At 35.1% G+C, this 65,000-nt stretch overlaps 2 pseudogenes; one reads left to right on the top strand and one right to left on the bottom strand.

The window, feature by feature from the left end:
• Positions 1-25,781: 25,781 nt before the first annotated feature.
• Positions 25,782-25,894, bottom strand: LOC145242338 (U2 spliceosomal RNA; annotated as a pseudogene).
• Positions 25,895-43,882: 17,988 nt separating this feature from the next.
• On the top strand, positions 43,883-44,010 carry LOC145242423 (U2 spliceosomal RNA; annotated as a pseudogene).
• Positions 44,011-65,000: the final 20,990 nt, after the last annotated feature.

A 65,000-nucleotide genomic window follows, 5' to 3' on the forward strand; every position in this document is an offset into this window, starting at 1 on the left:
TAAATAACAAATAAATAAAACTTCAAAAGAATTATTAATTTAAAAAAAAAAAAAATTTTAAATTTAAGGTAATTTAAAGATAATTAAATTTAAGATAATTAAAAATAATTAAGGTAATTTTTTAATAATTTATCTAATAGTAAATGACACTTAAGGACTATCAGCAAATATAAATATATATATATATATATACACACATATATATATATATATATACACATATACGCATACACATACACACACACACATATATAAACACATATACATACATATATATACATATATGCATACACACACATACCTACATACACACATATATACACATATAATAATAATAATAATAATAATAATAATAATAATAATAATAATAATAATAACAATAACAATACTAACAATAATGATAAAAAATAGCAATAACAATAATATTGATGATATTGATGATAAATATAGTAAAGAATAAAGAAATAAAAATATTAAGGTAAAAAGGTAATAAAGTATAAATAAAAATCGAGTAAAAATAATATTATTATCATTCATATTAATATAATAACAATAGTTATAACAATATTATAAACAATACATGTACGTATAAATAAACTAGGGGGGGGGGAAGAATGGATTAATTTTAAGGTAAACGGGTACTGAAACAAGTAAAAGAAAGGGGGGTAAAGTTACGTAGTCCGGTGAGAGAAATGGAAAGGTTGCGAGGGCCGGACGGGATGGGGGGGGGGAAGAAACAACTTCATAAACGGTTATCCTTATTATCGGGGGGCCCTAATATGGTTAAGGAAAGGAGGTTAGGTAGCGAAGAAGGCTGACATATGACTTAGAAGAAGGTTGGTTTGGAGTTTAGAATGAGAGGTGAATGCGGTATTTAGGCGTGTTTGTGTTAATTAGGCGTCTTTGTGTTAATTAGGGTGTGTAGGTTAAGTTATGCTATTGTTAGGCCATTTGGCAAGGAGGAATTTCCTTTTGTGGGGACATTGTCTGAAGATCTCATTTTCAATGTTCATAGAGGCTATGAATGGGTTACTGATAGCCTGAAGAATCCTATATTTTTCGATGGTGCAAAGTGAGCAGGTCTTGTAGGTTGGGTCATAAGATTTTTTAACATCAATGATCGACCATTTTATTTTATATGAGGTGTTAGATTCTTTAAGCGACCAAATCTTGACACGTCTTTAGCCACCAAGATTTATATACATAATGAGTCGCCCGTTATGTTTTATGGGACGTATTTTATTTATTATTTCAACATTAAATATAATTACGCGCGCAAAAAAGTATATTCATCGACATCAACATTATTTAGGATCGAATTCCTTACCCACGTTGATGACGGTGAGAGCTAGAAACATGCATATCCATCGATATACCTTTAATGCACGTGTAATATATATATATATATATATATATATATATATATATATATATATATATATATGTATATGTATATATGATGACTACAAATATATATATATATATATATATATATATATACACTGTGAAAGCAAAATCAAGACTTCAAAACGGGTGTTGATGGCAACAAAAAGTGTTTTTCATTTTACGTTATAATTGTTTCCAAGTCCAGTCGAACAATTTCAAACATTATATCGTTTGAAAATTTTCCAAAACCAGCATTTCTTCAGACTTTACGAATAAACACACTTTTGACAATAGAGCATTTTTGAAGAGAAAGAAAAAAGAAAAATTCCCTTAACGGGAAAATCATTTGAGAAACATTTACCTTTGCTGTAATCACGGAAAAGCCCATTTAAATATTAATATATCGCCTAATTTTCGTATCTTTAATTAAGAACAGAGTCATGAGAAGTTTTCACAGAAAACCCTAAGCCATTTAAAAAAATACACACACACACACACACACACACACACACACACACACACACACACACACACATATATATATATATATATATATATATATATATATATATATATATATAAAAGTATAATTACACATATAAATTGTCATGGGGTTTATGAAGCATCAAATAGAACACATCTAATCGTATAGTATACCAAATCCTGATCAACCCTAACCCAAACCCAACCAATTTTGATCAATGGCTATAATTCTAGCATTCTTCGTTCTTTTCATCGTTTGATCTTCAGAACAAAACAGGGCAGCCATCTTTTTTCTTCTTCTATCGTATGGTCGCGCCTTCATAAGGTATTGCTTTGCATGTAGTGGCTTTACGATTGATTGCTTGTTATTTTGAGATATGCGTAATTCACTAGTACTATTTACGCCGCTTCCCCGCCCTTTTCCAACCCGATACCTAATAAACATGATGAGGACGATTGGACTGCTGATATGGGGTTCACATTCGACCAATCTCCTCCTTCATAACATTAAGGCCTACTAGAATGGACTTGTCTCGTAACATTAAAAGACGAATAGAAGAAGATGACAAAAGTTTCACTCTAACATGAAATTATCCACAATTGCTTTCATCTGTATCCGCCATAGATAATGACCCGGGTGGTAATAATAATAATAATAATAATAATAATAATAACAACAACAACAACAATAATAATAATAATAACAACAATAATAATAATAATAATGGGGAGGCTGAGTGCCACTCAAATCCCAGTATAAACCAATGGCCACTATCAGCGAAAAATCAATGGTAAGCGGCTGTTGCGATGATGCAAATTCATTTGCTAATGCTATCGAAGGGGATGGAGAGGGCTGAACGTCTAGGGGTTGTCACTCAGCTTCCAGAGAACACCACAGGTTTCCGATCAGATCGTTTGTTTACTTGTGTGAAAGCTCCATCGTTCGTCTTATTTAATGGGTAATAATAATAATAACTTATTGACTTCTCCATGCCGATGGCCAATGTTCAAGAACGCTAAAAAAAAACAGTTTTGAAAACAAAAGGATAAATATTTTACAAGAGAAATTATTAAAAAACAAACAAAAAAGAAAACAATAACATTGGCCTTATTTGCAAACGTCAAAGATAACGCAATTGGAGTTTTCCAACAGCAATATAGGCTAACGAATCGATCAAGGTAGAGAGTTTTGGGTCATGACAGAGTTCTTCGCTTGGCGATAGCATTTACGCCCAGGAAGCTGAAGAGCGTTTACAGCTTGATCATGTAAATACGAGCAAAGAGAACTTAGAATTGTGACAAATAATCACCGTTATGCATGATTATTATGAGTTCGCTCGCATGCAAATAAATGTTGGTGAGAATTTTTCTGTTATATGTTATTATAATATATATGAACTGTTTATCGCGAGACCTATGAAAATATGTTTTTTAACTGTTAATTTTAAATTTTTGTCGATCTTAAACGGATTTTTTTCTAACTCTTCCTAACTAGTGTAAAGGAGATAACATGTAATGGTTTGAAATATTATTCGAAATTGGTAATAAATATTTTATTATTATTTGTATTTAATTTATTCTTCTTAATATATATATAATGAATATTATGTTTATATGCCATCGTTCGGCTTATTTAATGGGGGAAAAGTGTACACTTAATTTAATTTAAATAGCCTGATGAAACCTATCATGTATAAATTGTATTTTAAAACTAATCTACCAGATTGAACAGATTTATTAAATTAAAAACCCCAACTGTAATTAAATTTAAATTTTTTTTTTTTATATTAACTCCAAATTTAAATCTAAAATAAAAACTAAACCGACCGCAATTAAAAATGTAAAATCAATTCCAATATCAAATTAAATTTTTATTTAAGTTTCTATCAAAATTATATTTAAAATGTAAAATTTAATTTAGTGTTTGTTTTAGGGACTGCTTATCTAGCCTAAGGAAATAGTATAATATGTTATACTATTATATTTTATTCCTGGCTATCGACGGAAAAGACCTTGATATGGGTACGCAAAACGATCCCCCATTATCAAGCATAAAACAGACAGTACCGATGACTTCTCTCATATAAACCTTCTGTATATATATATATATATATATATATATATATATATATATATATATATATATATATATATATATATACTGGAAAAAGTACCCGTCGTTGACTGGGTTCAAAAACAGCCTACAGAAAATGAACTCTGATTTATGAAAGTATGATAGATTATGAAAAGGAAGGGTTAGCTTCGAATTTGGGGGTATCAAAACCAAAGCAAAATATGATGAAAGTAAAAATAAAATATTATACCATATCTGTTCACACTTATCACAATATTCAGTGGATCTATATTAAAACACCTTGTTAAACTTTGTGACATGTTTCCATTCTATGGAGGTCAGGCGGGAACGACCACCCCATAATTTTATTATACCATATTTCTTCAAACTAAAACATAATTATCAAAGTATACTTACGCAGATAGATATGAAAAGTCTTTATTAAAGTTTATGCCTATTTCCATTCTATGGATGACAGGCGCGAACGTAGACCCCACAATTTTATTATACCATCCCTATTTAAGTTAAAACATACTTATCAAAGTATTATTATGTACATCTTAATCAAACACACGTAAACGTTTTTTTTTTAATTTTTAATTTTTTTTATTTCCATACTTTGTGGACAATTTTAATGAACCACCGTTCTGCCAGATCAAACATACCCATTCCTGTGTCTCGATACATCTTCTATCATTATATGTAATCAGTTTTAAAAAAAATAGTCAACCATATAGGCGCCTATTCGTGACAAGACACACATACACACACACGCACACATACAGACATTAAGTTTTATATTATAGATATATGGAGAGATGGGAACGGAAAAAATGTTTTTCATGTTCCGTTTTTATTTCGCTATCACGTTATAATTTGTTAATTTTCAATATATATATATATATATATATATATATATATATATATATATATATAGAGAGAGAGAGAGAGAGAGAGAGAGAGAGAGAGAGAGAAAATAAAAAAGGAACAAACCGTATTATGTGTTCACCAACGTTTCGTCTTTATTTCGAGACTTCCTCTGGGTGAAATAAAGACGAAACGTTGGTGAACACATAATACGGTTTGTTCCTTTTTTATTTTCTCTATTTTGTCGGAATACTATTTCCATTATTTTCATCATATATATATATATATATATATATATATATATATATATATATATATATATATATATACTCGCAGGGAGACTCGACGTTGCCCCGGAGGTAATGATGATCAACAAATATTTAACACTCCTATATTTTTATTGTCATCGAGATCCGTAAAATCGCCAGGGAGGAAGCTTCACATGCCTCCATGCAGTAACTTAGTCCAAAATATATGTTATTCTACACTGCACTCTAGAGAACCTAGTGTTTCTTTTATACAATTATTTTATATAAACATCTTTCTAGTTAACAAAAAAAAAAACAAAAAGCATTAAGAAATTTACGTGCCTGGCTTGAATCTACAGCCCACATCATGCAAAGCAAAAAAAACAACAACAACAACAACAAAACACGCTATCAACTTACCCACAGTAGAATTTACACGCTCCGCAGTTCTATCATTGTTGCTAAGTGACGGCACGGAAGAAATGGCTTTACCGATGATAGATAAATTAAAATAACGATCTCAATTATCGATTATCGTTAATTATCGGGAGGTATTGTGAGACAAGACTTGACTAAGATCACTCCCAGACTTATACACTAAATACTGTAAATTTTAAAGAAAATATGTTCAGCCGTTTCGGAGTCTATAGGGAACGAACTGACACACACAGTTGCATTTACATAATTTTATATATATATATATATATAAATATATATATATATATATATATATATATATATATATATATATATATATATGATGAGAGCTGTCGACTGTCAATGCGACGGTTGTAGGTTCGATCCACGGCTGAGAAAATGTGTATGTCTAGCCGCACTGAGTAGTTGTGATGCAACGAGACAGTACTGTATGTGGGTGACAATTAAAACCCACCTCTTTGGGTTGAGCACTTTGTAAATATATTTTCACCCGACGGGTATTTAAGCTATTAAGCGAAACCCACTATTAATTTGTTTGTAAACAAACTGATGGTAAGAGCACTGTTGCGACGGGTGAATGTTGATTTAATACATACTCAAACAGAAATATTTATGGCACTGATTCGTGGCTTGATGTTTGCGTCCAAAATAAAAAAAAATGGGCAATTTCGAAAAAAAAAACAAAAAAAAACGAAAAAAAACATCTGATCTTCAAGATGAAGTCGCTAACCCCAATATCGTCTAAAAAAATCAACAACAAAAAACTACGTAAATATATATATATATATATTTATATATATATATATATATATATATGTGTGTGTGTGTGTGTGTGTGTGTGTGTGTGTGTCTTTACAAAGATAGACAACTTCCTAAAACGAACGAGCTAATAAATGCTGTCACAACTTTACACCAAAACAATATCCATTTCATCTCTATAATGTCAGGACAAGAATTGTCGCAAAGCGACATCAAAGTAGATAATTCCCACATTGCAATAGCAAAATAATATTTCATTGTCTGAATCTCTTTGGAATTACGCGTATGCGTACTGTTAATGCGAAATGCCTTTGATGAAGAAGTTACATGTCTTTATGCATTGCACAATTCTTTAAGAATTCTTAGGATCCAGTTTGGTTTGATGAATAATTGATTTATTTGGCACTGCCAGAAAGCATACCTTAACACAATCTTATAGCTAAAGCAAAGGCATCGAAATGGATACCTGAAAGAAGAAAAATAACAGTGATGATGTCATCGTATCAAACAACTACAAACCAATCACTTGTAAAAGATCGTAAAATTATAGATATCCACTGCACTCATTATTAAGATTCTTTATTTGTTGCCATCTTCAGTGCTATTTTATCACCGTTTACGTCGACGTAACATCCGACCTTCTTCAGGTATATCTTGGCGACCCGTGGCGTAGTGGATAAATTGCTTGGTAAAATTCAGTTATAAGCTATTAGACTGCTGCAAAAAAAATGTAGTTATTTGATATTATTTTTGCATCAAAATCAAGTTGAGGGTCCAATCCTTAGTTACTCAAGCTAGAATTGCAAATTAAGATGTCTACTCAGTAACCCTAACCCCAACCTTAACCCTAACCCAGTAAAGGCTGCTGGAACGAAAGCTTTCTATTCTCGTTTATTAGATAAAGAGTTTCGTTCGAAATTACGCGCAGATTCCCAATTTAGATAGAAAGATTTCTGAGTTCGACAAGGTTGGACGATACATCGACCAAAACGTAGTGAAATTCACACTTAGGACGAGAACAGCAGTTCGAAGTGTTACTACGAATAATCAATCCTTATCTAAAAAAAATCAGAAATAACATTTACTAAATCTTCAATGTACATTTTCGTAGACTATTTTTAGTGTCTAAAAGCATCGTAGAATACGACGAGGAAGATATGTCTTACTACTAAAGGAAATAATAACCACAAGAAAGAACATGGCCATGGCATGGATCGACGACATGAAGTGCAAATAAAGACTAATTGTGTTATTCTTAAATGTACAAGTTTGTTAATTTTTATTGTATACTTTTCAATAATGTCCTTTTCTTATACGTTATTTTAATAAATCGCTTCACAATAGAAATACTGAAGAACAATAAAAGTGAAAGGACTAATTTGCCCTGTTACCGCTTCCGGAAATTATGAAGTACGTATGCTGACTATAGCCGAATGTTCTGTTTACGGATCGATTTTCAATGAAGGGATTTCTTAAGATTAACTCGGTTATAGCTAGCTAACGTAAGTCCTAACTTCCCGCGTAGCTGCTACCGAAAACGGTGACAAAGCAAATCATTTCCTTCACTTTTAAGAAAAATATACAATAAAAATTAAGAAAAATCATAAAGATGCAAATAACACGATCATTTACACTTTTAATAACAAAATGAAAAAAACTAATTTTATTTGAACTTTTATAAGAAATATAGGAAATAGTGTAGATTGGCCTTCCTTTGTTTACAAAGCCATTTGACGGAAGTGACGTCAGACATATTTTTATCTACGAATGGGGAAAACCGTATAAAATAAACCTTTTTTTATATAAGTTGAGCTTAATGGACTGGTTTTTTTTTGTTTTTATTTTTGTATTCATTAACTGTTTTATTCTTTTTATCAAACAAAAATAGAACTTTTATAATGAAATATATATTATGGACTGTTTTTCAAACATCGAAATTTTAACATTTAAATTTTATTGAAAAATAAAAAGACGAGGTGTTTTTTCTTTTCGAGATATATTTTTTCACCATTTATTACTTTGAAATTTTATTTAACAATGAAATGATAAAAAAAACTTTTCGTTTAATATATTTTAAAAAGATTATTTGAAAATATCTATAAAGTCTATTTTTATGTCTGTAAAAGTTTGTTGAAAAGTTCAAATAAGGTTTATAATTTAATTGAAAAAAAAAACACCTCGTCTTTTTTTTATAATAAAACTAACTTTAATTTTAAAATTTCGATGTTTGAAAAACAGTCCATAATATATATTTCATTATAAAAGTTTTATTTTTGCTTGATAAAAAGAATAAAACAGCTAATAAGTACAAAACAAAACAAAAAAAAAACAGTCCATTAAGTTCAAATAAAGACTGTTTGAATAAAACTTATTAAAAAGGTTAATTTTATACGGTTTTGGCCATCCGTAGATAAAAATATGTCTGACGTCGCTTCCATCAAATGGCTTTGTAAACAAACGAAGGCCAATCTACGCCATTACCGAAATATATGCTTACAAAATTTAAAAAAAAATAAATGTTTAGTTTTATTTATATCTGTATAATTTTATTGTATATTTTTCAATAATTTAATTTTCTTATATTGTATTTAAATAAAAACACTGAAGAACAATAAAAGTGTAGGAACTGATTTGCTTTGTCACCGCTTCCGGTAGCGCAACGTTGAAAATTAGGAAGTGCGTTAGCTTACTATAACCACAAAAATATCAACTATATTGATGATCGGAAATTATTAGATATCAAAAGACAAAATAGAAATAAACAAAACAAGAATATGGATTCAGGGTATGAACATTAAAAAAAAAAGGAAATGTGGAAGACCTAAAAAATCAACACTTTGTCTATTGTTGGAAGGGCATTATCAGGTAGAATATTATATGTACACGACATATTTATACAAAATATACATGGATGTCGTATTAGCGAAAAGAAAAGAGAGAAAAAAATAGAAACCAGAAACGAATTTAAAAACTAAAAAAACAGGGAATCATCCAGCGCCTAAGTTGTCTATATTATTGTCATTAGTAATAATAGCTTTAGACATACCGGAGAGATATAATAGAGACCCATTCTCTGTTAAATTATGTTTGTTGGATAAAATTAAATGCGCATCAAGTGCGCTTGAAAGCCAAACCACAACGTAATATTTGGAAAGATGTGTATTTTATTTTATTCAACAAATATAATTAAACAAAGAATGGGTTTCTATTATATCTCTCCGATCTTCAAACAAGTAAATATTTTGTTTTATTTTCTTAATATTACGTTGTGATTTGGCGTTCAAGCGCACTTGATGCATATTTTATTTAAATTAAATCAACGTTTTTATAATGGAACTCACTCCTTTGGCCTTATCTTATCTATTTGTTGAGTTGATGGTAAGAGTTGGTTCGATTAATCTCCGTGTAGATTTGTTTTGTATAGGTTTAATTTGGCGTATTAAAGTTGTATGTTTTTTTTTCACTCTTGATATGAACGAAACGTTGAGTTCTTAGGTCTTCCACATTTTCATTTTTAATTCATACCGTCTGATTTATTTTAAATGTTTTTATTATCAAGAATAGAATTCAGGAGAAAAAAATGTCAACTACTTGAGGAATGAAAAGTAAAAAAAAAACAACAACAAAAAATAAACGCAAGATATTGAGACGTCGTAAAGAAACTTACCAAACACATTAATTAAAAATAGCTGAGCATCATTCGAGCGAACACCAAATAGATAAAAAATAACGAGAAAAGCGAAACTGGGAACAGAAAATAAAGACGATGAAAGAAAATGAGAAGATGAGCAATTACTACTAATAATACAACCCCCCCCCAAATGTATATTTATTTGCCGATTGTTATCCTCATCTTAATAGTTGTTGTTTCATGACGTTTCGGCCAACTATTCCTCTATCCTTCGTCAGCTGGTAAACTGCGACGGGATAGGAATGCTGATTCTCTTAACTGTATCCTCATTAATTACTGCTGTTCATAGTTGTCGTCTCATCACGTTTTCTCTGGTAAAAATAAATAAATAAATATACAAATTACTCATCTCAAAGGATTCCAATAATAAAAACAATATAAAGTTCCGTACGGACTCGGCGATGGGAGAACATATAAGAACGAAAAACTTATAATTTATAAGACAAAAAATCCGACCTTGATCGCCGTCCGGGGCCCGTGGCACAGTGGATAGAGGGGTTGAATCCCTACAGTGAGCACTGTCTGAAGATAGCGGTTTCAATCCTCCCCATAGTCGGTCAGAGGATTAGTTGGTCTAAACGTTGTTACACGACAACAATCATGAAAGCTTTCTACTCCAATAGTATTTCCCTAGGAATGCTAGACTTTGGAATTCCCTTCCGGGTTCCCGTTTCCTTGACTGTATTGATATGCGGAAGTTCACGTGTAATGTAAGCAGCCAGCTTGCTGCTCAGCTCCCTACATAGTACCCCTACAGATTATGTCCCAGATAGTAGTCACCTACATAAAAATGTCAATGTGCTTTATTCTGGGTGAAAAAAAAATGTAATCACTTAGGATACTATAATGAAAACTGGACAAGAGATTCCGTCTAGTAATCTTTTATTGAATTAAGAATCTTTCTACTCGTCTATTTGACCAGCGGAAATGTACAGCTTATCAAAGAGGAGATAATCCATATTCACAATATTCTCCCCCACCAAATTTCTCACTGATAGGGAAGAAAGTCCCTTAAATATCCAGACTTCCTAAGAGCTCACAGTGGCCGCCACGGTAGTCTATAATTCGGAGTCAGAGTACGCAAACAGGAAGGCTCTTCAGTGTGAGCTTGTCTGTGGGCTCTAAAGTACCTCGCTCTGAAATGTTTCCTTTTCAGAGGAGTAAGCCGTTTCGCGTCAGAGTCAGTCTCTGAATGACTTGTCCTTTTGGTCAAGATCAAAGTGTAGTATCTGTTCTTCAGATGCTGCACTTCCATTTCTTGTTCTCTTTCGGTGGAGGAGAAATCCTTCACGACTGAGACAATTTTTATTTTTGTACCTTTTCTCCACGTTAAAAAACGACACTGGTGTCTAACGCTGTCCCGTGGGGAGGCATAGCAAATAGGCTCTGAATGAACACGTTCTTTTGGTGCTAGTCTTTCATCTTTCAGCGATCCGAAGCATCTGCCGGAGCCTCAACGGAAGTGGTGTCATTAGACGACGTGTCAGGAGTAAATTCAGTGCCATGATCTTCCGGAGGGGGAGTTGGCCTGTCCTCAGGGGTGTCTACGGTCCTGGTACGTCTCCGGCAGTTGCTAGGTCTCTGAGAGATACATTGCACTCTCTACCATCTGCATATAGTACTGGAACGTACTTAGGGTTAGCCTCTATGAGCCCTACCTCATCCAGAAACTCTGTTCCGGGTCGAGAGAGCCAAGATGGAAGCGAAGCTCCCGCTGAATTCCGTTGCTGAAAAGGTAAAAACCTTTCGTGTGGGGTTGCATTCGTAGCGGTACAAAATAGGGATCGAATGGCGTATAATGCGACAGGAAGAAGATTTTCCCAATTATCAATCGAACATCCGTTTTTTGATGCAATCAATCGAACGGTCTTCTAAATAATTCCGTTATATCTTTCGCATTGGCCGTTACCCTTAGAGTTGTAGGGAGTTGTCCGGCTTATAGCTACTCCTCGTTCCTGTAGAAATTGCTGAAGCTGCTTTGACATGAAAGAAGCCCCCCAGTCCGAATGTATATAGGGAGGAACTCCAAAGACTGCGAATAGTGAACAGAGTCATTGCGTAATTGCTGTAGCCGATATGTCTGAGCAAGGAAAAGCAAAAGGAAACCGTGAATATTAGTCGACAACAGTTAATATATATCGGTTCCTTGTTTTGCTTGGTTGCGATGCTTTAAAATCAAGATTGAGTATTTCAAACGGTTGTGTTGCGTTCATTAAAACGCTGATTTTTGGTTTATAAAACCGAGGCTTCATTTCAGCACACGCTCGTCAGGAATTTGTAATTTTTTTTACCTCCACTGAGAAAGTCAAGTTTCTACATCTCACAGCATGAACCATTCGAATAATGCCCGGGTGACAGAGATTGTTATGTAGTGTTCGGTGATGCCGTACAGCATACTCTTGACAGTGTATCAGCTGTTAAGTTCTCTTTGCCAGGTCGGTAGCTGACGTCAAAGAAGAAACAAGATAGTTCAGTTCTCCACCTCATTATTTGCTCATTCTTTATTTTGCTTTTAGTGTTAGAGTTGAACATAAAGGCAAATAATTTTTGGTCAGTAATAGGTTTAAAGTGGCGTCGATCAGGTAGTGTCGCTATTTTTTTAATGCCTCTACTATACCTCGACTATAGCGTAGGCTTCTTTTTCAATTGCGGAGTGTCGTCCTTCAGCCCGTGAGAGGGTCCTTGAAAAAGGCTACAGTCTGACGCATCCGTTTCAACAACCAGATGAATAGTTTGGTCTATTGTTGTAATTGCTGATTTTGCAATATCCCTTTTCAGTCTCTCGAATGCTTTAACAGCTTCACGGGACAGAGGAAACGTGTTAATAAATGTATCTTTTCTAAGAACGATGCGATCCATTGGGAGTAGTGACCACAGAAAGCGATCGTGAATAACCTGAGAAGATAAAAAAAAAAACTGAAGTGTGATTTCACTATAATTTTATCGACGAAAGGACTACGAAGAGTACTGAATTGTTTAACAGGCTTATCGTTCTTCAGATTATAAGTGAGTTTCAATGCTTATGGAATAAATTGGGCGATGCTGGAAACTTAAGAAGACTAGCTAACACTTAAAAAAGCAACCTGTCTTATCAGTGAGGGGTGGCAAGTAAACGTAGAAAAACAAGAATTAAACACACACAGAAACCCAAGATTGATTTTTGTGTTTTGCGTTCTCCGGTTAACCAGACTCTCATGATAGATTTTCTGACTCTTACTACTTCCGTGTTAGCTCATAGCAAATTGTGTGTTTTGTTTGTGAAACAGTCACTAGAAGACTGTCGCACATGGCCAACGGGATCCCTCTATCAAGTTAGGTTTTCCAACAGAGCCCTATTTTCTAGATATATTGCATTCAATATCTGCTCCCTGTCATCTGCTATTGTACTGTAAGCATCCATAATGTAATTCTATGTAGTTTTCTCTCTGGAAAATCTCGAATTTTTCTGATAAGTCCACGGAAAAAATATCCAATATTAATATACTAATATCAGGTATTCTCCTACGAGTCAAACAGATCTGCAAATATGCCGAAGAGGGAAGCTAACATATGCCAAATCTTGTCCTAGAACTGGAACTATGCAAGACAGGGACGTTCATTTCCCTGAGCTATTATAAATATTGCTTACCTGAATACGAATATGCGTCTATTATTCAAAAATAGTCACTCATCTGGTACTGGTCAGGATGAATATCGGTTAACTACGGTGATCCTACGAGAACTGGTATGCCAACATGATTATGCCAAGTTTGTTATCGTGAGTGAACTGCACAAGTAGGATTGTGCACATGCTTTAAATAATAATAATAAAACAATTTTTCGCTTAATTCTTACTATTTGTTTCGTTGTCGATTCCAAAAAGAGTAGTTTTGTAATTTACAAAAATGAATTAAAAACTTGTTGGCAGAAATCTAATATCTGCACCACTTTTCCTTAAATTCTTATACCAGTTATAATGCTCAAAGAAATAGAAAAAAATACACCGTTAGGTCTTAGATTGAAGTAGGATTGTTAATATAAGCGAATTGCAAAAGTGGAAGCTGACACGAGGCTGTTGAAATTCGGGCATGACGGCAGATTAAGTTGTCGGATTAACCGACAAAATAATCCGAAAAAAACGTACAAGAAGAGAAATTATTAAGTTTCATAAAAAATTTAAAAACTGGTTAAAACTTTTTGTTTTGTATTTTTGCTTGCTTGTAAATGTTTTCATTGTTTTTTTTTTTATCCTGTATGTTCGTATCTGATTGTGCACATGTACCTTTCCCTCATTTCAAGTTTGAGAACCACATAAATATGAATCCATATCTTGGATTAACTACATGAATAACAGTACAAGAACAGTAGAAAGCGAGCCTTGCGTTTACTTTCGATCGCCTCGTAATTATCGCTTGCTTTATTTTGTCCTTTAGTTCTCACATTCTATCTGAAAACAGGGAAGAGAATCACTGTTTATTTCTTGGGGGGGAGCGGTTAAATCTGTCCATCTAACACCAATCGTTAACTAGTTTTTAACTTGAAGTAGTGGTTTAAGCTCTTTTACATCGATTAGCTTCATGCATTGTCTAGAGCGATTTACACTTTAAATACACAAACTACATCTGCATGGTGCAGTAGAAAAATCTGAACAACATAATAGGCTCCTTCGCTCAAGTTCTGCGAATTTTAGGCGTTCTAATTTTATCAGGAGAAATATAATAAACGACCAAAAACATTATAAATAGACAGGAATGAAAACCAAAACCAACACTGAAGGAGTTATAAACCACAACATGGGGCAATAAAAAACAAGTCCACACTATAAGTTCAGCTAGAAAGCACACTAAGTACATAGATCAAATCTGGGGGATTCCGAATAGTGAAAAAAAGGATAGCGAACCAAGCCAGACATATTATTAAAAGATAATTGTACTGCCAAACCATAGCAAAATAATAAAACAGCCGGAGAAACCATCTATTGAAAATACATATGTCGAATATTGGACTGGTAGAAACTATTTATCAGGAAAATACAAAATATGCAAAGAAAAGTACAGATGCTGCAAATAAATTATGCAATGGTCTCCTTCACAACATTAATAGCTAATCAAGAAACAATTCACATATATACCAAAACTGGTTACGTTAAATGGATTTGATCTGAGTTGAGTTAAGAGGGGGGTATCTCTTACAATCATTTGCATTTTTCTCTCTGGGAAACGTTTTCTAATAATAGGTCTTAATGGTAACCTGTTTTGTGGGTTATAGGTAAACGATAGAGACGGCAGCGAATTGAAACAGTAGGTCAAATCAAATGTGAACCCGGCAGCAGAAAGAACTTCACTTTTTACCCATGTTTTAGGTTGTTGAAAAAATAATGCCACTATTGACGTTCAACTTCAGAAGATCATAACTCCTTTCATAATAAACTTTATTAATCGAAATAGGAACCATTAGAATCGACACATTTTTTGCCAACGAGAAACACGCTTATTTATACCATTTGTGTAGAAGTCCGGTGTTCTGGAAGCAATGAAGTCATTTGATGACCGATTCGGCAGCATCTCGGCTTTTGAAGTATTTTTCGCGCAGGAAGTTGTTGAGATGCTTGAAAAAGTGATAATCGGTGGGCGAGAAGTCCGGTGAATGTGGCGGATTAGGCAGAGTCTCGTAGCCCAATTCATCCAGCTTCTGCAGGGTCAGTTGAGCAACATGCGGGCGAACGTTGTCAGGGGGGGGATTGGTCCCTTCATATTGACCATACGGGCACATACGTTGGAGCTTCTGGTGCATTTCGTCAATTTGTCGGCAGTACTTCTCCGCTGTAATCGTTTCGCCCAGATTCAAGAAACTGTGATGGATGAGACCGGCCACAGACTACCAAACAGTCACCATAATCTTTTTGGTGCAATTTCGGCTTTGGTAAGTGTTGTGGAGCTTTTCCGGTATCTGTGACGAAGGTCGCCGGTTATCGTAGAGGATCCATTTCTCATCACAAGTCACAAGTCGCTCGAGAAATGGGTCCTTTTTGTTGCGCAGAAGGAGCATAGAAGACACCTCAAAATGACGATTACTTGATGCTTCACCAGTGCTATTAAGAGTATTTTTTATTGTGACGGGGTGCCATTTATTCTCGAGAGAAGGATAGACCGCCCCAGTTTCTCAACCTGATATCTTACCTCGCGGTTGATCCATGTTGTCCCCAAAACTGGTTAGCAAACCACTTCAGTTTTTACTTTTTTAATTCATTGTATTAAACAAATTTGGTCTGTATATAGCCATTATAAAATGTGCGTGTAATTTACAATTCGTACACTGATGAGAAGGTAAGACTGAAAAATTAGTATCTTTAGGTATGACACAATAGCTAATATTTAGTCGTAAAAATATTATCATTATAAAACTGACTAAAAATAAATTTAAACCTTCTTTACAGAATTGAGAGTAAGCTGGCAATCAAAGTTCAAATGCAATACTCCGACTTTCTGTCGTTGAATACTACCTGAATGTTTACTGTTCAGCTGGCTGACTTGGCATTTTTATAGGTAGTTAATTCTGCCGCCCCGTATACCTTTCGGAATATCAATAAGGAGCAACCACGCATCTTTGTTATATGGGATTACTGCATTCTCCCCTAGACCAATATTCTGCCTACTTGGAAATAAAACCCCGGAGGACATTATACTCCTTCCGATAATGAACTGCCCAGGTTGTATGAAATTCCCTTTTCCAATAATTATTTTCATATAACTATCATTCACCACTATCATTCACCACCCCAAAAAACTATTTTCAATATTTGTGCTGAAAAGCAAATTACGTGTCTATTCACAGCTGAACATTTTGCTAACCGCATTTCATTTCCTCTGATGATATGAGCCATTATGTAAAATCCATGGATTAAGGAAATTAATATAACTCCTTTTATATATTCCTTTTGTCAAACAATAAATTCTGAACTCGAATATATGTGTCTATATTTTAATTTTAAGAATTTAATTTTAACAACTAAATTTATATATTGCTCTATTCTTAAATATTGAGCTTTTCCTTTTTGGCTAGGATTATCCTGAAAGTATTTCCTCTAGTAATGTCTATCAGGATTTTTCAGCGAATTTTAATCTGTGTCTTATCTCGCTTATATATATATATATATATATATATATATATATATATATATAATTATATATATATATATATATATATATATATATATATATATATATATTGCTCTTTCCATCGGTCAGAATCAATTCTATATAACATTTATCGTTAACAAGTTTTTGACTTCGAAGTAATATTTTCTTTTAACTCCTTACATCAAGTGGCTTAATACCTTGTCTAGAGCGATATATATATATATAAATACACACACACACACACACCCATATATATATATATATATATATATATATATATATATATATATATATATATATATATAAGAGATTATAACTTTTACGATTACAAAACTTGGATGCTTATTGGTTAGATCTCGTACAGGGGTTAGTCAGGACAACCTGGTATGAGGATACTTTTTCCCTACAAATAAACTCTGTCCAAATATTTATATCAAAAAGAATTTGCAGCCGAAATTAAAACCTCCTCGATATGATTAGCCATCACTGGGGTTTACGAGGATCGGTGCACTTTCTTCAAGTAATGTTTCCTTAAGTAAAATCATGAAGCTAAATACTCCACCAGACTAGATGAATTCTTAACCTTGGATCCAATAGGATCAAGAGACCACAAAAAAGATATACTATAAAGTATATGATCACTCGGGAAGAGGAAATTATGTTCTCAATTTCTTTACTAAGTCAGTGTTTGAGAAGGAAAAGACACTTTTAAAAGAATATTCGAATATTAATGTATCTCATATAGGGATGAAGTGTTAGCTTACAAAAGAGGACTCCTTGATTTTTAAGAACTTCGACTTTTGCAAAATGAAACAAAAAATATGAGGTACAGAGTTCAATTCAGTAGTTCATATGTGTCTGTTTTTTTTTAAATTGCAATGATTAAATAATTTCATTAAGAGAATTATGCATTAGACATTTAATCTTTAAATATGATTTCTTTTAATAATGTTATTCTTTATGTTTATATTTATGGATATACTCGCTTGGCAGCTCGTGATTTATTAATGACATTATTTAATATGAGCTATTAAAACACGTAGTATTAAAAAATGATGTTATTTTTTACAGCAAACAAACACCACACGCACGCACATGCACACACACGCAGGCGCACACACACAAATACACACACACGCATATATATATATATCCATATTAAGGTTGGGAAATATATATGGTAATTAAGCTATACAGAATTGGCCGCGTTTCATCCTTGTGAGGATTCATCAGACTATTCCATGGAATTCATATTGCTTCGTGTTTTTATATGTTCTTGTGGTACTGGGTTTATTAGTCAACCAATCAGATTCTTAGTTATTCACACACCTATTTATCATAGGTAATGGGCATGCGTTTTGTGGCAAGGGTACACGTGATCTCCTATCCACCTGTTTCCTTGTTATATTTGGCGGGAATGCGGGTTCTCTTTTCTTTGTGTTGGGAAGTGACATAATTTTAATTTGGATGTTTCCGTTTCACACTTTTTTTATATTAGTGTATTTGTTTATTTCTTAATCTTTATAATTATTAATAGCATTTTTTTATTTGTTGTTATTATTTATTATTAATTACTTTTGATATTATGCCAAACGTAAAGTTTATTTTGTGTATACATACGTTTGCTATTTCACTTCTGCAGTTTAAGACATTTTGGGGTTCTTTAAAGTTTTCTCATTTAAACATAATCTACATGGGTCATCTTAATGTCAATATGTACTGGCCTGCTGTACAATTTTCCACTCTCCTATCGGCGATCATCAACTTTCCTTTAATTTCCACTAGTGGTTCTCTAATGCTGTTTTTATTCGGCGTTTTTCATTTTGGAGTGTACTACCGTGTCCGTAATATTTACTTTTAAAATAAAGAGAGATCATTCTTACGTAATATATTTTTGTTGTACGGGTTTCTCTGCAAATATTGTGGCTTGATAAACGATGCTTTTGGTTAGGCATTATTTTGTAACGGACAGAATCTCTGCGGACTACAGTTATATTTTTTTTTTTGCTTACTGTTAGTGTTTGACTTACTCTTACGATTTGCCTCAGTACTATTTTTCTAGTAATTATATTTTTGTTCTTTTTGTCATTTTTGTTGTTATTATGCTGGTCATATTTTTAGTTATTCTGTTATTATTTTCTTTTTACTGCTCTCATTGAATATGCTATTATTATGTGTTTTAATTATTTCTAAATTTTCACAGTGGCTCAGAAAGTTTAAAGTTATTTATTAAAGATTTTGTGTATAGGGTTTGTTATACGAGAAGTGTTTTTCGCTAAGATTCCGTCTGCCTGCTTCCCACCGGACTACAACTTGGATGTGTTCAAGTCCAACATTAACAAATTCCTAATGAACCGCCCTTTAAGTAAACACTTCATCAAATCTCCACACTAACGTAATGTACTTGCAACAACCCTTATCTCTGAGTGGCTTCCGGGTCTTGATAAGTGGTGATCACTGTGTAAAAAAAAAGATTAAAAGTTTTTTGTCGCATTTGGTTAACAACATCAAAAACAATATATGAATTTAAAAAAAAAACTATATGAATTTTAGGGGAAAATAAAAATTTATCCCCAAAAGGTATTTTTCACACTTAAAACATCCTGGAGATCAAGTCCCAGAATTTTCCCAGGGCCAAATATTACGTTTCCAGATATATATCCATGTGATCTTTCTTTGGAGTAATTCTATGTCCCAGAAAATGCTATCTTTGTGGTCATTTTGATACATTTTGACCCCCCCCTGGAGACGCAACCAGAATTTTCCCAGGGTTAAATATTACGTTTCCACATTTATATCCATCTGATCTGGCTTTTGGGTAATTTTCAGCAAAATCTAATGATCTAAAAAGATTCCATGTCCCAGAAAGTGCTATTTTGGGCCCTTTTTTGACGCCCTGGGGACGCAACCAGCATTTTTATTAAAAATCCGAGAATGTTACATTTCCTCCCTTGTAACTTCATGCAAAATTTCAAGAAAATGTAATGAATAGTTATTGAGAATTTGGGGAACGAACGGACGAGGGTGAATTCTAAGGTCCAAGTCCGACTAAGTCGGTGGACTAATAACGCAAAGTACAAAAATATAATTACTAGAAATAACACTGAAGCAAAGTGTTTTTCTAATATCTTGTATTTCTCAGTAGTTTCTGCCAAGATGTAGAATTTGTTAGTAATTCTTTCATGATACTTGATCATTTTTTCTTAGATGAAGTACTTGTTGATATCTATTACTCAGCTGTTTGTCTTATTTTAGGAGTCTTGGGGTAGTGGAGAAACGAATCTGTTATTCCTCTCCCCCATCTTCACTTCTTCACTGCACTCCCTTTCACACGTGTTAATCTTAGTCTTTTCTATAAATAATATTGCGGCTATGTTCTTAAGAATTTTCTGATTTATTCCCTACGTCCTTTGTTACAGCTCATTTGATTCGTTGGCCTAGTGGTCTTCATCAATTCACTGTTTAGACACCTCATTGTAATACATCTTCTTACAATATTTTCTTTCTACGAACTGCAGGTTTCCGATACTGACTGCTGAATTACCTGCAGCCTAGGTCTATTCAAGACTAAGCCCCATAAGCCCACTCCTGTCTACGTTAATGATCAAGCTATTTCATGCTTTGTTTGAAGCAATTTTCATAAAAAGATGGCCTATTTGTCGGTATTTATTTATAAAATAACAAATCTGTTAATATTATTTTCATGTACTTTCCCAACTTTTGTCCTTCTCTTGGTTGCTATTATATAAATATCTTTATCACGTTACACTGTTCAGCTTTCTTTTCAACTATTTCTCATCTGTGATACGTAGTTTACTAAATAAACTCGTTTCTTAGGCAATATTTCAGAGTGAATTCTAACTCTGACACAGGATACATAAAAGACATGTAACCCTAAACGAGGACACCAACACCAACGAAGAAAGCCGCTTAAAACGTTGTTAAAATGAAAACCAAGAAGATCGGATAAGCAGTCCGAAACATGTAAATAACATTACAGTTTTCCTTATCTCCAAATAAACGAATCAGTTTGTTTAAGGTTGGTCGATGTTGAAAGAAGTAATTTACTTTTTATGGAATTCTGTGTCAAACGCATTGTTATTTTTCATACTGCTTTGTTTATAATGGTTGCTTTAAACGAATCGATGGCTCAAATCAAGCGAGTCAGATTACGTATGAGATGTGCAGTTAATTACCCAAACATATCTAGATTCCATCGTATACTGTTACAACGATTTTTTACAAGTATAACATATCGTATTAAACATTATATATATATATATATATATATATATATATACTATGTATGTATGTATGTATGTATGTATGTATGTGTATTTGTGTGTATGTATATATGTGTTGGGTGGAGAGGGCTCCCGTAAGTCATGGTGAAGGCAACCTTTCTAGGAGAAGCAAATCTCTGATTTAAAAAAAAACCATAAAGCGGAAGACCAGTACCCGCATTAGGCTGGTCAGCAGTTTAATTTGTTGCTGGCTATCTTTCTCTTGCTTGTTGCTGGATCTCAACATTTTGTACCGAGAGAGAGAGAGAGAGAGAGAGAGAGAGAGAGAGAGAGAGAGAGAGAGAGAAAGAGAGAGATTTAGTTGTCGTACAAAGCTAAGACTCATCTTTGTATAGATACTCCCTCGGCATTTGGGCTCATGGTCAAGGAAGTGAGTGGTACTCGTCTGGCAAGACGTTGCAATCATCATGTATGCATAAGTATTTAAAACGACTGCGAAAGGTGCATTTGTTCATATCCTTCCTCTATTTCTTTTTGATGGCATGTAGAAATACAAAATGTCTTTTGAAAAAAAAAAGATTTTTTAAAAGAGCATTATTTCTGATCGTCAGTATAATAAAGAGGATATATATATATATATATATATATATATATATATATATATATATATATATATATATACATGGTGCGCCGAGGAATGATAAGATGAAATCAATAAAGTGCTCGATCGTCGGAATATATTTACTAGAAAACTATATTCTAGAGACGTACTGTGGATTTATTTAATTATTATTTGTTAAGTTTTATCCTAAAATGAAGTTTATTTTATGTCTACAGTTGCTTGTTATTTCGTATCTAAGATTTAGTAAGTTTTAAGAGCTTTAAAATTTTAAACATCAAAACAAATGCGTAAAAAATAGTCAATATAAGAGGAATAAAAATAACAATAAGAGCAGTAATATAACCAGTAGAAATAAAACACTATTAGCAACCAACAAAACGAAATAAATTTTCTACTTCAAAATAACTGTCCAACTAAAACATTGTTTACAAAGCCCGAACATTTGTAAGAAGAAAAATAACGTATAACAGCATATACATCGTAAGTAAATTTTGAATCAATATATAATACCTAACAGGAACAAGACGCTCGCTAATAATTCAGTTGAAAATAGTACGGTGAGTTAGTACTTGCAAATATTTACTATATTTACATCCCGAGTACACTATAGTTCGTAATTTTTTAAATTTTAAGTGCTGTAATATTAGTCACAAACTAACACACAAAGGAAAGAAACAAATAAAAATCCGGCATTTTTCATTTTTAACAAAAGTTTTTATTACCGTTTGTCGCCCGTCTCGACACCACTTAAAAAGTCTCTTGTTGCCATATGTACCTCTAGCCTGGGAGTTTCTCTTCCTTCCGACCGCATGCTGGCCACGGCCGGCTCATTCTTGTTTCCGACCTTACACGTTTATTTTCTTCGACGAACACTTTTCTTCCCCGACCACGTGGTGCATTTTTCTCCCTTTTTTTCCTTTTCTTCTCACGCACACTTTCTAATTTGCATATGTTTTTTTTTGGCTGCTGCTGTTAATCTCTTCGCAAGTCAGCCACTCTTCGCGACTGCTGATATATATATATATATATATATATATATATATACATATATATATATATATATATATATATGTATATATGGTACACCGGTTTCCGTCACATCACCGAATTTAAGCAGCATTGAGCCTAGACAGTACTTAAACTGGTGACGATTTAGGAATTCCCGGCGCTGCATTTGATCTTTGCTCATCTCGGCAATGTTTTTAGTCAGTCTTGAGCCCTTCGTTGCCACTGAAGCCAAGCAGTGCCGATTCAAGAGAGGTGTGGTTTGGATTACGCAACCCTTACCCCACAATTACATGGGCATCTACCCTTACAGGGGTGTTTATTGTCTCTTGAGACTGAACAGTGTATTACAATATATATATATATATATATATATATATATATATATATATAGTATGTAAATCTGTTAGCGGTTAGACACGACACTGAAGGGTGCATAATATATCCCCTCTACAAGACCCAGCAAATACAGGCAAGTTTTCTTGTCACACCTGTGAATGATTATACAGAAGTGTAGATGGGCGGAATCGCTATCTACGTGCACATGAACGCTGGAGATCAACTTGAAGGTATGACAAGCCTCTGCCAAGTAGTAGCCATCATATATATATATATATATATATATATATATATATAATTGTAGTGCTAGGATTTCCTATATGTAAAGTCAATAACGCTCGTAGTTAAAAAAATGTCCAAGAAAAGTACAGATATATAACTGCATTATTTTCTTTATCTATGCAAGCATTATTGGTTACATATCTGCATACATGTTCAGCTGTGACTAGTGGCATGTTGATACTATATTTTTGAAAAGAAATATGCAGCGATTAATATTTGGATAAACAAAGAACATTATACAGTATATGTATGCATGTATATATATGTATGTATATATATATCTATATCTATCTATCTATCTATATATATATATATATATATATATATATATATATATATATATAACTGCATGTTATATATGTGTAATTGTCTACCAGATCAATCGTATCATTTCTGATGTGATATATGACTGTATAGATATCATTATAAAAAAAGTTAGATGGGAAGATATACTCAATAAATGCGAATGCCACCGCACTTATATATATATATATATATATATATGTATATATATATATATATATATATGTGTGTGTGTGTGTGTGTGTGTGTGTGTGTGTGTAAATATGTAATATTTGTCCTTGTGCAGTGATACATTACATTTTTGACCGGTCATTATATGATAATTGCATCATAAATCTCCTCTGTTATTATCCTATTATTTTTGTGCATTTATTTTTTATGCGTTGTCAAAATCCGTCGAATTACCGTGAAGTGATTTACCGCAACGAGACTGTCTCACGAAAATAAAAAGACCGAATCATACCGCGATTATAATAATAATAATAATAATAATAATAATAATAATAATAATATCATTAATTTTAATAATAACAGCAATTATTATGATTATAGCAACAAATAATAATAGTGATAATTTAAAAAATAATAATAATGCTAATAATAATTATAATGATAATAATAATAACAATACTACTACCACTATTATTATTTTGTTACTACTGCTACTACTACTACTACTACTACTACTACTAATAATAATAATATTAATAATAATAATAATAATAATAATAATATTAGTAAACTTCCCTGTTCAGGCAGATCACAGTGTGAATATCAAGGAGACGGAGACATAAAGCCAATAGACAGAACTAGCAAGGGAACTGGAAGGGGTATAAAAGATGAGGAAAGTCAGGATAACACCAATAATAGTAGAAGCACTAGGAACACCCAGGGAAAACTTCGAAAAAAAAAAGAATGGGAGAAATTGGAATCAGTGGAGAAGCTGTAAATAACAGATAACAAATAAAAAATAAAATGTAAAATTAAAGCTTGCTTTAGTTTGAAAGTTTGAACATTTTTCAACCAATAACTAAATAGTCGACGTGAGTTTCACGTCGATTCCAACCAATACTCTTTTAACAAATTTAGAAGTTTGAAGTTTATAATCTTTTTCTTTTATGCAATTTTTTTTTATCACATTTTATTCTTATTATAGTTTTAACTCACACTCGACATTACTCATTAGGGTCGTTCCAAAATAAATGCATTTTATTTTTAACTAAAATACAAAGTTTAAGGTTTACATCGACGTGAGTAATACCATTAGAACGGACATTTTGTGTTACATGATTTATTTGTCTACATAGTCACCACTATTATTCTTTATGCGCATTTGTCAGCGATGGCGGGGTTGCGCATGGGTGCTCCGAACGCGCTTTGTCACACATCTCTCTTGCCACTCTCAAATCTACGGACTCATCTCCTAACTGTGCTCACATCCACTGCATCGGATTTGTAAACGTTTAGCAGGCGCTGATGTTGATCGATTCAATTTTTTCTGTATGGAGAAATTCAATGACGCACATCTGCTTTTGATGCACATATATAACAGGTGTTGAATGCGTGAATGTAGGATTGACATGAAATTCTTAAAGATAAACTAAAATAAACGAAATATGGGCTGAAATGAATTAAATAAATAAAAAGTAAATGCCTTAGAATGACTTTAATGAACTTAAGGATGAATTGAATGACCTTAAGAATTACTTAAATGCTTAAAAAATAACTGGAATCATTAAATAAAACAACTTTAATGATATTGAGAATAACTTGAATGGCTTTGAAACTGACTGGTTGTAAAGTGGGTGATCATTTTACATTAAATTAATAGAGAAATGATTTGAATGCTTAAAACATAACTGGAATCATTAAAAAACAACAAATGATCTCGAGAATGACTTGAATGGCTTTGAGACTGGTTGTAAAGGTGTGATGTGATACCCCACTTTATATAACAAAGATACAATGCATAAGTACAACATGTAGTAAGAACAGATACTACACTTTGATCTTGGCCAAAAGGCCAAGAAAAGGGGATATTTATTTGCTCCCCCCGCCGAGAAAATAAGGCACGAGGCCAATTTTTTAATGTGGGGTGTGAAGGGGAAATGGGGACAAACTCCCCGGGGAGTATGGAAGCTGGATAGTGACAATTGGTATGAAGGGTTGGTATTTATTTGCTCCCCCACCGAGCAAATTAGGCACAAGGCCGATTTTTAATGTGAGGAGTGAAGGGGAAGTGGGGACCAACTCGCCGGGGAGTAGGGGAACTGGATAGTGAAAATTGGTATGAAGGGTTGTCCCTACATTGACCAAGGTCTTATATGTGGGGCTGCCCCCACATATGGTCTTTGCTTGCAGTATCTGCCGGAAAGATACTACACTTTGATCTTGGCCAAAAAGCCAAGAAAAGCTTAAAAAGCATCTATTACCAACAGACCTTTGATCTTAACCAAAAAGGCCAAGCACAAAAGTATTACGGACCGACCGACCGACTGATGGAGTGACTTATAGAGTCGCTTGCACGCGACTAAAAACTGATAACTTTCAATATCAATCTGTCATATGTGATATGTGTGTCATTAAGACGCGCACACTTGATTTGGTGGGCGTGCACATGTAAGGATATGAAACCTATAGGATAAATACCACCATCAGTTGGTTGAAGTTTTGAGAGACGAAATCGCTCTTGTATGTCCCTATGGGTTTACAGTGTGGGGAAGAGACCGGGTTACTAAGATATTTAGATGAAATGTAAATCGATGATACTTTCTCTTTGCGACACATAAGAATTTAGATTTATTCTTCATCCTACCTTCATTATCGGAGACGCCATATTTCTAGTCTCATTCTGTTTTAGAAGTTGTATTATGTTCTTAATATTTGTCTGATATATTCTCTGCTTCCTTTGCTCCAGCTTTTTTTTTTTTGACTCGTCGGTGTCGTGGTCTTCGTCAATTATCTGTTACCTCGTTATAGTAGTTTGCTATCCCATTAGTTTATTTTTAAGAACTGATGGCTTTTTGGACTTTTTTTTTGTTTCTGTTTCCTGGAGGCTCGCATGCCACTCTCTGAGAAAAGTTTTTTTTTCTTTTACAAGGGAGTCACCACTTATCCAGGCTCGGAGGCCACTCGAAGATAAGGGTTATTGCGTGTACAGTAATCAATGAGACAATATCGTAGTAATCGCTAGTAATGGAGATCTGATAAATTGTCTTACTAAAGGGGGCAGTTAATCAGGAACTTGTTTATGTTGGACTTGAAGACATCCAATTTGTAATCTGGAAAATTACTTTTGTGTCGTGGAACAACAGTGAAAATAAGAACAATCAAGTTGAGGTTCGGTTAAGGAACAAGTGTATTAATAATAATGTACAAAGATAGGAAAGCGTGTATATCTGCTGGGCACTCGGCTAGCAGTTGAATTGCAGTCGCATCTCTCTCACCGGTGTTGGAATTACTAGCGCTATTCATAGTGCTAATCGGTGTAAATTACTGTGTTCAAGAAAATCCGGTATAAAACCCCCCTTTGAAAATATCTCGTCTAGGATTAATAACGTTTTTGTTTTGGGTTCACCCTAATCAATTCTGTTGATTTCCGTTTTCTGTTTGATCTTCTGTTCTACGGAGTTGTCTCTGGTATGGGTACCTGAAAAGTATCAAACACTGTGTCCATGATGTCGTCCTATGGCGATCTGGTCATTTCACAGTTCGAGTATCTTTTTCGAATTTGGTTAGTGCGACGCTTGTGCACGAAATCTGGTCCCTTAATCATGTAGACCATGTTGCCTATTTGTTTTTCAACAGAAAGTCTTATTATTTTTGTGAATCTTGTAGAAGACTCTTTCGCCAACTTTATACCGTTTTTTTTTTTTTTGTTATCTGTTTTTTTTTTTAGGTTTGGCTTATCCTGGTTTGGTAACAACTTGTGAAAAATCGATCTAACCTTGCGTCCGAACATAATCTCAGCAGGTGTCTTCGACATTCCGATGTTTGTATTCGAAGTGACTCTGTAGACTTGTAAAAACTTATCCGTCGGCGACCCACTAGCTTTTTTTCAGAGCTCTTTTGAATGTGTCAACGAATTTCTCTGCTTGTCCATTACTTCTTGGGAGGTATGGTGGAATTGTTATATGCTCGATTAGATGATCCTCGCAAAAATGTTTAAATTCGGTAGACGTAAATTGCGTCCCATTGTCTGTAACAATGCAGTCTACTACTCCAAACCTAGCGAATAGTTCATACAGGAAGTTGATAGTTGCCTCGGATGTGTGATTCTTACATTTTAATACTTGCGGCTATTTAAATAGGCTGTCTACAACAATGAGATAGTAGAACCCATCTAGCGGTCCTGCAAAATTTAAATTAATCCAAGAACAAGGTCGGTCCGGTTTTGCCCACGATCCGAATTGAGTCGAAGGAGCTAATGCGCATCCTCTACACTCCCCGATTTTTTCTTCTATATCCTTATCCATGTTTGGCCAATAAACGAAAGAGCGTATAATGCTTTTCATTCTTGATATACCTGGATGTCCTACATGAAATTCCTTGAGCATTCTTTTCTGTAATGTCGCAGGAATTACGACCCTGTCGCTATATAAAGGATGTTATCGCAAATTGAATAAATTTCTTCATCCAGTTCGTTATTGTTGATCCTTTCTTTCGTGCGTATAAAAATTCGTCCAGCTCTGCCTTACTCCTAACCTCATCAAGCGTTACTGGAAGTTCTCTTATTGCATCACATAACGTATTTTTTACTTCAACTTCCGCTTGAATGGCTGCTATTACCATATCCTCCAATGGTTCTGTCTGCTTAGGTATTAACCTCGATAAACCGTCTGCATGATCAAATGTTTTAGATGGTACATACTCCATTTGAAAATTGTAATTCAGAAGTATGTTACCCCATCTTTGGAGTCTATTCGCCGTATGCTGTGGTAGTCCCTTTACGATACGAAAATCGTTAATAATGGTTTGTGGTCTGTTTGTAACAGAAATTGCCTACCGTGCAGGAAACGATGAAATTTCTTTACCGCGAATATAATGCTTAGCGCCTCTTTTTCAATCTGAGAATAGTTCTTTTCGGCTGGCAAAAGTGATCGGGATAAATGTGCTCTGGGTTTCACTTTTCCATCATCAATTTTGTGTAAAATGCATGCTCCTATGCCATAAGAGCTGGCATCGCTTGCAACTATAATTTCACTCTTGGGATTATAATGTGCCAGAAACAAGTCAGACGTTAAAGTCTCTTTAATTTCCCGAAATGCTTCTTCGCACTCTTGTGTCCAGACCCATTTTTGGTCTTTCCTTAACAGTTCATTTAAAGGCGACCTTAGTTTATGCATATTTGGCACAAATACATTGTAGTAATTTGCCAAATCTAAGAAACTTTGTAAAGACGCAATATTTTCTGGAGCAGGCATATTCTTTATTGCACTCGATCTATCTCGATCCGGCCTTCTTCCATGTTTATCGAGTATTTGCCCCAAGTATTTTATTTTCTCCATGAAAAATGTAAACTTTTCCTGTTTTACTTTAAATCCATAATCCTGTATCCTTTTGAATACTTGGTTTACATGAGCTTTGTGTTGTTCTTTGCTAGCGCTTTTCGTTAACACATCGTCCAGGTACCCTACTGCGAAATCCAACCCATTTAACATAATGTCTATAATTTGCTTAAAAATCGCAGGGGCGACTTTGACCACAAAAGGAGGTCTGTTAAACTTGTACAACCCCTTATGGTTATTAATACATAGCAGATTTGAACACTCCTCATCGATTAGAACTTGTAAGTACGTGTAACTGAGGTCGATTTTAGAAAAATATTTCCCTCCACTCAGTTTCGCAAATATCTCTTCAGGGCTCAGAAGAGGATAATGGTGATCTTGTAATGCCCTGTTTAAGCCTGTCGCGAAGTCGGCGCAAACCCGAATCTTCTTACTCTTCTTTTTGATGTAAACCGTCCGTGCAGCCCACTCACTGTGATCAATATTTCCGATGACACCCATGTTTTCGAGTCTTTCTAATTCACCGTCTATCTGTTCTATAGCGGCGTATTGAACATTTCTTTTCTTTCTGAACCCTGGCTGGGCATTTACTTTTACGTCAAATTTTGCTACAGCTTTTGTACACCTTCGCAAACCGACTGAAAATACGTCTGGGAAATTCCCTTTTAACTCGCTCTTAAGTTTTTCTGCTTCCGCATTTTTTATAGATATACAACATGGGTACCCGGCGTTGCCCGGGTGCTTGTGTAATGTTCTGACCCTTTAGGCTGTGATCATAGCGTAGTATCTGTTAACTGTGGAAAGCGGGTTCAAGGGTCAAAACATTATTATTATTGTTATTGTATGCTTGTTAATTGATTTGAGCGACGGATGGTCGCTGGATCAGTAATTATAATTAGAAGAATAAACAATTAAATTGCGAAAGAAATGATTGACGTGTGAATCGCAAAAAGAATGTGAAAATAGAAAATATATGTAAACATTACTTTGGGGTTTTGAATAAACAAATGACTAGGTGGATTAGATTGGTATGAGACACGTAATTAGGTGACGTAAGAGAACACGTGATGTAGTTAGTTTTGGAGAGATTCGGGGAGTTAAGGATTGACCACCAGAGCAGACAGACGTCTAGACAAAGGTGGACAGACAGCTAGGAGCGGGCTGTATGAACAGAAAATGTAGAAACTGCAGATCCTGTGAAAACCATTTGAGACAGTTGTAATAAATTTATATTATAAAAATATAAAGAGTTGTTTTAATGGTTTCACAAATAAGAACAGATGTCTCAATTATATGGTGCTGATTGCTTCATGGTTCGTCACGGAGCAGCAGGAAGTTAAAAGAACTCTTCAAGAAAAAGGTATGAAGCTTATATTATTCTTCTTATATACGAACTGTAAAAATATCCCATATGATAAGTCTGATACAACATGACTCGGTTTACACGTCAATATCATGTCCTCCTAGCTAAACAACATACATACGATTTATACGTTTATTATCTGTCTGTTAAAAGAACAATAACTTACATCCACTAGATAACACATGACACGTTTTAATATATCATCTCCTCAAATATAAACCAATATACAACACTTGGAGGTGTATGCTGAGCAAAAAAAAAAAAAAGAAAAAAAAAGGAAACGGTCAATTATTTTAACTTTGACCCATATTATGACACCTTAACATATATTGTTTTGGGCTCAAATCAAATTATTAAGTTAGATCCATGTCCAAGGAACCTATATCCAAAATGTCAAGGATTTAGACAAAAGAATTGTAGGAGGAGTTTGGTAGAGTTCTCAAATGTCAAATCGTTAAACTTTGACCCCTTAACAGCCAAATATCCGACCGAAAACCAATCACAACGATTTTCCCAAATCTTAGTACCCTGTATATTAAATTTAGAGTCTGTAGACTAAAAATTGAGAGAGTTATTGCGTAGGGAAATGTACACACACACAGACACACCAACAGACACGTTCACTTTTATAGATACAATAGCATTTCAGCCCGGCGTTTCCCGGGTGTTTGGATGTGCATGCTGAGTAAAAAAAAAGTGTTAGTAGGAAGGCAGGCTCGAACCCGTACCGCAAAGGAGGAAAAGAACGGGGTAAAACTTAACGTTTATGCTTTTACGACCACCGCCAAACCGGAACCGACATTTTTAAGAATTAAGGCTAGACAATCTAAAAGAGAGTTTAATTTAAAAAAAATATCGGCGAAAAAAGTGACCTCCCCCCACTGTAGAAAAGTGCCTAGTTGAAGGGGAAGATATTAATGTTTTTAGCCAATTTTTCGATATTTAGTCTACAGACTCGAAATTTGATATACATGGTACTGAGATGAGGGAAAATCGATATGATCGGTTTTCGGCCAGAAATTTGGCTGATTTGAACTTTGAAAACTGTACCAATCTCCTCCGATAATTTTGGCTCTAAACACTTGAAATTTAAGATATAGGTTCCTTGGACATGTATCTAACTTAATAATTTGATTTGAGCCCAAAACAATAAATGGTAAGGGGTCATAATAGGGGTCAAAGTTAAAAAAATGACCTTTTTTTTTTTTTTTTGCTCAGCATACACCTCCAAACACCCGGGCAACGCCAGGCACCCATACTAGTAAATCTATAAAAGTGAACGTGTCTGTGAATCTGTCTGTCTGTATATCTGTCTGTCTGTGTGTCTGTGTGTATACATTTCCCTACGCAATAACTCTTGTGCCTAATTTGCTCAATGGGGGAGCAAATAAATACGAACCCCACATATATGACGTTGGTCAATGTAGGGGCAACCCTTCATACCAATTGTCACTATCCAGCACTCCTACTCCCCGGGAGTTGGTCCCCATTTCCCCTTCACTCCTCACATTAAAAATCAGCCTTGTGCCTTATTTGCTCGGTGGGGGGAGCAAATAAATACCCTGTTCTGCAGATGCTGCACTTAAGAAAATTTGTACCAGTCACTGGAGGGGAAACCCTCTATATTGGGAAAATTATTATTTTTGGTAACCAGAGTGCCCCCTTTTTGCCTACTTTTCGGGGAGCTGGTTTTTACCCCACATTAAAAACGGCATTGTGCCTAATTTGCTTTGGTGGGGAAGCAAATAAATATATCAAATAAGTAGAAAAGAGGGGTTTTAATATGAATATGGACACACAAAAGAAAAACGAAGTTATAGGAGTATAGATAGATAGATAGATAGATTTCAACTCATATGTTAATACGTGTCGTAATTGATCTCCAGTGAGTGACTATATATGTATTAACAAGTGTGATTTTCTATTTCTGTACTCGTATACGCAGTAGCTTATTTGATATCCCGTTTATAGTTTCATGTTTGTTGAAGACGGTTCTCATACCTGTAAATGTTTGATAGTGATAAAGTGTGTGTGTGTGTATGTGTGTGTGTGTGTGTGTGTGTGTTCATGCATGTTCATGTATGTATATGCTATATACATATGTGTGAGGGATAGAGAACGAGGGGCGAAAGACTGACTGGAATAATGTTTCATATTGACATTTTCACGTTAGACATTCGTCACTAAAGCTTAACACACCTTGACTTGAACCTTTTCAACTGAAACTCACCTTCACCTCATTGTATAAAGAAAATAAGTTGAAGGCTTCTGAAATTTATACAAGAATTGTCCGTAAGGACCTGTAACGTCGTGGATAAACTACTTAGTAAAATTTATTTATAACTGACAGTCTTTTGAAGGTTGATGGTTCAGTCTTCAGCACGAGAAACAATAAAAATGCAATTGCGAATTATTTAGAACTTCCACTAAGTTATGCTTGAGGTATAACACTATCAGCCGGTCACTGGCGTGTGATCGACCTCACCTGTTGCACTAAATGTTTTAGAAACGGTCCCATGAGAATGTGAAGATGAGCCAATCATTAAGGTCTGTGTATCAAGAAAAAAAGCATACCTGAGATGTTGGATGCGGGGGTGTGGCTCCTTCATTCTCTCAAGATGACCTCTTCATCCTGCCGGCATCCTGGTTGGCATCTTCTTTCTTCATTCTCCGGACCGCTTCGTTGTTTAATGGAGACATTTATGGCCGACACAAGAAAACACACAACACGACACAATCCCATATAGGAGAAATACAATAAACTATTTATTCTACAAAATATGTACAATATATACATTAAGACAATTTATAATTGATAACCTTCAAAATTAAATTAACCTTACTAATAATGAGAGGGGACGGGGGTGCCCCTCTCGTTTACGGAGAGACAGAAATATGCGTCGTAACCCCATGGTGTCCGGACGAAAAAGAGGTCGATAGAGGAAACGGTTTTATGGGCTGCATTTCACTGAGATACCATGTTACTCTTGTGGATTACATAATTTGCTTCTGCCTGAAATTCCTCAAAGATTCCGAGTTCGACATAAATATTCTCGACTTGGACATAAAACACTGTGGAAATAATTCTCTAGATGAGAATAGTGGTCCAAAGTATCCGAATAACAGAAATAATTTTTAAAATATTGTAAAATTAAAGAGTTAAAGTTAAGGAATATTCCAAAGAAATTTTAATTTATCTATTTTTCGTTAACCAATGACTATGAATCCACTGCAAAGTAAATAAAAATCATTTGTATTTTCGAATCTCTAACATACCTCAACAAAACAAAAAATATATTTTTAATCAATTAATATCTTATACTTCCAAATAAAATTAATCAAAACCGTAGGTATGGGTTTGAATGGTGAGTGGTAGTTCATCCGATTTTATTATTTGTTGCCCGCTCGGAGTTCTCAAACAGGTAATCATCAGAGATTGTTCACTGATTTCTATAAATTCAGTATTTTACCCATCATACAAAAATGGACTTCTTACAATTACAAAGTACATTGAAACAATTATTAAAACTGCAGATTGAACAACATCAACAACAACAACAAAAACAACAACAACAACGCACAGAGTTAAGACAACAACAACAACGTAAACAACACTAATTGGAACACCAAAAACGCTTAAATGAAAGACAAAAACAGCAACAACAAGAACAACTAATAACCAATGTGAAAATCAACAGAAAAAGCTGCTTACTCAAGTCATTAAAAATAATACGTCCACCGATAATAATACCGCATTTTCACAAGATTCAGTATGGTATACGATTGACAATTTCTGCTACAGACCTGAAGAAGGTAAATCATTTCACGCATATTTTTGTCAGTGTCAAGATTTTTTTTTTATTTTTTAGTATCGACTGCAAACAGTGGTCGGACCAGGAAAAGGTTCATTTACTATTACGGAAACTAGAAACGGGCGAGTATAAGTCCGTGGATTTTATTTTACCTCAGAAAACATCGGAATTAACTTTCGCCGAGGCAGTGGAATTCTTATGGAAGTATTTAGCCTGAAATTTTCTTTATTCCATAAGCGTTGGTCATGTCTGAATTTGCAGAAGAATGACAAAGATGATTTCGCAATGTACGCAGCCATGTTAAATAAACACCGCGACGAATCCAAACTTGCAGACCTCAGTGCAGACAATTTTAAATGCTTAGTATTTGCACAAGGATTGATTTCTGGTCGAGATGCAGAAATTAGGAGGCGTGTCCTAACAGAATTAGAAAATGAACCAAACCTAAGACTACAAGAGTTAACGGAAGACTGCCAGAAAATAAAAAATATTGAAAAAGATTCGATGAATATCCAGACTAAAGTTGCGCAGATAAAAAAGCAGAAGGCAATTTAAAAAACACGTAAAAAATAAAACATACTCTTCCATTCCAAATACCATTTGATATCCTGACTGAAGGTTCTTGTTGTTTTTATTAGCGTCTGCAGTTCGTTTTTGTTTCTTGTTAAATATTTTAGGTCGTCTATATACATTAGATGGTTCATTCTCTCGTCCGTATTAGTAAACATGTATACGACTGGGAATTTCCTAAGTATATTGTAAAGTGACATAATGGTTATGATCAACAGTTGTGCTGATATGGAATTTCCTTGGAAAATACCTTTTTGTATCTTTATCTCAGTTATGTATTGTCTTTCAACTGTCAGTTGAAGACTTCATGTTTTCGTTGTTTTTTTTAATCAAATTAATAATCTTGCCTAGTATTTGATACATTGTATTTTTATACTATTCGTGATTAAGGGATTCTTTCGTATGCGTTCTTCTAGCCGACCCATGCCATCGCTTTATTCTTTTTTTTTTTAATACTTTTAACCTCCTCCAGGATCTTTTGGTCTATATATAGTAGATTATGTGTTCTTTTTCCTTTTCGGTATCTTTTCTGTTCATCGGAAAGTAGTCCACGATTATTAAGAGAGTGATAAATTTGTTCTGTCAATTGTGCGGTTAGATTCTTCTTCGTCCTTCTGCTGCTGCTGCTGCTGCTTCTTCTTCTTCTTCTTCCTCCTCCTCCTCCTCCTCCTCCTTCATCTTCTCCTCCTCCTCCTTCTTCTTCCTTCTCCTCATCCTCCTCCTTCTCCTCCTCCATTTCCTCCCTCCTCCTCCTCCTCCTCCTCCTCCTTTTTCTTCTTCTTCTTCTTCTTCTTCTTCTTCTTCTTATTATTATTATTATTATCATTATTATTATTATCATTATTAATATTATTACTATTATTATAATTATTATTATTCAAGAAATTGTATGACTAATCTTATCGAAGTTCACAAGCAGAAAAACAGCCTACTGTCAAAAGTAAAGATTTCTACTGATCATAGCCTCTTTAACGTACAATTTTTAAAATCTCTTGCGCGTTAGTACTAAACTGGCATTTCGCCCAAATATATATCTATCTTCTTATTGATAAGACTGTGTCAACCTACCACTATTTAAAACGTTGTATTTTCCAATATTCCTATCATTTTATCCGATTTTAATGCAATTCGAATATTATAAACATTTTTTTCAAATATGTTAATGGGTTCATTAACACTTGTAACTATTGTCAATAAATATTGTGGTCATTTAATGGATGTGTGTAAACTTTGTAGATTTTGTAAAACTCAACTTCTTAGAGAATCTCTATAGGCTTGCTACTTTATAGTAGTCTATTACGCACAAGTGACAAAATTCCTTTGGGGATAAATAAAGATCAAAACAAATAAATTTACACTCAGTTGCGCACGTGGCATAGTAGATAAAGTACTTGGTAAATTTGGTTGTTAGTTACGCCCATCTATTACATGTCCGTTTTAAGTATATATTTTTTATAGTTTTCTTAGTTGAGGACATGTAGATACAACGTTTACATTTAATTGGCATTTCTGTTAAAGTACGAAGGTCGTTCCGTAAGGAAAGCCTCCTATTTTTAACTCAAAACGTTGAAGAGGCACGAAGACGAGAGTGGTACCATTTTAACTAGCGACGTTTTGTTCTCCAGAATTTCTTTTCTACATAGTCACTGCCATTCTTAGTGTACTTTTGCCAGGAATTCAATGGCACATCTCTACTTCTGACGAACGCCCATGACTGGGTTGTTTTTTTCTTAGAGTCTTACACCGTTAATATCTGCAACAGAAGGATAAAATTTCATCGCGTGAATACGTAAGTTCAGTTATCATAAAAATGCCATTTACGACCCTCTCTGATCCATTCGGGCGGAATATAAATAGAAGGTATTACTTGTAGTACGTCCCATCTGGTATGGTATCCAAACAAGTATATTATGTATAAAAATAAGTGAAGATATAGAGAGATTCACTGTTTATACTGAGTTACATCGCAGAGTGTGGTAAACGTTCGTACCAATCGATGATACGTCCTTGACAATCAGTTCGACCGTAATTTTGTTGTTTTGGGATATGGTTTTGTTTTAATTCGCGGAAGTACTGCTCTTCGAGAAGTTGTTAGTTTATTGTTAATCGCTTTTGGATAATTCCTTTTACTATTTTAAATCTTCTCATAATGTACTTCCTCTTTCAATTGACTATCTACCGATTCCATTAACTTCTATTCTCAAGGATTTTTTTAGTCTTCATATGTGGTGATTAATTAGTAATAAATAATTTAAAGTTGAAACCACAATAAACTTGTGGGGCCTCTCGACTACTTTTACATTCTTCAGAATGAAAGATGTATAGTGGACCCACTTTTCGATTCCGACGGATTATCTGGACAGTGACTCATCATGTAGGCAGTTTTACTCTTGCTGTATAAATAACACGTCGCAGTATCACTTTTCTTTATTATGTGTTGTTCTCATCTTCATAAAAGTTAATAATAAAGATAGCACAATTATTTGGGGGTTAGCAATGTTTTCAGAGCTTTTTTTTTTTGCAATTCATAAAACTCCATAGTTCTCACCGACCGCGTATTCATATAAGTATAGAGATGTTTATTCAAGCACAACCGCTCTCACTCGCCATTCAGAAGAAAGAGAAATATTTGATCAGCTTATCAGTTAGTGTCACTTTAAATTTCTATCTATGACGTAATACCCCACCACGCCGCCCTAATACTAATCTATATTATATTTATCTTAATCTGTCCATCTGTTATTTTTTACAAGTCTCACCATTTATCAAGTCCTGAAGGCCGTTCTAGTATAAGGGATAATAAATGTACGATCGTAGTTTAGTAATCTGAAATAGTAGGTAGAATTTGGACTATTTAAGGGGACGGCACAAGACAAGTTGGTTACATTGGACTTGAAGGCTACAATATTGTAGTCGGATGGAGACAGGCAATGGAAGAGTGTTCCACATGCTGGCAGTTCTGTGAAAAAAAGCTTTGTTCATGGAATCTGCGTTTAGATTTAGGCACAGATTGAGGGGAAATTGTTGATAGTGATTGTAATCAGTCGGGTGATTTTTGTGAAAGTTTGGCAAGCGGGATATAGATTGGAGCTCAGATGAGGACTTGCCATGAAAATAACGATAAAGCAGAGTCAGGTTCGCAACGCTTCTTCTGTCGAATAGAGGTTGCAGGACAAAGAAAATGGAATGACTACTAGGTTTCAAAGTCGGTTTTGTACTCTATTATAGCAAGATAGAGCGGGCCGGCAATATTCCCGCAAAAATATTCCACTTTATAACGTACTTGGCTCTTATACAGAAAAAGAATTGCATCGCTGGTGAGATACCACTTGGAGCGGTAGAATGATTCGTCCACTTTTATTCGGGAACTACTGGGTGGATCTAGTTTAATTTTTATAGAACTTTATATAATACGGTGTAGCGAATTAAGTATTATGATATCCGGTCGGGTTCATCGTAAAGGAATAATATAAATTAATATCGATTGGTATTTAACACAAACGTAAGCATAAATATAATCATATTCAACTTTAAATTTGTCATGGCACATTAAATCAACGGGCTATAACTATTGCTTGTTTAATTGGCCGAAATGTTTAGCTGTCAATGTTGTTTGTAACCATCCACATTGCGAGTTAGTAAACACAAGAGAAAAAGTGAAAAATATTATGAATAAAGTAAAAAGATTCAAATGAAGAAATAAAGAACAATATGAAAAAAATGAATGGACAGAAGAAAATTAAATGATTTATTAATGAAAAATCTATAAAAAATGTAAACGCGAGAGAGAGAGAGAGAGAGAGAGAGCACAAGAGGGGGCGGAGGAAAACATTTTTATACAGTCAAATTGTTCAGGAGGAGGGAGAAACAATAAGCGAAAAAAAGAAGGAAATGAAGGTAGTTAGTACAAGAGAGTATGGAAGAGGAATAACATTTAAAAAATAGTAAAATATATTAGATGAATACAGAGAGAAAATGGTAAGAAACTGTTTTTTCTTAAACCTGTGCCGGCCTCCATAGATATTGCCCTCGTTAATATACTTCCCCATCCGACCTCCTGTACAGGGTGTGCTGACTCGACAAACGTGATTAGTCAGGAGTAAGCTCGCTTTAAACAAAACCAACCGCACTGGAAAAATATTCTCACACGAAAAGAAGTCCACCCTAACCCCTATACACATATATATAATTAAAATTGTGTAGTGCATTATATATATATATATATATATATATATATATATATATATATATATATATATATATATATATATATATATATATAATGCAATGCGCAATTTAAAAAAATGTGTATTTTCAACGGAAGAAAGTTTTCTTTCCCAGAAGAATAAAAAACAAAATGAAAAATAACGCTTAATCTTAAGATTAAAAAAGAAAGTTTGTAAAATAACCAACACTTTTCAAAAACTTGTTCCAAACAGAAAATTTAAAAAGAAATACTTATTTTTTTTATTTTAATCTGAACATTACGCTTGAATAAAAACGCAACGAGAGAAAAACCATCTGTTTCTCTCTCTCTCTCTCTCTCTCTCTCTCTCTCTCTCTCTCTCTCCTTCTCTACCTCTCTCACGGTTGTTGAGAGTGAAACGCATGCAAAATCTACGACAACTAATTTCCAGACTTCGGTACACAGTTTTTAATGTATGCGTGCTTAGAAGTGTGAAGGGCGTCCAGATTTGACTGATATTTATCCGGCGTGGATGGGGAGAGGTGTGGACAATTTGGCAAGCAGAAAGAATATTATATACATGAGATTAGAAAATTTCACCGTAAACCTGACTCTAAGATTACGCAAGTTTTCAAAACAAATTCGTAAATGATCCCTATAAAAATGTGATGGAGTAAAATTGTTTTATTTTTTCACTCATCAATCACGCATCGGAAAAATAGGATTTTTTTTTCTTTCACAATACAATAAAACGGTATAATCACGCTGACAGACCGGTTACCACCGACGTTAAGCAAAGATGAGCCTGGCTAGTACTAGATGGGTGACCATTTGAGAATACCAGGCGCTATATATGATGAAGGGACAGCACTATTATCAAAGGAAGAAGAAGGCGCCTTCTTCATTCCGTTAGTCTTTGGAAGACCCTTAGACAAGGTTGAAAACTCACTTCGGCCCCCCGATCAGAGTGTTATATAGTCACAGTACAAAAAAGTGTAAATGTTATACATATATACTGGATAACTGGAAATGTGTTCTCAGTCATTAAATCATTTCTCTCTGATAGGCTCATAAGAGTAGTGGTTGATGGGCAAAAATCAGAGGCCCGCAGTATTAATGCTGGAGTCCCTAAGGGGTCCATCCTGGGCCCAACTCTCTTCCTGATCTGCATCAATGATCTCAAAAACACATACTTAAATCATTCGTTGACATCTATGCTGATGACACGACCATCTACGGCAACACATCGAAGGCCATAAACGACAAAGTTCTCTCTGATTCTCTCTCCTCTGATCTCGAGCGCGTGGTACAGTGGAGGAAGAGGTGGCTGGTTACCTTTAATGCATCTAAAACCAAGCTCCTATCTTTACATCATCAACGCTCTGATCCCATCTGGCATCAATCGAAATAGATGGCTCTCGTATAGGGGAGGCCCCATGTTTTGACAAGCTTCTGGGTCTGACCTTTACTCCTGATCTGAAATGGAACACATGCATCGTCTGTTGACAAGGTCGCTGGAAAAATGGTAGGATCCTTCTACCGCTCCAGAAGATATCTCACTACTGATGCTATTCTCTATCTATATAAAAGCCAAGTGCGTCCAAGGATGGAATACTGCTGCCACATTTGGGCAGGAGATGCTAAAAGAGCCTATCCTGCCTTGACAGAGTACAAAATAGACTTCTTGGTTCAGTGGGGGATGCCCTTTTCTCTTCCCTGCAAGCTTTCTCCCACAGAAGAGACGTTGCGAGCCTATCTTTGTTTTATCTTTTTTTCCATGGCAGGTTCTCATCTGAGCTCCAATCTCTGGTCCCCCCCCCCTAGCCAATCTTTCACGATAAATACCCGTCTAGCTGAAACCACTGTCAGTAATTTTCCCCACTCTTTATCTGTGCCTAAATCCAAACTTAGAACTCTCTGGAACTCTCTGGAACTCTCTGGAACTCTCTGTGGAACTCTCTACCACTTGCCTGTTTCCCTCCTGACTTTGGAATCTTTAGGGCTAAATGCGGACAAATGATGGACTTAGTCATTTCTTTTTTTTGCATGGTGCAGAACTCAAATTTAAATATGTTAAAGCCTAAAACTGCATCATTTGTTCATTTTCACCAGGATTTGACTCCCATGAGGACTTTAAGGGCTAAATGAGAGGTGGGGATCAAATGCTGAACTTAGTCATTTTTTCATGCCCCGTTCACTCACGGGGGATCATGCATGTTTCACTTGTTTTCGTAGTATTTAGTTAGTTCGTAATGTTCACATGTATGAAATGACAAATTATAAGTAGGTCAATGAATGAATGGCTCTCATCTCAAAGGAGCACCATTCGGCAAGCTTCTGGGCTGAGCTTCACGCCCAGACCTGAAATGGAAAACTTACCAAGATTACTGGCAACATGATCACCTCATTCTACCACTTCAGAACGTATCCCAGTCCCCTCGCATCGTCTACATGTATAAGAGATAAATACACCTTAAAATGGAGTACTGTTGCCACATCTGGAGAGGAGTTACCCAGAGTAATCTGCTCTTCCTTAACAGAGTTCAAAACTAGCTTTGAAAGCTAGTAGGTGATGTTTTTTTTTCTCCTACCTGCAACATCTTTCCCACAGAAGAGACGTTACGAGTCTGTTTTTGCTCTACAGTAATTTTTACGGCAAGTGCTTGTCTGAGTTTCATTAAATAGTCTCCTCCAGCAAACTTTCGCAAAAAGTACTTGTTAAGCTACAACCAATACCGCCATTTTTGCTGAATAAGACCAAAATAAAAATTTCTCTAGTAAAAAAGGGTTTCTGCAATCTTAATTGAGAAAAGAAACAATAATACACTTTTGATTACAGCCATAATACCAGGTAAGAAGTGCTCAAGTTTATCTCCAATGTGTCTCTTAGTCGTCGTTTTCTTTTAGTTGGCCACTTCGTTTTAATGGAAGGTGGCATTTGAGGGAATATGCACATCAAAACGGCACAATCACATTGACACACCGGTTCTCGCCAGATCGCCGAAGTTAAGCAACGTTGAGTCTGGCTAGTACCATATGGGTGACCATTTGAGAAGGCGAGGCGCTGTATGTACCGCGAGTTTAGAATACCAGCTTGAGAAACTGGCGCGGTTTATCCTTCTCTCGAGGGTAGATGGGACTCTCTTAAGCCGTGGTAGGCACCCCATCTAGTGATGGCGTCACGATAAAAAATACCCTTGATAGCCCTGGCGAAACATCGAGTATTCAGCTACCGACAAGATTTGAATTACATTACAAACTCGTGTAGTGAGTTCAATCTCTGCTGCGACCGCGCTGGCTGGCTGGCTGGATGGTACATCAAAAACATTGAAGTAAAACCTTCTTCAGTATATCTTTGATATTTTATTTTGTCAATGCATTTTTGTGCACCCAAACAACACTCTTGATTAGGTATTCTAACTCTCCGAATCCTTTATCAACAACACCAATCTCTCAAAGTTATTTTATGAATCTATAATGCAACAATAGAGTTTTTTTTTCTCTTCTAAAAATTTCCATTATCCGATCTGGTTTCAATTTTTATTCTTTTATTTTTGCTGCAATTTATCAAACACAAAGCTTATCTACATTGCAAACATAGAAACTGCATTGCTGTTATTTGATACAGGCATAGAAATTCCTGTGTTGGCGCTTCATGTGTACGTTCACTGCCCTTTTTGCAAGCCTGATCTGTCTACAAATCTTCCCGCCATTATGTTACGTCTTGGGTGGTAGGGATACAATTTTACAACTCTACCTATAAAAAAAAAATGTTTGCAAAAATTCTGTTCTATTATCCGACCACAATACAATCGACCACAAGATCTCATGAATAGCGCATTCAAAAAAATATAACTGTATCTATAGTCATCTTTTTTATTGTATATTCTAGGATTTTTGGCCATTCTGAAAAGCTCTCCATAACAATGAGGTAAGACACTCCATTCATTGCTTCAGCAAAGCTAACGTGTTTACGCGATGATGATGACAGCTCGTAGATATGGATTAAATTTAACATAAGTTTATTTAGCTGCTGTCTTTGCATAAATATACCATTTAATCGCCGTATTTATCCGTATTAAAAATAAACATAACTATGTAACGTTGCCCGTAATCTCATTCGCAAATAGGACCAAATATAATAAATACCTTCAACTCGCTTTTTAGTCGCGTGCAAGCGACTCTATAAGTCACTCCGTCGGTTGGTTGGTCGGTGGGTCTGTCGGTCGGTCTGTCTGTCGGTCGGTCTATCCGTAACACTTTTGTGCTTGGCCTTTTTGGTTAAGATCAAAGGTCTGTTGTTAATAGATGCTGTTCTTAGCTTTTTACGCTTTTCTTGGCCCTTTTGCCAAGATCAAAGTGGTTTTTTGTTCATCGTTGATTTTGACTGTATTTTTAACATGAATAAAAGATTTAATATCTCAAAGTGTAGTATCTGTTCCGGCAGATACTTCAAGCAAAGACTATATGTGGGGACGACCCCACATACCCTACTCCACGGGGAGTTGGTCCCCATTTGCCCCTTCACTCCTCACATTAAAAATCAGCCTTGTGCCTAATTTGCTCGGTGGGGGATCAAATAAATACCCTTTTCTTGGCCTTTTGGCCAAGATCAAAGTGTAGTATCTGTTCTTACTACATGCTGAACTTAATTGTGATATAAAGTGGGGGATCACATTTCTCTATTAATTTAATGTAAAATGATCACCCACTTTACAACCAGTCAGTTTCAAAGCCATTCAAGTCATTCTCAATATCATTAAAGTTGTTTTATTTAATGATTCCAGTTATTTTTTTAAGCATTTAAGTAATTCTTAAGGTTATTCAATTCATCCTTAAGTTCAATAAAGTCATTCTAAGTCATTTACTTTTTATTTATTTAATTCATTTCAGCCCATATTTCGGTCATTTTAGTTTATCTTTAAGAATTTCATGTCAATCCTACTAATTAAAATATATATCATCATGTGATATATAAAAATATATAAATTCGTTAACTTAATTAAAAAAACAAAACAAGTAGTTTCCTCTTTTATTTCTTTGGTAAAAATAAGGGAGATCACTAGGGAATGCATTTGTCTATGGAATGAAGACTGGATTATTTCTTTTATTTGAAATTGAAAACCACATCGTATTGACTTCATGGATAAATAAACAAGAATATCTCACATAATCACAACTTCAAAGTAGTTGATATGCTTATAACATACAAATATTAGCTTGTGTTACAATTAAATAAATGAACACTGTAATCCCATTAGAGATCGACTCAGTAAGAATAACGGTTACACATTCGCTAATGAATCTAGAGACCGGGGTTTATACCAAAGACTAAGATGTGACGGTGGTGTATTGGTTAACAATATGGACTAATGACCTAGGCGTCTCAAGTTCGAATCCAGTTCGTTCCACAAAGTCGGTTTAACCCAAGATGTTGGCAACCTTCACATGGTCCATCCCTTAAGTACTCGTTTTCTTTTTGAACGAAGTTTAACTGGAAAAATATCGGAGAAACCAATGCCAACATTAGAATCTATGGATTCATACGATATGATGTTGATACCGAAGACTCAAGAAAGGGTACTTGATATGTCATCTTACTAAACATCTTGACTGATGTGGTGAGAATTAAGTATAAATGAAGTTATGCTGAGGGGAGATGGTGCCCCTTTCTACACCGCAGTGTAGTAAACAATGAAAAGGCAGTTTGGGTCACCATCAATTATGCTTAATCACTTTCCTTTTTTAAGTAAACATCGTTGACGTTCAAATGCACGCCCCAGCTTGGTAGCTGCTATAGTTACGTCAAATGTCCAAGTGTATAAAAATGCCTATTTTTGTACGTTATACAAATATCTTTCGCCTTCCCGACTCATCAATATTTCTCACCTGCAATTTCCCCAACCCTCTCTCTCAAAAAAAAAAAAAAAAAAAAAAAAATTACATCAACATACCTCCAGGGCAACTTAGCTTTAATGACACTCTCAGATTTCATTGTAAGATTTTGGTGAATTTTATTATTAATATTTTTTTCTTTTTGCTTTCCATTCGAGTTGAACAATAAGAAAAAGAGAAATGTCACGGTGACATCGATCGCTACAATAAGACTATCACGCATGGATAGGAAACACTGTCCTAAATAAGCTAAGTGATAAAAAGAAAGAAAGAAAGAAAAAAATACACGTCTTCACGCAATACTAAGTACGTACTCTGGAATAACATATGCGCATGAAACAATTCGTTACGACGAGGTGGGGAGCGGGTATTATCTGTTAGGTTGAGGGAATTTATGTTACAAAAACAAACACTTCGACAAGAACAGTTACTAAATATTGTAGTACATTCTGCCATACACGTATATGCAAACATGTACATATATTTGTATGGTTTGAATTATTCGGAGCACTGTTCTCATCTTTAATGTTATTCTCACATTGTTTCGACCAATGATATCTCTTACCTTCTTCAGGTGTATTTTCTCGAATTCGAGAACTTTTCTGTTGAACACGGAAACCTGTGCGTTCGCAATGAACGTAGCGTAACGGATAAACTGCTAAGTAAATCCAATTCTAAAAGACGGAATTCTGTAGGTTGAGGTTTCAAACTTCAGTGTAGGCGATACTAAGAATACAATTGCAAATTACCTCGGAATGTCGTGCCCAGTCGTGGTTGATGGAACAAGAGCATGCTATCACCGCGGATTAAATAAAAAGGTTCTATTAAAAATTGCGTACAAACTCCCAAGTTCCACAGATTCGCGAGTACGACAAGATACACATGAAAAAGGTTGGAGGTAACATCGGCTGAAAAGTTGTGAGAATAAAACTGAAAAATAAGAACAGTAGCTCGGATAATCCAAATAATACAAATGGTCAATCCTCATAAAAAAGAAACATTTGCATTAATTTATGCACATATGCACACAGAACCATACATATGCGCACACAAGCTATAATGTACACGTATGCACACACACGCGCGCGCACACGCGCACTCCAAAAGTAAAGCCTCGTATTTTTAACTTACAAAGTTGAAGAGCTACGAGGACAAAAGCCATACCATTAAAACGAGAAAACTTTTGAGCTCTAAAATTTCTTTTTCTACATAGTTACCACCATTCTCGATGGACTTTTTGCCAGCGGTGGACGATGGCTGTGCATAGGCGTCTGGGACACGCTCTGTCATACTAGGATCGTTCTTAAATAAAGCCTCCTACATATGTTTTTATCTCAAATAGTCGAAGAGCCACAAAATGGGAGTGGTGCCCTTAAAACGAGCGAGTTTTTTTGCTCCATAATTTATCTTTCTACATAGTCGCCAACATTCCCAGTGCATTTTTTTTTGCCAGGAATTCAATGACGCATCTCAGCTTCTGACACACGTCCGTAACAGGGAATGATTTCGTAGAGTCTCACATCGTCAACAGAGAGATAAAAGTTTCAAATCATAAATGTATGTAGTTATCATAACAATGCAATTTTCAATCCCCTCTGATCCGTTCTGGCGGAAAAATAGGAGGCATTAATTTTGGAACGCTCCTCGTGCGTGTTTGTGTGTGTGTGTGTGTGTGTGTCTGTGTGTGTGTGTGTGTATATATAATTGAAGACAATTGAAATTTGATTAGAGAACCTGATAAATTAAATAGCTTTCAAGTAACATAATAAATAATATAATAGCGAACATATCAAACGTAGGCATCGATTAAAGGCTTGTTTGAATCGAACGCTTTGTACAAATAAAGCTTTTCTAAATCCTATTAACTCTGGCAGTTTGGTTTATCTTGAGTTCATTTAATGCTTTTTGCTATATGACGCTCTATTTCTATTTCGACTTCTAATTACCACACAAACAGAAACGCAGTCAAAACTGGCACAATACTGGCAATCCCCATGCACGTATTCTACATCATAATCTAGGTGAATCATGCCTGACACGTTAGTGACTCAACCAGGACACGCAGTGACAAATGGAGCGCGTCCGACGCTTTCATAAAACTGAGCTCAGTTATTTAATCATCACAAACGGACCTTAACTAATGCATGACGTAACGGCTTCAGAAAAAAACAGAAAAACTCACACAAAAAACAAAAACAACAACAAAAAAAACGGTTGGCTTTTGAAGAAGCAATACATACGTGATATTTAAAAGATTTTCAAAGTAGTTATTTATTTGCTCCCCCACTGAGCAAATTAGGCACAAGGCCGTTTTTTTTAATGTGGGGAGTGAAGGGAAGGGGTCAGTTACCCCGAGAGGGAACTGGATAGTGACAATTGGTATGAAGGGTTTCCCCTACATTGACCAAAACTGATTGCTACAATAAGCCCCCACATATGGTCTTTAGTGCAGCATCTGCTGGAACAGATACTTCACTTTTGATCTTTGATCCCGGGCGTTAGCTACGTAGACTTTCAAAGTATGTTTAAATACAGGAACATCTCTCGGTTCAAAATGTTGAGATCCAACAACAAGCAAGAGCAAGATAACCAGCAACAAATAAAATTACAGACCAGATTAATGCGAGTACTGGTTTCCCGCTTTATGGTTTTTTAAATCAGAGATTTGCTTATCCTAGAAAGGTTGCCTTCGCCACGGCTTACGGGAACCCTCTCCACCCCAACATATATATACATACACACAATATATACGGTGTTTATTAGCCGTTGATCCCGAAAAAGGGTTCATCCGCCCTTTGTAAGGTCTTGTTTTTAATCTTTCAGGGAGACGAGGCACCCTCCTCACAAAACGAGTCTGGTAGGGGGAACCAGTTTAGTTGCCAGTGACCCGACCATGAGGCAGGTAGTACTGGGTTACATGGTACCAGTAGCATATTACATGACCTGACACAACATACATACATACATACTGTTAAGTTTGCAGGTTGAAACAAGTAACATAGAAAGCAATACAAATGACGACTCAACAAACAAAGGTAGATCAAATAAGAAGTGTATTAGGAAAAGGTATATTTACAGGATATTTACATAATGGTGTCAAATAAGAGAGTCTTTGCTGGAGAAAGATATCTGCTCTCGGCGGCCTTCGGTGGCTTCTGGTGAACACACACTCAGACTAACTGAGTCTTCCTATTTATGTGTAATTATTATCCACATATGCAAATGAATGTGTGCCAACACAACACCCTCCTTCCAAGATTTGAAGTCGCACAGATTTCAATATCTTTTTCTCTTGGGATTTAACATTAATGGTTCATTAAACTTTCTTTTTATACCTGATCTTCAGGGTTCAGGTGTATATTGAGGCGGTTCCAAATTAAAGGATTCGTATATGATGTCCATGGTTTCCTCCTTTTTGACTGTATAATATTCTATAATCACCATCTTGAATGTGGCATTTTTTATTTGGTTTAGGTGCCTTTTATATATATTCTGTGGACCGTTAATCATGTATGTACAATCCCCAATGCGTTTATCCACTACTCCACATTCCCAGTAAGAAGTGTTATTCCTGTAGCACTTGAAATATACTCGATCTCCCAAGTTATATTTCTTTCTTATCATGTGTGTAGTGTTTCGGACAATTGCCTGTAACGTAGAAAGCAATACAAATGACGACTCAACAAACAAAGGTAGATTAAATAAGAAGTGTATTAGGAAAAGGTATATTTACAGGATATTTACATAATGGTGTCAAATAAGAGAGTCTTTGCTGGAGAAAGATATCTGCTCTCGGCGGCCTTCGGTGGCTTCTGGTGAACACACACTCAGACTAACTGAGTCTTCCTATTTATGTGTAATTATTATCCACATATGCAAATGAATGTGTGCCACCACAACACATACATACATGCATACATGCATGCATACACACATACACACATAGACATAACTGAACTGTATTATGTATTAATCCCTTATTATGTAAATAAACAGGTGTACCACTAGAGTGATTGATTCACCAGCCAATCAGAAGCTGATGCGTAGAAAAACAAAATCGTCAGACTATTTCTTACAACGCACGCATACACGCGCACGCGCACACACACGCGCGCGATTACATGTTTACAGCAACTGAACTCAATTCACCATCTAGACAATACATATTTCCTTGGTTTACCCAGATTTAGGGGAGTAGAAAGGGGGCCCAGTTTTGGCAGCCGAGTAACTCCAATTCCCTGTATTTTCTTCTTTAGTTCTCACATTCCATAAACAATGTTTCTCTGATTAAGGAGAAAGACATACTGTTTTTCTGGGTCGAAATTTATTAATATAACATAACATCTCGTTGACTAGTATTTGCTAGCCCCTGGAATTGCATCAAAAGGCTTCATGTCTTGTCTGGAGGGATTTCCATTAAAGCAAATCACCAACGACATGGTAAATCTACCAAAATCACATCTCTCTCTCTCTCTTTATAAAGCTGTTCGACTGTTTTAATTACTTTTCAGCACAGCATAAATAAAACTTATTTCCATGAAAAACTTCAACATAGTCTGGCAATTAATCTTTCGAGTCAGATGACGCTTCTATTACAACCTACTTTAATTATAATGCAGAACGTCTTCCTATATAATTATAAACTAAACAAGAAAGGCACATCAGAGTGCCTGATAGATATACGATATTGGATTTGCAACCTGTTAATATAATGTCCCCATAAGACACTAGGAGAGCTTCAATCTCGGTTGCTGCTAATATCTACGACTAATTTCTATCTGGTTGCAAAACAGGCCGATATCTGACATCGAGTATCTTGCGTGGTTCATTTGATCGTGGTGAGTAGGTACCCGCGTATCAAAATCTAAGTATTTTCTCAGTTTTTTTTCTATAAATATCATTATGACATATGATCTTCAAAACCGTGTGATCTATTTTTTTCTTCCTTAGTTTAAGTTCGTTTGACCAGTTAACGTTTTAGTCTCCATCAATTTATTATACTAATCCCTCGGCATACTGCAAATTTCTATTCCAGTAGCGTCTTTCTCTTCCTGCTGACTATTTTCTGCCTATATATAGTATTGTGTTTTTTCTTTCTTTTTTTTTAAGGTTAAATCATATAGGCATATATCTTTGCGATAATCTTTCTTTGTCGCTGTTAGTTACTGAAGCATGGTAGCTTCACGCCTTATCTTCTGGGATTTTCGGAAAAAGTCAAAAAGAATTATCTCAGCCCCTGTTACCATTTCATATCGACTTATGTTCACATCGACAATACCTATCGTGTTCCGACGTAAAACAGAAGAGCAAAATACCAAGGAAACCACATCTATTTCGTCTTCAGTACCATTTCTCTTAATTGCTAGATTCACACGACGACTGTCATAAGTCGGAAACAATCTAATAGCGGCGTTAAAATGATCCCACTACTTATAAACAGAAACATCATTTCACATTTCACTCGCTGTAGTAATAACTTCTTCTCAATGTTCTTCATGAAAAACAACGAGTTCAACTTTAAGAAAGTAACTAATTTAATTGTATTGTTTCTGAAATTTTTAGACGAGGATTGATTATTCGTATTATTTGGATGTCCTCATATTTAGTGTTATTTTCACGGTTCAGTCCCTGTAACCTCCGACCTTCTGCAAGTATATTATGTCGAACTTGAGAATCTTTCCGTCAAACTCTGTAACCTGCATGGTATTGCAAACGGAGCCTTTTATTTAATATGAAGAACTTACGCAAGGGCCCTTGGCGTAATGAATAAAGTACTTGGTAAATTTGGTTGCTTGTTCTCTTTCGGTGGAGGATCAGTCCTTCACGACTGAGACAATTTTTTTTTATTTTTGTACCTTTTCTCCACGTTAAAAAACGACCCTGGTGTCTAACTCTGTCCCGTGGGGAGGCATAGTAAATAGGTACAATGTATGAAAGGATAAAAGACACAAAAATATAACTGCCAATGACTTATGATTCTACCCATGAATAACTTCATGCTACCCCCGTTTTCGACAAAAAGATTTTCAAATTGAACAAGATACACCAGAACATAGTTGGAGGTTACATCGACTGAAACGTTGTGGCAATAACACTCAAGATTAGAACAGTAAATTAAATAATCTGTATACTACGAATAATCGAAGCTTAGAACTATCTAAGCTTATAATCAAACCAAACTGCAGTGTAAATGGAAGCTTGGAGAACCTAAGTCGACTATTTTGACTAGGAACAAAACATGTAGTAGCATTGAGGCATATTTCAAGGGCTGTTCGAAATCGAAGCTTTTCAATCAACCTTGTTCATAAAATTCTTAAATTGGTTTAATGTCCCGGTTATTATTACGCTTAATTTAGCCCCAAATTTCAAAATCACGTTTTACTCATTCTCTAAAACTACGAGGCGAGATGCACTCAAGATGGGTAAAATCTTGCGAATGAAATATATACGCCCTATAGCCATTAGGATTATAAACCAGGAACGCTTTTCCCCAGCACATATTGGTCGTCTACCGGATCTGCAAAGTAAAAGTTACAAATCGAATTAAAAGAGCTATTTAATAGCCAAGTCACACACTTGGAATGACTATAAAACTAAGCTAAATAAAAGAAATGTGTTTGGTATCTAACACCTCAAAGGGTTGATATACGACAAAAAAACCCTGTAAACTAAATACAATAAATAAATATATACAGCACTTGAATCATAAAATCTTTAACATAAATGACAGGATTTGGCATTAAAATAACAAATGACAGGATTTGGCATTAAAATAACAAATGACAGGATTTGGCATTAAAATAACAAATGATGGTATTTGGCATTAAAATAAAAAATGACAGGATTTGGCATTAAAATAACAAATGACAGGGTTTGGCATTAAAATAACAAATGATAGTATTTGGCATTAAAATAAAAAATGACAGGATTTGGCATTAAAATAACAAATGACAGGGTTTGGCATTAAAATAACAAATGACAGGATCTGACATTAAAATAACAAATGACAGGATTTGGCATTAAAATAACAAATGACAGGGTTTGGCATTAAAATAACAAATGACAGGGTTTGGCCTTAACATAACAAATGACAGGATTTGGCATTAAAATAACAAATGACAGGATTCTGCATTAAAATAACAAATGATAGTATTTGGCATTAAAATAAAAAATGACAGGATTTGGCATTAAAATAACAAATGACAGGGTTTGGCATTAAAATAACAAATGACAGGATCTGACATTAAAATAACAAATGACAGGATTTGGCATTAAAATAACAAATGACAGGGTTTGGCATTAAAATAACAAATGACAGGGTTTGGCCTTAACATAACAAATGACAGGATTTGGCATTAAAATAACAAATGACAGGATTCTGCATTAAAATAACAAATGACAGGATTTGGCATTAAAATAACAAATGACACGATTTGACATTAAAATAACAAATGACAGGGTTTGGCATTAAAATAACAAATGACAGGATTTGGCATTAAATAATCCGAAAAGAGTTTATATGTCGTATAACAAAACAACCAATCACAGCAGCATGAATAAATATTTAGTGATATAAAAAGCTTGAAAATAAGAACTTTTACCGAAAATGAGTGAACTGAATTATATTTGAAGATATAAATAATTTCAAATATGAAAACCTTTACCAAAATAACTTAATTCGATATAATCGAATGTATATGTATATATATATATATATATATATATATATATATATATATATATATATATATATATATATATATATTGCATTTTCGGATTTTACCGTCATTGGATACTTTACCTTTCACCAGACCATCCATTCACGTGAAATCACTTTTTTTTTCACCTTATTCCCTCTGCTTCACTTTTTGTTATCAAGTAAGATCCATGACTTACTTGTAGTTTCATTAAATACTTTTGCAAGCAAAATCCGATCCCGCATTTTGCTAAATCCTACCCTCTGATGAGAAGGAAAGTATTTCTTCGAAACTCCACGGATTAAGGACTATCCACTTATTTATTGTTTCCTTTTTTTTATTTTGTTTTATTGATTATTTGCTCTCATATATATATATATATATATATATATATATATATATATATATATATATATATATATATATATAGTCATAAAACTTTTACCACTGATGCAGCAGTCAGTATATGTATTCTTACATTGTATTTCTTATAGATATCGATCCAAACAAGGCGTGAAGCTATTCGATGTAAAGCGCTAAAAAGAACGAAAGGTGATTCTCACAAAAGCAGTCAGACAAACTGGAATAAAGGAACCCGGAAATGGATATAATACCATAATAGTAAAAGTATACTAATTTACTGAATTGAGACCCCGATAAATGTCGATTATCCCTACTAATAACATACATAGACGACTGAGTTTTAAAACTTACTAAGACTTAGGAATATCTGTGGGTTGCGACGCATAAGGCAGTTAAATCATACCATTGCCTTCGATATTGGGCCGGATCCACAGCGTCGCTTCAGCTTCTTTCCGTTGCAATCAAATTCCTCTTGATTGTTTGGTTTGGGTGCATTTTTTTGGCCTTACCTTTATTATTTTATTATAAGAGGTCTCTTGGAGCACTTGCTTTGCGATTCTCTGTGGGACTAATCTTAGGGTATTTCGAAACAGTTTAGACGCCGTTTTCAGATGAATAATGATACTGGCTGTTATTTAGTATAGTCTCTGGCTTCTTTGTTGGTTATTCAATCCCTCGAATTGATCCGTAGAATTTTTCTAAAGGACTTTTTTTTTTACAAAGTATTAATCACTTATCAAGGCCCAGAAGCTACTAAAGGATAACGGTTAAAGAATGTACGGTAGTCCAAAGAATAATATCATAGTAATCGTTACAAGTGTAAATTTGATAGCTTGGATTACTTAAGGGGAACGGCTAATCAAGAACTTGTTTACGTTGGAAAGGAAAACGACTATGTTTTAGTCGGTTGGATAGCAGGCAAACGGAAGAGAGTTCCACGGGTGTGCAGTTTAAAGAAATACGCTCTGTTCATGGAATACACGTTTAGGTCTAGGCACAGATGAGAGTGGTGGGAAACTATTGATAGTGTTTTCAGATAGACGAGTGTTTCTCGTGAATGTTTGGCGAGAGGAAACCATAGATTGGAGCTCAGGCGAGCACTTGCCATGAAAATAACGATAAAGCAGAGACAGGCTTGCAATGTCTCTTCTGTGAGAAAGAGGTTGCAGGGAAGAGAAAAGGGCATCCCTCACTAGGCTACGAACATCAAGTCTGTTGACAAGGTGGCTGGAAAGATGGGGGATCCTTCTACCGCTCCAGAAGATATCTCACTACTGATGCAATTCTCTATCTATATAAAAGCCAAGTACGTCCAAGGATGGAATACTGCTGCCATATCTGGGCAGGAGCTGCTAAAAACAGCCTATCCTGCCTTGACAGAGTACAAAATAGACTTCGTGGCTTAGTGGGGGATGCCCTTTTCTCTACCTTGCAACCTCTCTCCCACAGAAGAGACGTTGCGAGCCTTTCCTTGTTTTATCGTTATTTCCATGGCAGGTGCTCGTCTGAACTCCAATCTCTGGTCTCCCCTCGCCAATCTTTCACGAAAAACACCCGTCTAGCTGAATCCACTGTGAAAAATTTCCCCCACTCTTTATCTATGCCTAAATCAAAACATGGATTCCATGAACAAAGATTCTTTCTTAGAACTGCACGCCTGTGGAACTCTGTTCCGTCTGCCTGCTTCCCACCTGACTACAACTTGGATGTCTTCAAGTCCAACGTTAACAAATTCCTAATGAACCGCCCTCTTAAGTAAACACTTCATCAAATCTCCACACTAACGTAATGTACTTGCAATAACCCTTATCCCTGAGTGGCTTCCGGGCCTTGATAAGTGGTGACCACTGTGTAAAAAAAAAAGAAAAAAGTCTATTTTGAACTCTGTCAATGCAGGACAACGTATTTCTAGCAGCTCTAGCCCACACGTCGCAACAACACTCCATCCTTGGAATACCTGGCTCTTATATAGGTAGAGAATTGAATCAAACCTATTTTATTTCCTCTCTTTACTTATTTTGAGATGCGAAATTTCACTTCCGTGTAGCATTGTGGACAAGATATTGTTATACAATCTTAATTTATATCTGGGGTTGATTTTTTTTGTAAAACTGATGATTTACCTGTATTTATATACTGCTACTCGTAATCCATACACTTTCTTTGTTTATGGAGCGGCCTACGAATTTTTGAAAATTATTCTATTTAAAATGACCCTACAACTGATTTTAGAACTACGTTTCTCATGTCATATTTCACTTGAATGATTTTCCACTCTTCAAACTATATATATATATATATATATATATATATATATATATATATATAGATATATATATATATAAACCTGATAAAATCTTTCGCTGAAACTAAGTTTGCGTTAATTTTACAAAGTTTCATAAGAATCTAACAATGTTTTATTTTTATTATTATTATTATTGAAACACTATTTATTGTCATGTTTACATAAACGTGTCGATAGTTTTTCAATAGACGTTTTAATACGTGACAAATTTCAATCTAAAATTCTTCTCGTTTGATACAAGTGATTTCATTTTCACTTCAAATGACATTGCAACACACATGAGAAACATTTCTATGTTTCGTGCCTTTTCCAAGGATATTAAAAACATGTATTTCACAGAATCTGACGAATCTAAAATAAGCCTCTATTTATCGTTAGTTGCGTCCACGAATCTCTGGAAGAGTCCCTGTCGGTCGGACGTGCCACGATTTTTGCTTGAAATAGCCTATTCCTTGCCTTCGGGCTAAGATCCATATGTTCTGATGCTACATTTAAGTTAATTGACCCTTAATGAATGTAGGGGAAACCCTTCTATACAAACGTAATTTTGTATTTTTGCCTACTTCCAGAGTGACCCGTTTTGGGGAGCTGGTTATCCCCACATTAAAAACGACCTTGTCTCATATATTGCTCTTGTGGGGAAGGTATTAATCAGAAGGTGTAAGTATTAGATTAGATGCAAAATGTTTGCCGGTTCGAAGGAGAATCCTTTTAAACCATAAACCGAGCGTTGCCGAGCGTTGCCGAGCGAGATTTACGGAGAAACGGGATGTAAAATGAAGAAATATCCAATTCTCAGTAAATAAAGAATTGACGCATTCGTTTTATTAATTTAAGGGATATTAAGCTTAAAACTAATATTATTTTACGATAGAAGAAAGTGGGTACTTTTTGCTTAATACTATTTATCCGTGCAAAATTGTATTTATTTCAAACGAAATATCATCAATCGTAAGTTATGTACAGAAATGGAGACAAACAACATAAACTGTCCACATGGTCTTACTGATAATACGTATTGTGTGTAAATTGCATTATCCATGTAGTCGAATTTTAGAACCACGCGTGTTTATAAAATAACGAGCATTGTCGTTAATATTTATCGGCGATGGTGATGGCGATTTAGCAAATTAACAGCTATCATCTGTAGGTATGAAAGAGAAAATTTTGACAGAAAAATCTTATGAACAACATTGGAACTCGTCTGGATAAGAAGGGCATAATTATACATAATTACATAATGCAGCATCTTTTTCATTTCCATTCAAAACAAGACACAGTGCCACTTTGATGCAGGGTGCTACTATCTAGGACATAATCTGCAGGGATACTATGTAGGGAGTTGAGTAGCAAGATGTTTGCTCACATTACACTTGAACTTCTGCATCTCAGTACAGACAGTGAAGCAGGATCCCGGAAGAGAATTCTAAAATATCGGAGTTCTGGGGAAGAAACTGTTAGATTAAAAGGCTTTCTAGCATCTGGAGATCTCTGCTGTGTAGAAGATGTATTTACTGCTTGTCAGGTTTGTCAAGGGTATTTACGTTGAGAGGGGATACGAGGGATTGTAGTGCGTCGGAGCACCTACCATTAAAATGCTTATAAAACAGCCAGCGGGATGTAACATTTCGTCGATGGAACAGAGGTTGAAGCCTAGCTGAGAGTTCGGGACCTATCAGGTTGGCGCATCTCTTCCGAACCCTGGCCAGGAGTGAGAGACTAGTAGAAGATGTACCAGCCCAAATCTAACAACAATGCTTCATACTTAGGCGAATTGTGGCATTGTTGAGGTATAGGATACGCCCATGTGTAAGTAACTTTCTAGCACGGCAGAAAGAGCCCACATTATTTAGAGCAGCCCCGATTTACCTGTTTCAACTCATGATCCCTATGAACGTTAAGTGTAGGAGTTTGAACGAATTAATTTCAGGTAATGTATCATTAGCCATGGCTATTGGTGGTTTAGAACGTTTCTTGTAGTTATTTAAGGAACTAAGCTAAGTCTTGGCAGTCTTTGTCCCTATTCCACTACAAACTGGAATCTTCATCTATAGGTTTTCACTATTCCTTGAACATGTGTTCATTAGTTTTCTGCTCGTGACTGTTATACACCGTGGTGTCGTCAGCAAATATACCAATATGAGTCAGTTTTATCAGAGAAGTAGTAATAATAATAATAATAATAATAATAATGATAATGATAATGATAATAATAATAATAATAATGATAATGATAATGATAATAATAATAATAATAATAATAATAATACTAATACTAATAATAATACTAACAACAACAACAACAACAACAACAACAACAACAATAATAATAATAATAATAATAATAATAATAATAATAATAATAATAATAATAATAATAGTGTCAGACAGCGACGACATATTAGATATCTATGTACGCGCAGTATCAGTTCTGGTGAGCAGTTGATTTTATTTTTCAATATTTTGATGGGGTGTGTAGTGTATGCAAATACAAAGTTTAATTGCCGTGCAGTCTACACATACTTCCCATGTAAATGTGGGAGGGGAACCTATTTTCGAATCTATCCTTAAGACAGGAGTAGTGTTACCAACTTATATTAAGTAGAAATTAATACGTCTCTTTATTTATTTAATCTATTTTTTGTGTGCTTTAATGTCTGTTTTTGTCTTTTACGTATGTGTAATAGTGCACCTTAGCTCGCATCTAGGTGGGATGTAAACACTATTCTGTCACAGAACCATGAGTAAAACAATTCTGGGCTCGGTATTGCCACTAATACCACACCATGAAATATGCAGTCTATAAATAATACGCAACGTGAGACCCAGAGAAAGCTCTGGGTGTCATGAACGGTAGGTGCTCCCTTGGTGACAAGCATAGGGGGGGCCTCGGTTGTCATCCTGCGAATGTTGGCCCGCCTTCTAATTTCAATTGCAAGAATATTACATACTGAACAGGTAAGTATCTGCTTTAATTTCAGGTGTTAAAATAATACTAACGAAATGCAGAGCAGCCAAACTAAGTATCAAAAACCTTTAACCCAAAGGAAGAGATGGACAAAGAAAGATACTCGTCTGGTAATGGAATGCTATTATAGAAGACACTCCAAAGAATACGGTTATCGGAAACGAATGAAAGCGTTGTGTGACATGTCCAGTGAATACCATACAATTGAACACAGAATTGCAGACCAAGCACGACTTATTCTCAGAAAAGAGTTGATTTCTAATTTAAAACTACTCGGAATATAACAAAAAAAAAATGATGGAAAAGACACAGATACGATCCACACATGGCTGGTCCACGCATGGATGATCCACGCATGGATGATCCACGCATGGATGATCCACACATGGATGACCAGAAAAATATAAGCACAGTAAATAGTGAGAACGAGATCTGTGAGACAACGAAACTAAACGAGAATGACATAGAATGAAACTTATTAGGAAAGAAGAAACAAAAATCCTTTCCCCACATACAGCAACTTCAGATATAGAAGACGTGCAAAAAACATACACAAGAGATATAGAGGTCGAGATCTACGAAACAACAAAAGTTAACAACGATGAAGCAACCGAAGAAAAATACCAGAGAACTAATGAATGAAAAAAAAACTCCCATCCTAAAGGAACAAAGAATAAAAGAAATTAAGTGCCGAAACTGAGAGGGTTAACAAGCTCCTACCATACATCCTAACAGATACAATTCCAGACTTAAACAATTTAATTTATGCAGGAGTCAAGACAGTAAGTATGAAGTTCAAAGTAGAAAAAAAAAGGCGGGAAAGAAAATGGACCGCTAAAACGTGGATGCGAATTGAGGCTGGAAACTCAGATCAACAAACTTAAGAAAGAAATTAAAACAATAAACAAAAAGAAAACGACTAGAAGAGGATGGAGCAGTAGATATATGAATAGCAGGGGGAGACTTAACAAAAAACAGGAAGAATTAAAGCAAAAAGATTGAAGCAAAAGATGAGAAGTTAAGACGATACAAATACAAAACTAGTGCAAACCAAACAGAACCTTTGAAAGCACAATGTGAACAGAGAAAGAACGAGAACAGAAAACCCGGACTCGAAAGAAACAAAACTTTACTGGAGCCAGGTGTGGGAAGAGCAACAGGATCATAATTGAAATGCCGAATGAGATGCAGCAAACCGAAGAAGGGACAGAGAATGAAATCAGCAATGAAACCATTAAAAAAATGGCAAACTGGAGAGCACTAAGTCATGACGGAATATATACCTGTTGGTTCAAGAAATTCACAACACTATGTGAAAGACTGAGTCAGAACCTGAACCGATGTATCCAAGAAGCACAAGCCCCAGAATTGATGACAAAAATACAACCACTTTCGTGCAAAAAGATGCAGAGAAAGGAACCATCCTCATCAATTACAGGCCTATTACATGTTTACCCACAAATACTAACAGCACAGCTGAGGGGACAAATTTATCAGTCCCGTCATAATCACGGACTACTACTTCATGGGGAAGAGAAAGTGTGCCAAAAAGGAAAAAGAGAAACACGTGACCTGTTATACATAGACCAAACGATTCCGAAGGACGTCAAAAGTATGAAAAAAAAAAACCCTTGGCCATGGCGTAGTTAAACTACAAGAAAGCGTATGACAGAATCCCACAAACATAGATAATTGAATGACCGAGTATGTACAAAATACTAAGAAAGATTATAAATTTTATAGAAAATGCAATGAAAACATGAAGACTTGAACTGACAGCTGATGTACAATACATAACGGGAATTAAAATACAAAGAGATATCTTCAAAGGTGATTCCCTATCATTACTGTTATTCATTATCGTCATGAAACCCCTTAACAACATACTAAGAAAATACTAAGTCGGATACAAGTTCACCAATACAGATGGAAGAATGAACCACCTAATGTGCATGATGACCATAAGTTATTAGCAAAAATCAAGAATCTATTAGAGACACTAATAAACACAGAAGATTCAGCATGGATAAGTGTGCGCTCCTGATCATGAGAAGGGGGAAACTAGAAGCAACGGAAGGCATGATACTACCCAACTAAACGGAGATGAGAGCATTAGATGAATATGATAGCTACAAAGATTTGGGTGTTCTCGAAACAGAAATAGAAAATAGGAAAGGAATACCTCAGAAAAATAAGAAAACTCCTCGAAACGAAACTATATAGAAGAAATCTTTTAAAGGAATAAACACATGGGCAGCATCACTTGTGAAATACTCTGGACCATTTATAGGATAGACCAAAGAAGAACTGAGGCATCTTGACCAGATGATAGGAAACTCATGACAATGCATAATGCACTACATTCAAAGGATGGCAGTGACCGACTCTATGTGAAAAGAAAAGACGTTCGTAGAGGGCTGATTAGTATAGAGGACTGCGTAAATGACACAAAAAAAAAAGAATGAGAAAAATACATAGACACGATCAAATCGGAAAGGCAGTACACTGGCACACAAACCTCTTTCTATATACATGTATGTATGTGTATATATATATTTGTTTTAAACAATTTGCCCATCAAACTTCTTTGGCAGTTTTTGGTCTACAAATATGAAACTTAATATATAGGGTATTCAAATCCATACGAAACTTTACATTTAACCTGGGAAATTGGTGCAAAGGTGTGAAAATTTAAAAAAAAGAATGAAATTTGCCAGGTGAAGGTTGAATGACGGCATTACGAATATGCATGCGTAACGTAATAGCTATTGGTGCATGTTTCCATAGCTCAAACAAACAGCAAACATGTTTCCATAGCTCAGTTATTAACGTCAAAAGAAAAAGTAAATCGTAAACTAAACGTTTTGGTTTCGATTCTCGGTGATGGTGCACGAGTCAATTTTTTTTTTCAATCTTTTAAAATCATTATTATATATTGGGTCGAATATAATATAATAATAAATTCGAAATCTGCATTAATCAAAATATCATATTTAAGCGTATTTTACGACTAGGCAATGCAGTGCCGCCTGCTAGTATATAAAGAAAATTCTTATTGTTTTAATATTGTTGCACTTGTTATAACTAAAATCAACTCAATTATACAAATTCGTCTGTCGCGCTGCTGATTGCTTATGAGTCAAATGTGTTGTTGACGTCTCGAAACGAGCCACCCGCTCACAATGGCGTGTCAGACATGTTTGCGTGCACGACAGCGAGGCGACCAGATTATCAACGGTTGACGACTTAATCAGCTCTCGTCAGCACGCATTGGATTCGATTTCGAACAAGTCTCGCTTATCCCGCGAAAAAATGACGACAAGCATGAATATCGTCATACAAGCAACGGAGAACAAAAATCATTGCATCTGCTTATGCAGAAACAACATCCCCCCCCTTTTCACAGCTTATTAGATGCATCCATAAATCTCTCTTAGATGTTCTGTAGTTTCGTAGTTTGATAGTAGATATCTTCTTTCAAAACTCTGCTATGCTTAAATCCTCAACAGTCTACTCTGGTAAATAAGTTTTAGTCGAGCCGCCTTCTTACATAATTGAACCCTACATAAGTTCCACCAGTACTGATTATTAGGGCTGTGACAACAGAATATTATTTTCATTGTTTTGACTCTCGAGTATATATCCGTTAATATTTTATGTGTTTTTACATAGAGTGGTGTGCTTCTCGGTTGATTAGCTGAGTCTGTGTCGGATATATACCAGAGAGTCAAAACAATGAAAAGAGTATTCTATTGTCACAGCCCTACTGATCTCGCCGTCTACCTGACATTCGTTAACCCTTATCTGCGAGTGGCTTCTGAACCTTGATAAGCAATGACCTCCCCTAGTAAGAAAAAGACATTCTATTCGCCGGCCCAACATAATTCTAAAGTAATATTTTCTTTAGTATATCAGACTTTGAAGTAGCATTATATTTGGCCCGTCACACTTCAGATTAAAACAATTTTATTTCACTATCAGACTTTAGTGTAAAAAAAAATTGTTGTCTTTTTTTGTTTGGTTTGGCAAACTTAATTTTTAAATACAAGTTTTGTTAGTTTTGAAATAGGATAATTTTTGGTCCGTCCCAATTAATAAAAGAAGAAGCCGTTTTATCCGTCTCCGACACCTTAGTTTGAAACTATATCTTTGTTATTCCGCAAGCTTAAATTATAAAATGGCTTCCATGTTTGTATATAAGGCTCAACGTTGGAATAACCTTATGTTTAGTCTATAATAATTAGGGCTGTGACAATAGTATATTCTTTTTATTGTTTCGACTCTCAAGTATATATCCGTTGATATCTTATATGTTTTTATATAAGGTGCTGTGGTTCTCGGTTGATTAACTGTGCGTAACTGTGTTGGATATATACTTAAGAGTCAAAACAATAAATAGAATATGCTGTTGTTACAGCCCTGATAATAATTAAAGTTTAAAGCATCAGTTTTGTTTGTTTGTCACACCTCACACTACTGTTCTCTTTTTCAGTATTTTTCTGGCAACGTTTCAGCCGATGTAACATCCAAATATTTAAAAAAAAATGATTACTTGAAAATATAATTTGTATTAATTGGATTATTCGGACTACTGTTCTCATTTTGTCCTCCAAATTGTTCGGTTGGTGTAACGTCCGACCTTCTTCGGGTGTATTTTGTCGAACACAGGGATCATTCTATCGAACTAGGAGATCTGTACGGAACAGACCCCTTTATTTAATCCACGGCAGCAGTATACCCTCGGCCTATGACTGGATAAAAGTCTTAAATAATTAAAAATTGTATTTTTAGTATCGCCTGGACTGCAGATTGAACCATCAACCATCGGAAGAGTATCACTTAGAAGTGAATTTTACTTAGTACTTCATCGGTTATACTACGGGTATTTTTGTCCACGTGACTGACGGAACGAGAACATGGTACCTCCTCGATTAAATAAGGGGTTCTGTTCGAAGTTCTATGCCCATTTCCGAGATTAAAAGAAAGATTCCTGAGTTTGAAAAGATACACCTGGAGAAGGTCATAGGTTACATCGACCGAAACGTTGTGAAAATAACACTCAAGGTGAGAACAGTAGTCTGAATAATCCAAATAATACGAATTATGAATTTTCATCTTAAAAATTTAGAAGCATAACGTCACACTTTAGTTTGAAATAGTATTGGGGGGGGGGTCAGGCTTAATTCTAAAATAGTATTTTCTTTAGTCTAGTATGCTTAAGTTAAAAATAGTATTATCTTTGGTCTGTTAAATTAAAGTTTTAACTAACGGATTTTCATCGGTCACGATTCAATTTTAAAAAGACTTTGTGTTTCTCCGAATGCAGCAAGGGAGGATGAAAAATGATAAATATTAGTTTATATACTTAGCCATTGAACCCAATTTTCTTACAATTCGCTAAGTAGATTTGTGAGTTTAACGCGGAACATTTTATTTCAAACTGACGAATGACAGACCTAGAAGGTGCTAAATACCACATAAAAATCCTTTGCAAACATAAAAATGACAGACCAACGAAAATACTATAAAAACTGAACGTGCAGTACAATATTCATAGTAATATTCTGAGGTTTCTAACAACCTTTTCAAAAAATAAATCTGAATAACAATAAGGCGAGTCACTTTTGTCGTTGTTGTTGTTGTAGAAATTTTTGTTTATGCTGTATGTATATTTTTTTTCACAGGTTTCAGAAGTCTTTGTTTGAGATTTGCCAGATTAGCGGAACACAATCGCCCGTTTAGTGACCGTGCGCACGTTTACCTAAACTAAATATCAGTAACAACGTGCCGATAATCAAAACGCCTGCAACAATCAGGCAACCCCGGTTGAGTGTGAATGACGCGATCTTATCAGACATAATCTATTCATGGCCTTTCCAGATCAGCGCTGTAATCTCGTCACAGTTTGGTATTTTGAATGGACGACGAATTTACGAGCCCGCTCACGCTATAGGTGCGCTGTTGCCGATCTCTAAAGAATTGACTGCGGATAACAATTGTTGGTTTCGGCCTTTTCTTGTTATTGATAGCTTACGTCTCAGTCAAATTGACACCTCGTTCTCAGGTTTGGAGGTCAGGGACGAGAGAGGAACAAGTGTGACACACAGTTTGGTCTGATTAAGTCTCGTTTGGTAATCGAGAGAGACCGGGTATGCGTTTTGAGTTGATCAGCTAGGCATGTCGGCCATTGTCTACACCTTTTTATAAAATGTCTTGTTATTTTTACATGCATGCGCACAGGTATCTGAAAAGTCATGTACGGCGGTTTATCTGTCACGCCTATCTTTGAAATATCAGATCGGCGCAAAAGTGTTTGCTGATTTAAAATTTCAAGGAAAAAAACTGTATATTTGAGATTCGTTATTCATACCAATAACGATTTACTTGTTTATAACTTGAAACATTATTTCATATGTATGGTATAAATTACTTATCCTAGCTAAGGTACAATTATTTGATACGTGTAATACCCGTC

Source organism: Euprymna scolopes, chromosome 2, assembly GCF_053919585.1.
Source record: "Euprymna scolopes isolate OS-2025 chromosome 2, ASM5391958v1, whole genome shotgun sequence".
Classification (NCBI taxonomy): domain Eukaryota; kingdom Metazoa; phylum Mollusca; class Cephalopoda; order Sepiida; family Sepiolidae; genus Euprymna; species Euprymna scolopes.